Genomic DNA, 67,215 nt, shown 5'->3' on the forward strand with positions numbered 1-67,215 from the left:
GCAATATGATCTCCAAAAATTCCGTGCTCCTGGACACGGAAATATTTTCCGTGATGGACACACAGAATACTCTCTATACTCGCACAGCTCTAGCCTATGTTTCCACAGTTTTGGGTTTTCTCAGGATTTTTCTCATTTCAAATATTTTTTCTAAAAAAAAAAACATTTCTTACTGAAATGTTAGGGTTAGAGATTGTTTTGGTCTGGGCACAGATAGTATTATTTCATTCATTATATGAATTTGATAGCCTAGCAACCAATTGGAAAATATGTCTTTAATGACAGGTTAAGGTTAGGGAATGTTTTGGTCAGGGCACACATTAAATCACTATAGCATTAGTTTGTTTAGGATTAGAATTTGTTATGTATTTTCTAATGATAGAGTTAACACAGTGCTGTGGTAATATAGAAAGCACTTCCGTGTGCCCATCACGGAAAACAATTCCGTGTCCAGGAGCACGGAATTTTGGCAAAATCCTGGACACGGATTTCGTGTCCATAACATCCAAAACATGTTTTGCTGCTTGGGAACGTGTTACTAAGTAGCATATTACCGGCATCACTATTAAGGCCTACATGACATCAGGTCTTAGGTTAATGATGGAAAGAAAATAGTTATTTGCTTTTAATTGTGAACTAGTTTTAGTGATAGCTTTTAAGGGAACAGGAATTGCTGTAAAGAAGAAACTTTAGGGCATACGTGCCATTGCATGCCACCCATGGCACGTGTGCCGTACAACCCCTGATCTATAAGAAAGAACAAATAAGTAAGGGTTAACGTTCGGCGAGAACGACGCTACTGTGGAATAGCAGCACGACAGAGAGAATCTTTAGACCCCGACGCGGAGCGGAGGGGTCTTGTTCTCTCTGAAGTGCTGCTATTCCACAAAGCGACCGAGTCGCCGAAAGTTAACCCGCTTATTATATGGATATCAGTGGCGGCTGGTAGTCTGTCAAACAGGGGAGGCTGTTCAATTACAATATGTCCAGAACGCAAAAATAAAGGGGGGGGATTTTGACACACATCTTACATTGGTCCTGAGCCACATATGGCCTCACACACTAAAGGACTCTTGTTGAAACAAATTTGTTAATCATTAATCATTATCCCCTTGTAGCCTATTCATAGGGAAATGTTTTTATTAGTATTATTATTAGCCTATCATTAGGCCTACCTCCGCCACATAATGATGTGATTTAGTTTGCCTTCGTTGTCTTTGTTCATTACTGGGTGCACGGCTTAATTTACCACTAGAGGTCGCAAAATCTTTAATTATTTACCAGACATTGCCAACACAGTAGGAAACAAGGACTCGCCACTCACGGGACTTGGCAGTTAACCAGTTGATAAGACACCACGAAAGCTCAAAAGAAAAGGTTGTTCTTCCCTACCTTTTTCACCAAGTCAATATTAGGCAGTGCTCTGCTCTGCTCCTTGATATTCATTTTCTCCTCATAAGGACGACTGGAATTCGCCAGAATTTAATCCACAATGCTTGGCATTTTGCATAGCTCTAGCTTTCTTGCAAGCTAGCCCTAACGAAAAGTAGGCAACTTCAACTTTTGAATTGGGAGATTAAAAAGGATAAGGGCATGCCACTATTAAGACTTTATTCGCAACACTAGTGTCACTAGGTTTACAAGAATATGTACACAAAACTGGAGTACACCGCAATGAATAGCTTCCCCACTGGTTACCACGACGAAACTTCTCAGTCAAATTAATAACATATCCGCATTTCGAAATGAAATCAACTACTGTAGCCTACTGACACGGGGTTCACCCAATCACAAGTCGGAGCTCCAGTCTCCGGTCCCTCCCCCCTCCTCTCTCTTCTCCATTCACTCCCAGTGAGGCTCAGTCTCAAAATCAAAAAAATTTCACGGCAATAGCCAATGACCGTTTAGCATTTTGCCATTTAAAAATCGTATAATCCCACATGCCATTGAAGTCCATTGAGACTCGACTCGCTTGCGTTGTCATGAGCGGAAAAAAACTCGTGCGAGCCTCGGGATCTTATAACAGATTGGTTTCATCTCTAAGTTGAGCACGTGCATTTTCTATGGAGATGGGTCTGAAATAGCAATGTTATTAAGTTGTGTAAAGCATTAGTTTACATACTATTCTCCGTGATTTTGGACAGGAGGCGGCGCCTCCCTTGTACTCAAAGAGGAATCGCCTCTGATGGATATACTTAAATGATTCACACATGGCGGGGACATTTCTTTAGGCCTATTTAATGTTAAGTCTATTATAGTTTTTAATGTCAAAAGATTGTTGCTGCGCAAAATAAAACAGTGCCGTTGTGGAACACCGCTAGGCAACAGCTAGGTAGCCAGGACAACAGGTGTTGTCTATCACAGCAGCTGATTAGAGTCTTGTTGAAAAGTCGCTTTAGCAGTGAAAAGTCTTGTTGCCATTGACAGCGGTCTGTTATAGACCAACCCGTCCGTTATCGAAAAATAACAGACGTGCGAACGTTGGGGAGCCCCGTTGAAATGAATGGAGCATTCGACCGATGACGTCACACCATATAATAAGTAAGGGATAACGGCCGACGAGGTGACCGGTTATACGAAATTAATGGCGAGGCGGCTTTCAAATAGTCTCCAAACGTTTTAAGTGCCCAATTTGTTGCTTTCTTTGTGTTTTTTTCATGAACTTCATCTTCAATTGCTCCCACCTCCTCTTCGGTCCAATTTTTGTGCCTTCCCCTGTCTTCCCCAAATGCCTCCTCCATCCAATCATGTTCTTCGTCTTCTTTAAATACCTCCTCCATCCATTCTTGCACTATCTTTCCCCCCAACAGATCAAAAATTAATTTTGAACTCGTCAATTACCTTCATTTGGCATGTAGTATCCATTGCACTTTCTCTGTGTCAATAAACTGTCAGTTTACTACTGTTGTTATGGTTACCATTCATAACAAGCGCACCCAGACTGCAAAAGATTCCATTCCAGTTCCATTCACTTTCACTGATGCGGCATCAGTGAAAGTGAATGGAATCTTTTCACTCTGGGTGCGCTTGTTATGAATGGTAACCATAACATGCGCACTGCGCATTGATATGGAACGTCAAATCCTATTTTTTTTTGCCCGGAACTACTTAACTAAGGTTATAGGGAATTAGTTGCAACCCCATCAGCCAATCAGAAAAGAGGATTCATTTGCGTAGGCAGATAATACAATAATACAGTACTTTATTGTACATCTGTGCAGTGCTGCTGTGTACTGTACATATTACAGTAAAATACTGTACACAATTGACAGTTTTTTTTAACAGTTCATTACTGTGTGACAACCTGGTAAATGAAATGGGAAACGAGAAATGGGAAACAGCACTTTCAGACAAAAAAGGTAAAAATAAGGCAATTTTGTATTTTGTACCAATTGATTTCTTTGAAATCTTAGACCCATAACTATCAAAAATATGAAGTGCACAATTTTCACGAATTCTCTCCAGACTAAAGGCTTGAAATGACTAGCCTAGCAATGGTTCAAAGATGGCCCATGACATTATAACCAAGACATTTGGTATCCTTGAAAGTGTAAAAATCTAGACTAAATAGGTGGAAATGAGACCTGGACCAGGCAAGCTAGCTGCTAGATAGACCTGTTGTCAAATAATACAGAGATTCTAAATTGACAACTATCATATTACACAACCATTTAACAAGCCCAACATTGCTCAACATTTCTAGGGGAGGCATGTGATATCTGTATCAGCTCATGTGAACAGAATTAATGTTCTACCTGCCAAAACTAACAAGGCCTCAAAATGGAGGACTGACTGACTAGTCTGGTCTGGCCTGATATAGTATATGCCTGTCACTCTTCCTGACTGAAGTAAATGGCTCTGACGCAGTTCACTCGCTGGTTTAAGCAGGAAGCATTGTTTTTTATGTCTTGGGAAATCACGTTAGAAAAAAACTGTCCAACTTGTTTGCCAAGCATTCAACCCAGCGGTGTAGTCTACTTTTTTATGGTGGGTATACTGCATATTTGAGCATTTTTTGAAGTGGGTATACTGTATATATTTGTGCTATTCAAAACAATGGATCAATCAATTTTAAGTGGGTATACTGAAATCCCTGAAATTTAGAAGTGGGTATACTCCGTATACCCGCGTTCTACGTAGACTACACCACTGATTCAACCCCAGCTTTATTAAACCAAGCAGATCTCATTGTGATCAAGCAAATTCCTGGTTGGTTGCGTACTGTAAGTACACTTTTAAANTGAACTTTCAGTTCACTACAAAGTATACTAGTTTACTGTAATACCTCCTCAGATTAAATTGGAAAATTTGAAGTATGTAAAAGTATGCCATTACACAATGTAAGGCATAGCTTTTCACTGACGTGAAAGTCTTCTCGCTAAAGACGCTGTTTGTTACAGTTTGCCTCCCTGAAGAGTCTACACACAATTTCTGGTACTTGACACACAGTTCTGAAAACATCTCACCCATTTACCAAACCCATGAACCAATGGAACACAATGTCATTCAAAATACTAAAATCAATTTCCATACTATGTGCACTTCCTCATCACATGGGCGAACTTCTGCCGTACCTGTTTACAATCAGCAATCATCACATAAGGAGGACACACCTTACGTTGTGATGCAATGAGTTCACACAGCTTGATTTTGAATGTTTGAATGCTCAAATATGTAATACAGGAAATCACATTGTCAGAACAATATGTAAAGCAAATCTGTGTGCTCTGAGTCTAAAAACAGTATTTCAGTATTGTACAATACAAAATATCGGCCTACCCTACGTATATGATTGGAACTGTGACCGAAATAAGGTGTGTAGCCATAATGAATATAGTGTTTTAACATATGCTCATGTGTTCAAAAGGTTCATATGAGTGTCAATTCGATTAATGCCTGGAGTTTTTCCTTTGACTTAAAAGATGCCCTTTAAAGGACCAGTTCAGTCAATTTCTATATGCTGATGTATTGCTCACTGTTCTGTCTCTTTAAATGCCCCGTGCCTCTTCCAGTTTTGTTTATAGTCACCTCAGCAACCAGTTAGTCAAGAAATCAAAACAGCTATCCATTGTACGTCTGCATCCTTTGTCTGTTTCTTACACACCCCATATGAAAGCTTTGTCTGTAAGTAATCTTTCTCTACGTATTAATCGATCTTTATTCTTCTCAATCTTAGCGTTAGTAATTTAGTGTCATACTCATTTTATTTTCCATAATACTCTTTTCCATCTGCTACTCGTAATCATCTCATCCTATCCATCTACCCATAACTGTGACTTCCCTTCGTTACCTACAAGATTCACCTATTGGATTTATTGGACATTCCGTATATTAATACATTTTTGTGTTACATTTTCTGTTACAGTTTTACTCTTTCATATCATTAAAAGGGAGCTTGGAGGCTACCCCCTGACTCACCTACGTTCCTACTGGTGAATGAATTAGTTTAGCTGGCTGTCATAATCAAGTTACAAGAAACATGTGAGGAGGGACAGCATAGTAAAAAGACAAAGCTTCCATATGGGGTGTGTAAGACACAGACAAAGGATGCAGATGTGCGATGGATAGCTGTTTTGATTTCTTGACTAACTGGTTACAGCACGCACCAGAGAAAACGAACAGCTACCACATGCACCAGGAAATGCGGCAGCTTTAACCAACCACTACAACCCCAGATACCCAGAAATACACATTCTCATCTTCAAACACCACGCCCGTATCTTACAATACCTAAACCCATTTACAGACACTGTCACATCAGCAACATAGCCCTTACCCAACGACGCCCACGCCTAATAAGGGCAGGGAAATTGCAGGGAAATTGTCAGCACTGGCAACAACCATATCAGTGCTCCACATTCAGGCTCACTCCCTTGGTCCACGCCACGCCTTGAGGTGGCTGAAATGAACCAGCACAACCATCTGAAGCAGTCGGCGAGCTACAGGCACCATGGCAACAGCAACAGGCACCACAGCCTGCTCCTGCGCCACTGTGTCACCTGCCTGCTCCTGATCCACGCCGTTACCCACTACTCCACCGGATCACCGGCCAGCTCCTGCTAAACACAGTCAGCTTCCTGCTCCTGTTACACCCCACCAGTCAGCTCCTGCTCCACGGTGTCACCTTCCTGCTCCTGCTCCACGCCGTTACCCACTGCTCCACGGGACCATCGGCCGGCTCCTGCTCCGGCTCCATGCAGTCAGCTACCTGCTCCAGCTCCACAGTGTCACCTCCAGTTCCGGCCTCCAGCCAGCTCCTGCACCACAATATCACCTGCCAACTCCTGCCCATGCTCCATGGGGTCACCAGCCAGCTCCCGCCCCTGCTCCATGCAGTCCACAGCCAACTCCAGCTCTACGGGGTCACCAGTCATCTTCTGCTCCTGTGCCATGGTGTCTCCAGCCTACTGCTGCTCTACGGGGTCACCAGCCAGCTCCTGCTCCTGCGCCATGGTGTTTCCAGTCTGCTTCACGCAGTGCCCACCCAGTTCCAGCTCCACGGGGTCACCAGCCATCTTCTGCTCCTGCCGCAAGGGGTCACCAGTCAGCTCCGGCTCTTGCTCCACGGTCTCACCAGCCCTACTCCCGAATCTCTCCCCCTCCTCCACAACATTCTCCCTGTCCATACTTAACTCAAACATCACAGGTCTCTACTTCCCAGTCCACTGGTATAACACCCTCAAGTCAGCCCCACTCTTTTCAAGGTCCCCACAGTCTGCCCCCCTACAGTCAGCAGGTCCAGGTTGGCTACTACCAACAGCAGAGTTCTCCTCAGCATCCCTCCCAGCAGCAGGTGGCTCACCTGTCATCCCAGTTCAAGATGGCGGTCACATCCCCCAAAGTAGCTCTGCAGACGACAGAGAGGTACCTGTGTCCACCTCTGTCAGAGATCACCTAGCTGTAAAACTTAAATGTATCCTTTCTATCATTTAATGTTGATGTGGCATTATTATAATGCCAGGCAGGGAGTGTTCTGTCTCTTTAAATACCCTGTGCCTCTGCCAGTTTTGTTTATAGTCGTCCTAGCAACCAGTTAGTCAAGAAATCAAAACAGCTAGGCCTATCCATTGTACGTCTGCATCCTTTGTCTGTGTCACACCCCATATGAAAGCTTTGTCTGTAAGCAGGGCTCTAAATTAACGCACGCCAACACGCCAAATGCGGGTGAAAAATCATTTTGGCTGGTAGAAAAAATCATCCACTAGCCAAATTGGCCGGTAGCGCGCGCCCGACTGAACGTTTAACAGCTGCCCGCACAGATCTGTAGCTGCCGTCTGATGAACGTTAAAACGTCGCCTACATTACCCATGAACATTAGTCCTACCGTCATGATGTAGCCCACACCCATTGGCTGACCGTTAATCACAATAAGGCAGCCTCACATCCACTGGCTGCGTGTTTGATACCCACGCGCTGGAACTAGTGTTGATAAAATATGTTCAATGAGCGGACTAGCGCGGATTACTTTGGTTTTGTAGGTTTTGGTCAGATGAAAAATAATGTGGCAGTGGTTAAAGCACGGTTATGTGTCGATGAATGCAAGTAATAGCAGAGTAACTGTTGTGACGGTGAAATAGAGAATTGGTGGAGCGAAAACGGCGTGAGGAGTGGAGGGACAGGACAGCTGATTGTCAAAACAGTGTCGTAGCCGTCAGAAGCCGTCTGATATTTGCGAGGTCCTCGCAACTACAAACGATGGAGTTGTCGTTTCCTAATAACGCCCACGCCATCGCAAAGACCCTGCACGAGTTTGACATGGATATACGAGTAAGTGAAAAAACAAAGATAACAAAAACTAGCATGGTGTCCGTGGTGTTATTGGATATCTAGTTGACATAGCGTAACGGTAATTGTCATTCCAAGCGCATCGTAAGTAAAGCTAATATTAATTTGACCTGGAGGAACTTGAAGGTGTCACGCAGCAGCAGCATAAACACACAATGCAGACATCATTCACGCACTGTGTGTGTGTGTGTGTGTGTGTGTGTGTGTGTGTGTGTGTGTGTGTGTGTGTGTGTGTGTGTGTGTGCGCGCGCGCGGGTGTCTCCTGTCCTCCTCTCCGTCTCCTTCTCCTCCCTTCATCTCTTTTCCCCTTCACCTGTCTTCTGTGCATTGTCCATGGTATTTGGCCCACTGTGTGTGAAGTGATGCTGTGTAGGGGATATGTGGTTTTGCAGTGTTTGGTTGTGTGTGTGTTTATAGTGTATGTTGAAAGTCTGGTATGTGTGTGACATTAGTGTTGAAGGCATGCTGTGTTTGTGTGAGTTGTAGGCCTCTATACTGTATGAGGTTTGGGTGATGGTGTGTGAGGTAATAGGCTAGTGTTTGGCTGTCTGTGCAGTATATGGAAATGGAATGAAAAATAATGAAATGCAAGTAATAAAAATATAATTGTTGAAAGTCTGGTATGTGTGTGACATTAGTGTTGAAGGCATGCTGTGTTTGTGTTGTAGGCCTATACTGTATGAGGTTTGGGTGATGGTGTGTGAGGTAATAGGCTAGTGTTTGGCTGTCTGTACAGTATATGGAAATGGAATGAAAAGTAATATTGAGTATAATATTTATATTGTTTATGTGTGTTGAGGACATAGCCTAGTTTAATAAAATAATTAAAAGCAACATAATTAATGCATGGTTTATTTTGGTGAGGAAAAAATGGCTAGTTGACCTTCCATTTGGCTAGTAAGAAAAAATGTCTACTAGCCAAATTGGCTGGTGGTGGAAAAAGTTAATTTAGAGCCCTGTCTGTAAGTAATCTTTCTCTACGTATTAATCGATCTTTATTCTTCTCAATCTTAGCGTTAGTAATTTAGTGTCATACTCATTTTATTTTCCATAATACTCTTTTCCATCTGCTACTCGTAATCATCTCAGCCTATCCATCTACCCGCAACTGTGACTTCCCTTCGTTACAAGATTCACATTTTGGATATATTGGACATTCCGTATATTGATACATTCTTGTTTGCATTTTCTGTTACAGTTTTACTCTTTCTGTAAAAATGACTACCGTCCTGTAGCACTGACGCCCATAATCATGAAGTGCTTCGAACGGCTAGTCCTGTCACACATCAAAGCCACCCTACCCCCCACCCTAGACCCCTACCAGTTCGCATACCGAGCCAAGCGATCCACGGAGGATGCAATTTGCTCTGCCCTCCATCCAGCCCTCACCCACTTGGACAATAAAGACTCATATGTGAGAATGCTGTTCATTGACTTCAGTTCAGCATTCAATACCATAATACCACAACAACTCATCAGAAAACTGGACAAACTAGGTTTCAGCACCTCCCTCTGCAACTGGCTGCTGGACTTCCTGATGCAAAGACCACAAGCAGTACGGGTAGGGAACAACACCTCGAGCACCCTGACCCTGAGCACGGGGGCTCCGCAAGGTTGTGTTCTCAGCCCCCTGCTGTTCACGCTGCTGACACACGACTGCACAACGACCCACAGCACTAACCATCTAGTGAAGTTTGCGGATGATACAACACTGGTGGGCCTCATCACCAAGGGCGATGAGACTCACTACAGAGAAGAAGTAGACCTGCTGGCCAGATGGTGCAAAGACAACAACCTCCTGCTGAATGTCAACAAGACCAAGGAGATTGTTGTCAACTCCCAAAGGGTCCAAAAACAACTGCCACCACTGACCATCGACGGCGATGCTGTGGAGAGAGTGAGCAGCACCAAGTTCCTTGGAGTGCACATCAGCGACGACCTCTCTTGGACCACCAACACTACATCACTGGCGAAGAAGGCCCATCAGCGTCTCTACTTCCTGCGCAAACTAAAGAAGGCAAGTGCTACACCCTCCATCATGACAACATTCTACAGAGGAACCATAGAGAGCGTCGTGTCCAACTGCATCACAGTGTGGGGAGGAAGCTGCACGGAGAAAAACAGGAAGACACTCCAGCGTGTTGTGAACACAGCGAAGAAGATCATTGGAGTACCACTCCCCTCCCTGCAGGACATTTACACCACACGCCTCACCCGGAAAGCACTGATGATCATCAAAGACACAAGCCACCCTGCACACAAACTGTTCAGCCTCCTGCCCTCTGGAAAGAGGTACAGGCGCCTCCGTTCCCGTACCACCCGGCTGGCGAGCAGCACAATGCACCAAGCGATCAAGATGCTGAACACTCAACCCACTCTCCCTCCACTGTCAGCCTCTAGCCAGCAAGGCCACTGACAACACCCCCCCCATCCCCCACCACCATATCTGCGACTGAACATTCCACCTGCACTACTATACTTGTGACTGAACTTTCAACCTGCACTAACTCAAAACATGCACACACACACACACACACACACACACACACACACACACACACACACACACACACACACACACACACACACACACACACACACACACACACACACACACACACACACACACACACACACACAAGCACACTGCACTTTCTGCACTAAACCCAAACATACACACACTGACACACACACACACACACACACACACACACACACACACACACACACACACACACACACACACACACACACAGACACACGAACACACACACAAGACGCACACCGCACCTTCTACCTGCACTAAACACATACACACACACACACACACACACACACACACACACACACACACACACACACACACACACACTGCTGCTGGTGTACTTGACAGACCTTTTTATATTTATTTTTCTTCAAAATGCTACTATTACCATGTCAGAACGCTATAAAGGACTTTTTTTAGGAAAAGCACAAAAACACAACAAATACCTCTTAATGTATGTCCTCTACAAGTCTTCTGTTGTCCAGTCTTGCACTTTAAATGTCTGTATGAGCACTGTCTATGTCCATACTGTCTTAAGTCCATGTATAAGTACTGTCTGTCTATGTCTATACTGTCTATGTCCTTACCTTAATTAGTCTATGTCTGTATGGGAAAGCAAGAAATGTAATTTCAAATTCTTTGTATGACCAGTGCATGTAAAGAAATTGACAATAAAACCTACTTGACTTGACTTGACTCTTTCATATCATTAAAAGGAAGCTTGGAGGCTACCCCCTGACTCGCCTACGTTCCTACTGGTGAATGAATTAGTTTAGCTGGCTGTCATAATCAAGTTACAAGAAACACTTGAGGAGGGACAGCACAGTAAAAAGACAAAGCTTTCTTATCATTAAAAGGAAGCTTGGAGGCTACACCCTGACTCGCCTACGCTCCTACTGGTGAATGAATTAGTTTAGCTGGCTGTCATAATCAAGTTACAAGAAACACGTGAGGAGGGACAGCACAGTAAAAAGACAAAGCTTTCATAAGGGGTGCGTAAGACACAGACAAAGGATGCAGATGTACGAAGGATAGCTGTTTTGATTTCTTGACTAACTGGTTACAGCACGCACCAGAGAAAACGGACAGCTACCACATGGACCAGGAAATGCACCACAACCCCAGATACCCAGAAAGACACATTCTCATCTTCAAACACCACGCCCGTATCTTACAATACCTAAACCCATTAACAGACAACAACCACATCAGCAACATAGCCCTTACCCAACGACACCCATGCGTATTAACAATGAACTTCACCATTGGCCTTCCTTTTATTTTCTTTCTCTCCTTTTGTCTTTCTGCTTCTCTTATCAGCGACATAGCCATCAACAATGTACTCCATACTCTCCACATGCACCTGCACCATCACGTCCACCCGATGAACTGTTTAATATAGCTAGATATTTACAGGGCAGGGAAATTGTCCGCACTGACAACAACCATGTCAGTGTTCCACATCCAGGCCCACCCCAGTCCACGACACGCCTTGAGGTGGCTGAAATGGACGGCGGGGAGGGAGAAGAACCAGCACAACCATCTGAAGTGGTCGGTGAGCTACAGGCACCATGGCTACAGCAACAGGCACCACAGCCTGCTCCTGCGCCTCGGTGTCACCAGTCAGCTCCTGCTCCACGCCGTTACCCACTGCTCCACGGGGTCACCGGCCAGCTCCTGCTCCGGCTCCATGCAGTCAGCTACCTGCTCCAGCTCCACAGTGTCACCTCCAGTTCCAGCCACCAGCCAGCTCCTGCACCACAATATCACCTGCCAGCTCCTGCTCCTGCGACATGGTGTGACCTGCCAGCTCCTGCCTCTTCTCCATGCAGTCCGCAGCCGACTCCAACTCCACGGGGTCACCAGCCATCTTCTGCCCCCTGCTTCACACAGTCCCCAGCCAGTTCCAGCTCCGTGGGGTCACCAGCCATCTTCTGCTCCTGCCGCAAGGGGTCACCAGCCAGCTCCCGCCCCTGCTCCACGCAGTCCGCAGCCAGTTCCAGCTCCACAGGGTCACCAGCCACCTTCTGCTCCTGTGCCATGGTGTCTCCAGCCTGCTCTGCAGAGTCACCAGCTAGCTCCTGTTCCTGCGCCATGGTGTCTCCAGCCTGCTTCACGCAGTCTTCAGCCAGTTCCAGCTCCACGGGGTCACCAGCCATCTACTGCTCCTGCCGCAAGGGGTCACCAGCCAGCTCCGGCTCCTGCTCCACGGTCTCACCAGCCCTACTCCCGAATTTCTCCCCCTCCTCCGCAGCAGTCTCCCTGTCCACACTTAACCCAAACCTTACAGGCCCCTAGTTCCCAGTCCACTGGTTTCACCCCCTCAAGTCAGCCCTACTCTCTTCAAGGCCCCCACAGTCTGGCTACTACGAACAGCAGAGTTCTCCTCAGCATCCGTCCCAGCAGCAGGTGTCTCACCTGTCATCCCAGTTCAAAACGGTCACGTCCCCCAAAGTAGCTCTGCAGACGACAGAGAGGTACCTGTGTCCACCTCTGTCGGAGATTACCTAGGTGTAAAGCTTTAATGTATCCTTCCTATTATTAATGTTGAGGTGGCATTATTATAATGCCAGATGGGAAGTGTTCTGTCTCTTTAAATGTCCCGTGCCTCTGCCAGTTTTGTTTATAGTCGCCTTAGCAACCAGTTAGTCAAGAAATCAAAACAGCTATCCATTGTACGTCTGCATCCTTTGTCTGTTTCTTACACACCCCATATGAAAGCTTTGTCTGTAAGTAATCTTTCTCTACGTATTAATCGATCTTTATTCTTCTCAATCTTAGCGTTAGTAATTTAGTGTCATACTCATTTTATTTTCCATAATACTCTTTTCCATCTGCTACTCGTAATCATCTCATCCTATCCATCTACCCGCAACTGTGACTACCCTTCGTTACAAGATTCACCTTTAGGATTTATTGGACATTTCGTATATTGATACATTCTTGTTTGCATGTTCTGTTACAGTTTTACTCTTTCATATCATTAAAAGGGAGCTTGGAGGCTACACCCTGACTCGCCTACGTTCCTACTGGTGAATTAAATAGTTTAGCTGGCTGTCAAAATCAAGTCACACGAAAACACTTGAGGAGGGACAGCACAGTAAAAAGACAAAGCTTTCATATGGGGTGTGTAAGACACAGACAAAGGATGCAGATTGTAGGATGGATGGCTGTTTTGATTTCTTGTCTAACTGGTTACAGCATGCACCAGAGAAAACTAACAGCAACCACACACACCCAGAAATGCCATCAGCTTTAATCAACCATCACAACCCCAGATACCCAGAAATACACATTCTCATCTTCAAACACCACGCCCCTTTCTTACAATACCTAAACCCAGTTACAAACACAGTCACATCAGCAACATAGCCCTTACCCAACAACGCCCACGACTATTAACAGTGAACTGCAGCATTGGTTTTTGTTTTATTTTCTTTCCCTCTTTTTGTCTTTCTGCTTCTCTTATCAGCCACATAGTCATCAGCAATGTACTCCATACTCTCCACATGCACCTGCACCGTCACGTCCACCTGATGAACTGTTTAATATACAGTAGCCAGATATTTACAGGGCAGGGAAATTGTCAGCACTGGCAACAACCGTATCAGTGCTCCACATCCAGGCCCACCCCGGTCCACGACACACCTTGAGGTGGCTAGAATGAACCAGCACAACCATCTGAAGTGGTCGGTGAGCTACAGGCACCATGGCTACAGCAACAAGCACCACAGCCTGCTCCTGCTCCTGTGCCACGGTGTCACCTGCCAACTCCTGCCTATGCTCCATGGGGTCACCCGCCAGCTCCCGCCCCTGCTCCACGTAGTCTGCAGCCAACTCCAGCTCCACGGGGTCACCAATCAGCTCCTGCTCCTGGACCATGGTGTCTCCAGCCTACTGCTGCTCTACGGGGTCACCAGCCAGCTCCTGCTCCTGCGCCATGGTGTCTCCAGCCTGCGTCACGCAGTCCCCAGCCAGTTCCAGCTCCACAGGGTCACCAGCCATCTTCTGCTCCTGCGCCACGGTGTCACCAGCCAGCTCCTGCTCCTACGCCACGGTGTCACCAGCCCTTCTCACGAATCTCTCCCCCTCCTCCACAGCAGTCTCCCTGGCCGTGCTTAACCCAAACATCACAGGCCTCTACTTCCCAGTCCACTGGTTTCACCCCCTCAAGTCAGCCCTACTCTCTTCAAGGCCCCCACAGTCTGCCCCCCTACAGTCAGCAGGTCCAGGCTGGCTACTACCAACAGCAGAGTTCTCCTCAGCATCCCTCCCAGCAGCAGGTGGCTCACCTGTCATCCCAGTTCAAGATGGCGGTCACATCCCCCAAAGTAGCTCTGCAGACGACAGAGAGGTACCTGTGTCCACCTCTGTCAGAGATCACCTAGCTGTAAAACTTAAATGTATCCTTTCTATCATTTAATGTTGATGTGGCATTATTATAATGCCAGGCAGGGAGTGTTCTGTCTCTTTAAATGCCCCGTGCCTCTGCCAGTTTTGTTTATAGTCGTCCTAGCAACCAGTTAGTCAAGAAATCAAAACAGCTATCCATTGTACGTCTGCATCCTTTGTCTGTTTCTTACACACCCCATATGAAAGCTTTGTCTGTAAGTAATCTTTCTCTACGTATTAATCGATCTTTATTCTTCTCAATCTTAGCGTTAGTAATTTAGTGTCATACTCATTTTATTTTCCATAATCCGCTTTTCCATCTGCTACTCGTAATCATCTCATCCTATCCATCTACCCGCAACTGTGACTACCCTTCGTTACAAGATTCACCTTTAGGATTTATTGGACATTCCGTATATTGATACATTCTTGTTTGCATGTTCTGTTACAGTTTTACTCTTTCATATCATTAAAAGGGAGCTTGGAGGCTACACCCTGACTCGCCTACGTTCCTACTGGTGAATGAATTAGTTTAGCTGGCTGTCATAATCAAGTTACAAGAAACACTTGAGGAGGGACAGCACAGTAAAACGACAAAGCTTTCATATGGGGTGTGTAAGACACAGACAAAGGATGCAGATTGTAGGATGGATGGCTGTTTTGATTTCTTGTCTAACTGGTTACAGCATGCACCAGAGAAAACTAACAGCAACCACACACACCCAGAAATGCCATCAGCTTTAATCAACCATCACAACCCCAGATACCCAGAAATACACATTCTCATCTTCAAACACCACGCCCCTTTCTTACAATACCTAAACCCAGTTACAAACACAGTCACATCAGCAACATAGCCCTTACCCAACAACGCCCACGACTATTAACAGTGAACTGCAGCATTGGTTTTTGTTTTATTTTTTTTCCCTCTTTTTGTCTTTCTTTTTTTCTTTTCAGCAACAAAGACATCAGCCAGCTACCCCATACTCTCCATATGCACCTGCACCGTCACGTCCACCTGATGAACTGTTTAATATAATATAGCCAGATATTTACAGGGCAGAGAAATTGTCAGCACTGGCAACAACCGTATCAGTGCTCCACATCCAGGCCCACCCCGGTCCACGACACACCTTGAGGTGGCTGAAATGAACCAGCACAACCATCTGGAGTGGTCAGTGAGCTACAGACAACATGACAACAGCAACAAGCACCACAGCCTGCTCCTGCTCCTGTGCCACGGTGTCACCTGCCAACTCCTGCCTATGCTCCATGGGGTCACCCGCCAGCTCCCGCCCCTGCTCCACGTAGTCTGCAGCCAACTCCAGCTCCACGGGGTCACCAATCAGCTCCTGCTCCTGGACCATGGTGTCTCCAGCCTACTGCTGCTCTACGGGGTCACCAGCCAGCTCCTGCTCCTGCGCCATGGTGTCTCCAGCCTGCGTCACGCAGTCCCCAGCCAGTTCCAGCTCCACAGGGTCACCAGCCATCTTCTGCTCCTGCCGCAAGGGGTCACCAGCCAGCTCCGGCTCCTGCTCCACGGTCTCACCAGCCCTACTCCCAAATCTCTCCCCCTCCTCCACAACATTCTCCCTGTCCATGCTTAACCCAAACATCACAGGCCTCTACTTCCCAGTCCACTGGTATAACCCCCTCAAGTCAGCCCCACTCTTTTCAAGGCCCCCACAGTCTGCCCCCCTACAGTCAGCAGGTCCAGGCTGGCTACTACCAACAGCAGAGTTCTCCTCAGCATCCCTCCCAGCAGCAGGTGACTCACCTGTCATCCCAGTTCAAGACGGCGGTCACGTCCCCTAAAGTAGGTCTGCAGACGACAGAGAGGTACCTGTGTCCACCTCTGTCAGAGATCACCTAGCTGTAAAACTTTAATGTATCCTTCCTATTATTAATGTTGAGGTGGCATTATTATAATGCCAGATGGGAAGTGTTCTGTCTCTTTAAATGTCCCGTGCCTCTGCCAGTTTTGTTTATAGTCGCCTTAGCAACCAGTTAGTCAAGAAATCAAAACAGCTATCCATTGTACGTCTGCATCCTTTGTCTGTTTCTTACACACCCCATATGAAAGCTTTGTCTGTAAGTAATCTTTCTCTACGTATTAATCGATCTTTATTCTTCTCAATCTTAGCGTTAGTAATTTAGTGTCATACTCATTTTATTTTCCATAATACTCTTTTCCATCTGCTACTCGTAATCATCTCATCCTATCCATCTACCCATAACTGTGACTTCCCTTCGTTACCTACAAGATTCACCTTTAGGATTTATTGGACATTCCGTATATTGATACATTCTTGTTTGCATGTTCTGTTACAGTTTTACTCTTTCATATCATTAAAAGGGAGCTTGGAGGCTACCCCCTGACTCGCCTACGTTCCTACTGGTGAATGAATTAGTTTAGCTGGCTGTCATAATCAAGTTACAAGAAACACTTGAGGAGGGACAGCACAGTAAAAAGACAAAGCTTTCATATGGGGTGTGTAAGACACAGACAAAGGATGCAGAATGTAAGATGGATAGCTGTTTTGATTTCTTGACTAACTGGTTGCTACACACACCAGAGGAGGGGGACACTTGAGGAGGGACAGCACAGTAAAAAGACAAAGCGGTAAGACTTTACTTTACGGATCGCTAATAAGGTGATAATTTCGTGATAATTTCATAGTTATTTCATAGTTATTTCAGGATAATAACTCTGCGTTTTTAGTAACAACAGCAAAATAACCATACAGTTTCCTGTGTGTGTGTGTGTGTGTGTGTGTGTGTGTGTGTGTGTGTGTGTGTGTGTGTGTGTGTGTGTGTGTGTGTGTGTGTGTGTGTGTGTGTGTGTGTGTGTGTGTGTGTGTCAACAGTGCTGCGAGTCATCAGGGTGTCACCACAATGCACTGGAAACTGTATGATTATTTTGCTCGTAATCATCTCATCCTATCCATCTACCCGTAACTGTGACTTCCCTTCATTACAAGATTCACCTATTCAAGAAGACAAAGAAATGGACAATTCATTAATCGGACATTCCCTATATTGATACATTCTTGTTTGCATTTTTTTTTACAGTTTTACTCTTTCATATCATTAAAAGGGAGCTTGGAGGCTACCCCCTGACTCACCTACGTTCCTACTGGTGAATGAATTAGTTTAGCTGGCTGTCATAATCAAGTTACAAGAAACACTTGAGGAGGAACAGCACACTCACGCTACCCTTGACTTTTCAGTACCCAGTGATGTCACATTTTTCGGCCTTTCCGAGATATGAGCTATTCTAATGGGGGCAGCATTTGTTTCTTTTTTTCTTTAAAAAAAAAAAAATATATATATAGGCCAACTCCAAATATTTTCCCAAAAGGTACCGCTGTTTGGTAGTTGTTTGCTGTATAACCTTTTGAATGTTTTTTGGAATAAATAAATATATATATATATATATATATATACAGTGCCCTCCATTATTATTGGCACCCCTGGTTGAGATGTGTTTTTTAGCTTCCAATTATTATTATTTTTTTCTAAATAATATGGGACCTTAATGGAAAAAAAGAGAAAAATCCAACCTTCAATGCAAGTGCATTTATTCAGTGGGGAAAAAATCCCACATAAAGAAATAATTATTTGACATCAAATAATGTGTGTCACTATTATTAGCACCCCTGTTGTTAATATTTTGTACAACCCCCTTTTGCCAACAAAACAGCACCTAATCTTCTCCTATAATGTTTCACAAGATGGGAAAAGACAGAAAGAGGGATCTTCAGCCATTCCTCTTTGCAGAATCTCTCTAAATCATCCAGAGACCTGGGTCCTCTCCTCTGTACTCTCCTCTTCAGCTCACCCCACAGGTTCTCAATGGGGTTGAGGTCTGGGGACTGAGATGGCCATGGGAGGAGCTTGATTTTGTGTCTGGTGAACCATTTCTGTGTAGATTTGGCCATATGTTTAAGGTCATTGTCTTGCTGAAAGACCCAGTGACGACCCATCTTCAGCTTTCGGGCAGAGGGCAACAGATTTTGATTTAAAATGTCCTGGTATTTCAAAGCATTCATGATGCCATGCACCCTAACAAGCTTCCCAGGGCCTTTGGAAGCAAAACAGCCCCACAGCATCACTGACCCACCCCCATACTTCACAGTGGGTATGAGGTGCTTTTCAGCATGCGCATCTTTCGTGGCACGCCAGACCCACTTAGAGTGTTTGTTGCCAAAAAGCTCAATCTTGGTCTCATCTGACCAAAGCACACGGTCCCAGTTGAAGCCCCAATACCGCTTGGCGAACTCCAGACATTTGCGTTTATGATTGTGGGTGAGGAAAGGTTTTCTCCGTGCATGCCTCCCAAACAGCTTGTTGGCGTGTAGACAGCGCCTGATGGTTGATTTGGAGACTTTGTGACCCCAGGATGCTACCATTTGTTGTAATTCTGTAACAGTGAGCTTTGGAGATCGTTTGATTTCTCTTACCATCCTCCTCACTGTGCGTGGTGGCAAAATAAACTTGGGTCCTCGTCCAGGCTTGTTTACCACTTTTCCAGTTGTTTTGAACTTCTTAATTATTCCTCTCACAGTGGATATGGGCAGCTGCAGTTGAGTGGCAATCTTCTTGTAGCCTCTACCTGACCTGTGAAGGTCGACGCACATCTGCCTCACTTGTATGCTGTGTTCCTTTGTCTTTCCCATGTTTAAGAGTGGATAAGAGAAATGGCCTCTGTGTCACGCCATATTTATACCCCAGGGAAACAGGAAGTGATGAATTACTAATTAAATGGTTCCACAAACTCTGGTAAACTTTGTAAACTACTGTAGATATGACAGAAATGCTTCAATTATATTTATTTCCTGGGAATTGTTAAGGGTGCCAATAATTGTGGAACAGGTGATTTAATGAAAAATAATTATTTTTTAGTCAGGGATTTTTTTTATTTTCCTACAATTCATTTGAGTTGAAGGCTACATTTTCCTAAAATTTTCAGTGTGACAGTATTCTTCTGCAATAAACACTGAATTTATTTTAAGGCTTTTAACACATCTCAACCAGGGGTGCCAATAATTATGGAGGGCACTGTATATATATATATATATTTTTTTTTTAAAGTTAAACAAAGCGCTACCCCAATTACACTGACCAGGATCTTGGAAAAGGCTGCAGAAGAAGAAAAAATCTCAAGTACTGACAAGTCCTGGGTAGTGTGAGCATTACAACTGCATGTTGAAATTGACTGAAGTGGTCCTTTAAGAGTAGAGTGTCTAGACACTGTAGTTTTAGTTTGTTTGTTCTCAGCAGCGTAGGTCTATACCGGTATATATATATTTTTTAATTCTTCCAATTCTGGCCTTGTGCATATTTAATGTGTGTGTTAACTGTAATTATTCTGTAGCCTAGTTCAGTTATCATCCAAATTCCCTCAAGTCTTTGTGGAAGGCTTTTACTGAGCCTGCTATAGCTTTCAGTCATTAGTGAATCAATGCCAAAGGCAAAAGATTAAAAAACAGTCGGTATTGTAGTCTAGTGGATACAATTGCTGACTGAAATATACAGCAATTGGAATTTCAAATTCTCAATTGCTGTTGTCATGTTAAGCACAATGCTTTGTCACTTAATTTATGAAACTGTGTCACCCCCCAAACATTTAGGTCCTAGTTCATTCTTGACATGCAAAATGATTTACCAAGCTACCAACATCTTAAGCGCGGTCCAATGTCCATTAGATTTTTGCATGTAGATTAAAAATGTCTGTTATGGTATGCCAAACTATCACCAATCAAAATCTTACAACACACTCCTTATCAAGTCAAGTAAAGCTTCTTTGACATGTGCGGATTATCTCCTTTTTATACAGAAACACACTCCATATAAAATCATTTGAATACTTACTTCATCATGTAAAATCAAACCGTCTCGTGCTGTTCTTCGTTATGAATGAGGGCCTATTCAACTCCATAACCTGTACTTATTGCTCAAAAGGAAAGGCATGCAGGGGTGAGGCAGATACATTTCATAAACCAGACAGCTCATCCGCCCATCATTGGACAGTCAAACCTACCTCCACCATTAGTCAGCATACAATTGGTTTAGCATTTGTAAATATTCACTTTTAAGTTAACTGAAAAGTTAACACTATGCCAAAACCAAAACCATTCCTAACCCAGTCAGTGAAAGCTTTGGTGTGTGCATGTCGGAGAAAATGCACACATGTTGCCAACCTCAGTAGGTAAGTCAATTTTATTTATAAAGCACATTTAAAACCGTGCAAAACTGACCAAAGTGCTGTACAGGGACTGACTAGAACAAAAAAATAAAAATAGATAAATAAATAAAAGCATTAAAGCATATAAGCAGCACATTTTAGAATAGGGAAAAATACATTATGGATATTGGAGATGCGACTTGAACTAGAGCAGTGCTATCTGTCCTTTTAATGCCCACCCTTCCAGGCAGTTGAGGAGGATGGTATGATCCAGTATCAAAGTCTGTGTCTGAGCATTGTGCACATCTGTCTGGCTAATGGCTTGTCAGACCAATGGGGTTCTTGTTATGGTCCTCTATGGGTTATTGTCAGACTAATGGGCTGTCGTACCAACCCAACATATTATCTGTTTCCTAGTGGAGTTAAGCAGCTGAACTGCGGACGGTATTAAAGAATGTTTCTATCTGTTTGTCTACTACATGGTATATTAAATTGGTAAGCCTCATCTCCACCACCACAGCTCATGTGACAGCAAAGCTGAAGGTGATCTTTGCCCGTCACAGAAACTTTCAATAGGGCGTTTTTATCTATTAGGGCAAAGGGCTGATGCTCTAGCACCACCTACTGTCTATCTGTGCACACCAGTGGTGTGAAGTGTTCCGCAGCAGACAAAGTTACAAAAAAAACAAAAAAACTGTAACACCTCGTTCTGCAGAAGACATGTCTTTTGGAATCTGTACATATCTGGGCCACAATATTCAACAACTGTGTCATGGGACTCATACACCTTTACAGTACTAGCCTCGCGAGCCATCCTACGTACTTCAGCCAAAGGATTGGCTCCACTACTGTAGTCTGGCCGTGCTTCTCTGTGGAGTGCCTGGAGCAGTAGAATTTTGATCGCAACGCCCCCCCAGAAAACAGCCAATAATCGAATACGCCCCCCACATGGGGGCGAAAGGGGGAGGACGCTCGTGACAATGACGTACACATCTGCGCCAGAGCCATTGGTCTGCGCTGTTGTTGTTGAGTAACTGCCAGCGATTGGGTGAGAGGTGTCCAATAATTTCAAACCATAACTGAGTGCAAACTTCCTGCTTCCTACAATCGCTTCAGAGCAAACAAATGCCAGACCATACATACGAAATTAAATGGTAGTATTATGGGATGGTCAGGACCAGGCTATTACAGTACTACTGCATTGCTACTTCACTCGATTACCCCACAACATGGCCTCTGGCGCCACCTGCTGGGCTCTGCTCTGCTCTACAGCTTACAGCTTGCTTGTCAAGACATGAGAAATGAACAAGACATTCCAAATCATTCCAATATTTCACTCTAATACCATTTGTTTCTTTAAAGGTACACTGTGTAATATTTTTTGTTGTTTATTTCCAGAATTCATGCTACCCACTCACTAATGTTACCTTTTTTCACAAATACTTACCAGGGCTCTAAATTAACTTTTTCCACCACCAGCCAATTTGGCTAGTGGACATTTTTTCTTACCAGCCAAACAGAAGTTCAACTAGCCATTTTTTTTATCTCGCTAAAATATTATGGTCATTTTGTTCAACTATTTCTACAACACAGATACACTATAGGCCTGCATAGGCTACTATATGCCTACATAATAAGCATATTATAGGCTACATATTTTTTTCATTATTTTTTAACTTCTGCTTTATTTTTTACTTTCATTACTTAGGCCTAATCAATTTGATTCGTTTTTATTCAATTTCTCTGAAAACAGCTGAATCACATCACACAAGCCACTCACATAACAGACCTTTAACATACAGTAACCAAGCACACAGCCAAACCACACAGAAGAGATGAGAGGAAAAGGAGGGGAGAGAGGAGGAGTTCTTCTCTACCACGCGCAACAAAATGACAAGAAGCCTAGTTTAACTAAAAGTAAATAATATCTCGGGAATCTTTGCTTCCTTTGTTACTTCCACAGCTTCGTCGTTGGTTGCTTTTTTTGTCTTTACGATGGCGTGGGCTTTTCAACGTAGTTGCGCCAGGAATCGGAACATTTCAGAAGACAACTGAACTGACAGCTACGGTCACACTACTCTGACAGTTCCACAACCACTAATTTGTAACGTCACTATTATTACGGTTACAATTACTACTAGCATTCACCAACACACAGAACCTTGCTCTAACCCCCGACACATTCTCATCACTCGCACAAAACATAGTCTACAGAACAGAAGTAGCTCTATAATCTGCGTCCTGTTATTGAAACGGTCAGGGCCTCGCTGCTTCAAAAATGCAGCCTGTTACAGCAAGGTTCATATAGTAATAATAGCAGTAGTGACGTTAAAAAAGGTTGTAGCGAAAGCGACGAGAGCATAGGAGGAGAGCTGCCTGTCAGAATAGTGTGAGCGCAGCTTAGCTGACAGAAGGCTGGTCGTCTGAAATGTTTTCAATCCTGGCGCGCGCAATAGCATGGAGTTGCCGCTCTCTGCACTGGAAAGCCCACGGTGGGAGGCTACGTCGTGACGCTAGGGTCCATGGGTAATGTAGGAAATCTCGCCGTCTAACGTTCGTCAGAGCAGCGGTTTACCGTTCATAATTTACTGTACTCGGGCGCTACTAGCCAAATTGGCGGATAGGTATTTTTTTCTACTAGCCAAAATTATTTTTCACCCGTGTTTGGCGGGTTGGCGTGTGTTAATTTAGAGCCCTGCCTACCACTACCATCAAATTCTAAGTATTCATTATGACTGGAAAAATAGCAGTTTTCATTCATGAAAAGGGGGATCTTCTCCATGGTCTGCCATTTTGAATTTTATTATTTAGTAAACTTTCATGAAAAGATCAAATTTGGCAATACATTATATAGCCTATTTCTTATATAGGCTGGCTAATCTTACATAAGCAGACACACTTTCAATGGGTTTATTTTTCTAGTAAGACAATTATTTAGTCAATTATTCAAGTCATTCTACCTAAAAAAACAGCATAGAAAAAAGGCCTCCAGTAAATAATCACACATAACAAACCTAAAATGTTGATTCTGGCTAATACACTCCCCCAGGAAAACAAAGATGGGCTAACCTAATCTGGCCTCAGACGCATTAGTTAACCACTTAGTAGGAAGGCTATCAGAAATGACCTAGTGTTTTGTGTAGCCTCTCTCTCTCTCTCTCTCTCTCTCTCTCTCTCTCTCGCTCTCTCTCTCTCTCTCTCTCTCTCTCTCCCAATCTCTCTCTCTCTCTCTTAATCTTTTTATGTACAATATTTGCTGGACATAGGCCTACTTCAAGTTTTTTTTTTTTTAGTGCAGGTTGAAATCATCACTCTCTACCACTATGATTTCTCAGATATAGGTTTTCATTGTTATCAACTCTTGAAACAGTTTTGTTTGCTCTGTATTTTAAATATATGGATAAGCATCATAAAAGTGAAATACATTCAAGTTCAAAGAAATGTCTCTTAGAAACAACTATCAAGCCTGTTTTACAATTTCAGCCTGTTTTTATTTTATTGTTATATTATTAGTATTATTTTTAAACTGTCAGCCAGTCTGTTGATGTTTACATCTGCTGGGGGCCTGGTGGGCTGCCTATCCCGCCTGTCTACTGAGGAGAAGAAATCCAAGATGTCTTCCTCGCGGTTCCTCCACTCACACTTTCGGCGATGGTTGCGTTGACCTGTGGCATGCCGGCCCTCTGGCCACCGAGTTTCTTCGTGTTGATCATGTTCTGCACAGGCCCATCTGGTGGTAGAGGAAGCTGGAGTTGGGAGCTCTCTGGAAGGCCTCCTCCAGAATCATGATCTCACCTGAGTCCATGATCTCACCTGAAGTATGACATGTTACACAACTTTTGACAATATCTGCAAGAGGGGTCTCGCTTTGACATTCAATTCAAAATGAAGTCGACATGAAGTGAGGAGAGCTGGGACTGTGCCTGAGTTTACTGTCCTCAATTACCCTGCAACATGGCCTCTGGTGCCACCTGCTGGGCACTGCTCTGTTCTGCAGTTGTGTGTGCATTTTCTTGCTTGTCAAGACATGAGAAATGAACAAGACATTCCAAATCATTCCAATATTCCTCTCTAATGGGCAGCAACACCATTTATTTCTGTAATCCCTTACCGCAGAACCTTACTGTCGCCAAAATTGCAATGGCTATCTTCTTCTGTTACTTAATACTGTTACTATTTAGGCTCTCGGTAATGTCCTAGCAATGTTATTATGATGTAGTTGAGTATTCTCACCAAATAGGGAACAGGTCTGCAGTGACCCCATCTGCACTAAGAGGCTACATCATGTTCTCTTTAGTAATTACAAAGGGGGAGTGTTTGTTTTTTGTGGGTGCATTATGTAGCCTACATAGAGCAGGAGAGGACCATAGTGGCAATTTGTCACAAATAAGAGGAACTAGGCACAATAGACAACAAATAGGATCACCCAATATTATGTTTATTTCAGACTTTCTCATCACGCAACAGGAGACAAGAAGCCTATTATTTCTTTTCGTTACATTTTGCAGGTTATAGGGAAATGTCACCACAGGTAGACAAATCAGAAAGCATTTGCCTGGCATTTCCTGCTCTTGCCCGGCTGTCACACCTAGCTCCTACACAACATTACAGTATATTACATTACACTTAGCTGACGCGTTATATCCAAAGCCACTTAGAGCTATCTATATACAGGGTATTGGTTACAGTCCCTGGAGCAGTGTGGGGTTAGGTGCCTTGCTCAAGGGCACTTCAGTCATGGATGGAGGTGTAGGGAGAGGTAAGGGTGGGATTTGAACCTGCAACCCTCTGATCTTAAGTCCACCTACCTAACCACTATGCTACGGCTGCTCTTACATGGATGTCATGGCCTTAGAATGGACATTCTGATCATTACATTGCATTTGGCAGAGACTTCTATCCTAATAAACTTACAATCGAGGACGTAATCATAGTAAATACAATACTTGCAGATACAAAGTGCACAGGAAACATACAGATAACACAATATACATACAGAGACATACAATAAGTGCAAACGGCAAAGAGGGTGCATTCATAATATTTGAGACAAGCAGTGGGTGGCCACACGCTCCTAGACGTGCATTTAAATACCTACTGGGCACAGGTCAATATCACATAGACAAAGACGATACAGTTACATTTGTCTGAACTTTGTTGGACAATGGGTGTGACACTCTTAACAGTCAAATCAAAATGACCGACATATACCGTAGTATAAATATCATGAAACTTGTGTGCTAACGAAATCCAACAAAACCTTTTTCATTTTCACTCAGGCATGGAAATACATTATAAAGGTGAACTGTGTAGGATGGTTGCCAAATAGGTATTGCAACTATGCTGCTCATTGAAACTGTGCTGCCTATTGCCAATTTTGAGGTTTTCATGATCATTTACTAAATAATAAACTAATATTTACCAGTATGACCAAAGTACAGCAAGTTTCGCAGCAAAAAAATGTGTATTTCTGGAAATTCAAAATGGTGGACATGGAGAAGATCCACCCTTTCATGTATGATAAGTGCAATTTTCTCAGTCATAATGAATACTTAGAATTTGATGGTGATGGTGATGGTGAAAAAGGTAACATTTGTGAATGGGCAACATTTATTTTGGAAAGAAACTGCTAAATATATTACACAGTACACCTTTAATGCCCGAGAAGTGCAGAGTGACTCATCATCAATAACAGCAAGGAGACATGTGGTATCCCTATGACAACAATACATACCGTATGAAGCTTTAACAACGTAGACAGTTGGGTTGAATGCAAAATGCTAATATGATGAAAACTTACTGTTCAGTCAGTGCAAGAGGTGAGTTATAAAGACACATGTAGAAGACGATGTACTCGATACATTTTACTGCAAAGACAAGAGCTCGCAGTGTGCACTGAGATACTCGTCATTGCTGCAGTCGATCTCCATCGCTTTCTCAAAGCACTCCAAAGCCTGGCTCCTCTTTCCTTTCGCCTTATGGACAAAGCCCAGAATCCCAAAGGCCTCAGCATCTTGATCGTCTCTGGCCAGACGTTTCTCTGCCATTTTCTTCAAGCGTGAGGCACTCTGCTTCCCCTCGTATGTTGCCGGTCCAAGTGTCAAACAGTCTCTGTAGTGCTTGATGGCCAGTGTTTCACACTTTTTGTGGTACTGCTGAAACTGAGCATAGTAGAGGTGGGTCACCTGCAAGGGGTCAGGGTTTGCCCTGGCAGTGTCGAAAGTGGCTTGAAACATCTCCTCAGCCCGCGCAATGTTGTTGCTCTCCCCGTAGTGCACTGCTAGGTCGGTCATAGCGGAAATGAAGTTCATCTTAAGGGTCGTGGCCTGCTCCAGGTGATAGATTATCTGGCGTCTGAGCTGTGAGATCTCATGACCTTTGCCCTTGCCCCCTCTGGTGGCAAACAAGTTTGTCTTCTTAGTCTTGTAGCACAATGCCAGCTGATGGTGAAGAAAGGCAGCGTTCTGGGTGCGGTCCACGGCCCTTTTGAGCAAGACAATGGACCGCAGAACCACTGTGGCGGAAATATTTGCCTACGTAACGGATCACGTGTGGGTTGCTTGGATCCATTTCCAGAGCATCTGCAACCAACTCCTCGCTCTCCTTGTACTGCTTCAAAAGGTTCAGCCTCAGTCCTAACAAAACCCTTAGCACTGCATCCTGTGGGTTTATCTCTATGGCTCTTCGTAGTTGCTTTACCGTCTCTGAGTCTTTAACTCTTCCCGTCTCCTTTTCTGTGCGATAAAGAGCGATGGCATAGCCAGCATTCCATTCACTGCTGTCTGGCTCCAGCTCCACGGCTCTTTTGAAGCACTCCTTTGCTCTGTCATAATAATTGCGGGAAATCTTGAGAAAGGTCCATCCTTTCTCACCATAGACCTGTGGGTGAAGGACAGTTGGAGACCCTGTAGGGAACTTCTGCATAATATCAGCAAGCTTCTCCAAGTAGCTCTCACACTGAGGGTATTCTCCACGCTGGTAATGGAGCCAGGCATAGTTGCCATACGTGACAATGAGAAATGGCTCACAGTCCTCGCCATGATGTTCTCTCGCAAGCTCCTCCGCCTGGACTAGGTTTGCAATGGCATCATCTGAAAACTCCTGCAGATATCTAACATAGGCCAAAAAACAGTAGGATCTAGCTGCTCCTTCTTTCTTGCCCAGGTCAAGCTCAATTTGATCCTCCAGCCTTGTCTGAAGATCTGACAGGTCTACGTTTTCTTTGGTCAGAGTCCAAGTGAAATGACACTGCAGCTTTAGAAGCTGGGTTTTCAAAGCTCTGTCATGAGAAAGACTGAAAAAAGAGAAAACAAAAAGGCATGAATTTAATATTCATTTTTACTAAGGATGCAGCATACACACAGCATCAAAATGAATGCATGAAAATACCTGCTAATGTTCGAACATGGCTTATGGTCATGGTTGTCTTATGGAAATTGAACACCCTTGCCCATAGTGACATCTGATTATTATTTTTTTAGAAGGTTATTTCCAGAATGCATGCTGCCTTTTCACAAATTTCACATTTTCTTCATGAATATTTATCACCAAATCCCAAGTATTAACAATGGATTAGAAGTATGCACTTTTCATAGATGAATAGGTGGCATTTTTCTAAAATCATATGTGAATCTCTATTTAATATAGATCTTAAATATAATGTATTCATATTAATTTATGCAAATCTTAAATTACCAGTCTATTTTGGTCATTGAAAACCTGCGCCCCCAGTGGCATCATAATTTAATTGCAATTTAATACCAACTATCCCATAGACTTCCATTACAATACATAATAGGCCTATTACCAGAAAGTTTTGTAGGTTATTGCGTTATAAAACCGAGGCCTATGAAACACCTGTAGTAGAATATTTACTGTTGTATTTCCCTTGGACACATGCAAAGGCCTATAATAAAAAGGCGTGGCATTGACTTGCCAATTTCGGCATTCATTATTTCAATATCCAATATCTAGGCTATTCCATGTATTCAAACGTGTCCAATTCAGCCAGTTTGTGCATTCAGTTAAGATTGCAGAACGATAGCAACCATTGTAGGCCTACACGTCTTGTGTTAATTTACGATGGTAGGCTGACAGAAATCACAAGATCCGGTAATGCAATAACGGCGAATGGGTCTGATGAATTTGTATGACTGACTTAAGTCTTTATTGTACAAAACTTCAATCAAAATTATGAATTATAAAGAAATCAAATGATATTGAAATATGAAATTATAATTGACATATTATTTTCCCCTCCCTTGGAAGGGCAATATCAGCCAATGTGGGCAAAAGGGCCGTTGCTCGGGCACCGTGGGCAACTATGCTCTGCACGTGCCTGCTCCTACCTGGGAATCCGTTCATGAGGGTTATTGCGATTTGGTCTTGGCGCTGGGGGCAGATGATCGGCACTCGGACCTGCTCTCTATTTCGTATTGAAAATCACTGTTCGCCGCCTCTCCAGCGTTCATTCGTTATGAAGTCTAGTCTATTATATGGAATGTTTTGTAGTGCTGATGGCTTCAGTGCACGGGGATTGGGGAAGCAGTGAATCACCGCGGACTAACGCAATTCGCGCGCGCCTTTCTGTGAGCTTCATTTCTTATGAATGTATTGTGACAGCATTGTGAACTTAAACGATCTGCGAGGCTGTAGCTAAGGCTGCTTTTTGATAGCGATTTTGACAGCGGTAAGAATTTCACTTCAATGCTCTCCCCCTCTGTGTCTGTGTGAAGGTACACCAGCTCAGGGCTCCTCCTCACAGAGCCGTCCTCAGTGGTCCTTGCGCGCCCTGCGCGCCCTGCGCGCCCTGCGCGCCTTGCGCGCCCTGCGCGCCCTGTGGCAGGCCATGTAATAGCAGCGTGACGAACACACACAAATTCGGGCGGCAGGCCATGTAATAGCAGCGTGACGAACACACACACAAATTCGGGCGATCACATAACCTCCTGGCGGAGGTAAAAAGAGCTAAGAGAGACAGAAACATGTAGCCCACATCACAGAAATATATTACAAAAAGCAAGACAGAATAATTTCTTCATTCATCCCTCTTGGGATGAGAGTATCCAGAGTGTGTATCCAGTAAGCCTCCCTTTTCATTTTTCTATTTGTATTTTTGTTTTGTTTTGATTGCTGGAACGTGCGTAATTGTTGTAAAGTTAGAATGATGGGTATCCATTGCGTCTCCCTCTAGTGGTGCGCTTTGGGTACCTGCACTGGGCTTTTTTGGAGACACCTGCGGTGGCATTTTGGGTAACTAAGTTTATTTCAGTCACACCTACTGGGATCAAAGGCGAAATCGCCATTTCACACTGAAGAAGGGTGTAAGCCCGAAACGTCTGTGATGTGAGGTGATTAAAAATGTAAAAAGAAATCTGATGAGTGCTTCTTTATTCACTTTCTTTTGAATTCATTCATTGACGAAGTTAAGCACCCAGTGTAAAGTATAAGAAGACAAGGTGTTGAGCGCGCTTCCTGATCTTTCTTGGATTTGATTCTGTCTGTTCAACATAAGATGACAGGGTGGGACATGACATGACAACACACATCACTATCACTGCACCCCTCTGGTAACGAGTCCCAGCCAATGAAAATGTAATAAAGACATCAGAATATATTGCACTGCCCTCTAGTGGTGTGACTGTGTTTGAAGAAAACAAATAGCCTACTATATATGTTTTAACTTTCATTGGCCAGCTACAGTAGGTGCTGAATTTAGATTCCCAGTACGGTGTTTTGTGGTACATAAATTGAGATTATTATTATACCAGTGTTGTTCTTAAACCAACCCTTAGATTGCTACAAAGATTTGTATGTTTATGTTTTATATTTTATGTTTATGTTTTAAAGATAAAATTACAGTATATTTCCATGGCATTATGTTGCAGTTGTGGGAACATATCATCACAACAGAGAGAGAGAGAGAGAGAGAGAGAGAGAGAGAGAGAGAGAGAGAGAGAGAGAGAGAGAGAGAGAGAGAGAGAGAGAGAGAGAGCAGTGTGGAGGAGGGAACCTAAGGAGGAACACTCCTCCCACATAGTGTGCCTGACACAAGCTATCCAGTAGAAAACAACAAACAAACAAACAAACATGAATGGGATAAAACATATAAAATGGCTTAGCTTTCATTTTGGCCCTACTCACTGATTTCATGAAAATAACAAAGTTGAGAGGAACAGAACAACAGAACCAAATTATGGAATAATAGCCTACAGATATGGAATAGAGTTATAAACATGTCATGCCACAATCTTGAACCAATTCATTTTTAAAGCCAGTCACTGTACAAAGTAAGGCAATGTGAGGCCACTAAATTGACATCTTAATTTTAATTATCACACTTATTATGAATTACTTTATTAAGCAGAATATTGCCCTCAAGTCAGACAATGGCTGAATTCTCAACTGGTGTCACTTCATGATGCCTCTTGATCATCCTTTGCCACTCACTTATTTATCATTTACTTTGCCTGTTTCCTGAAGCCAGTAGGTGTGAGTGTTGTGAATGTTAATGCAAGGTAAGTGTACTGTATTTTTGTTGAGTGTATACCAAACACAGAGGTTGTTCAATGTGCTTCATCAAACCGTGAAAACAGAGGAGATAAAACGATAAAATGAGAAAGGACATGATCATTTTTTCAGGAGCTCCATGGAGCATGTGACTTTTTATGAGTAAACACCAGGTGTGGCCTATCTGTTGAACTCCCATTACACCACAGTTACAACCAGCCAGGGCCGGCGCTAGGCATAGACAGACTAGGCGGTCGCCTAGGGCGGCAAATGTCCTGGGGGCACCAAGGCCCACAGAATTAAGCTAAATAAAGCATTAAACTTTACATTTAATGGGCAGTCAGTATATATATAGTATATATATATACTGAGTGCCCATTAAATGCAAAGTTTAATATATTATATACATGGTACTAGGTCAGCTGTGCGCTCGATCAGATGTATGACATTATGTTTACCGATGTCAAATTGCACAAAAAGGAAAGGTTAGTGTTCGTCTAGGGCACCAAATTGCCTAGAACCGGCCCTGCAACCAAACAAAAAATTGACCTTTCCGCTAATCATAAACACCACCATCCAGGAACTCAGTCAAGGACTTGGTTGTCTCCATTGACATGCATTCATCAAATCAGGGTATTTTTAAAGTCGTATTTCATAGGTATTTAGCTGTTTTATGTGGACAGAAAAGATCATGCCTTTGAATAGTGGCCACAAATTAGAGAGTAGTGGGAACAAGGACTGTTGTATGCATTTGAAAGCCACATACACCACCCCATAACTTCCCATAATTATGGAAAGTATATGAAGAGTTCAGATGCAAAACCCCCTAACTCCATTTCTGAAGACCTGCACTTCTATTTTTTTTTCTCAGAGGTTTGGTTTACATTTATGTACTTGATAATACATAGAAATAGTTATATATATATATACATGTATACATAAATAAAATAAAAAATATGCAATTTTGATAGCTTTGTATTAAATAAAAATGAATTAAGATTATTTTCTGAAAAGGCACTTAGGGGTTTTTGCATCTGAACTCTTCATATTGTAAAATTACACAAAAGTTTTAAAGTTTTTTTAACGAGTTCTACAAGCTTTTTACATGACAGTGAAAAAAGGTATACATTTTTTGGTAAATTTCCTCCTGAAAGTGGACCCTTTTGATTTTGGTGAATCTGGTATGGATAAAGTTGGCCTCCAAATTGTACACGGCATTTGCAGATCATGTGTATGACCTTGTTTCTATGCTTCATACATATACAGGTAGGCCTACTACATACATATGAATAGCTTCATTGCAAAATGATGTATCCATCATTTGCACTGACGTCACAATATCACGTAATCGATTTGGCTGGACGGCAAAAGTGCCAGTAGTTACACAGTAACCAAACGGCAGTTACTTCGTTACAACCGGAGATCGTTTATTTTTTCGTTGTTTTCATTATTTCATTATTTCCAAATGTCTCGTATGCTGTCAGCAGAGGTGGCTCACTTAGTTGGAGCACACAAAAAAAGATATTTGGATAAAATAAGGCTGTGTGGACTGCAGATGGACCCATATCTGCTACCTCTTTCAACTTTCACTGACATAACCAAAGCCAAGCGTTTACCAAATTTCACACCACACGACTTGTATCGGTACGTTGTGGGAGGTGTGTCTCCCTACACCGGAGAAGAGATAAAGGCATACAAAAGCCTGGATGCCTACCAGTTTTCTGTGGCTGGTCATGTGACAGCAGCTCGGTACTGTCACATTGGTGATAATTTCATCGTGATGGCTCAGGTAAGATATTGGTTAAACTAGGCTACACCTTGTTCATCAGTTTGTTTACACGCGTAGGCTTACCGATTATAGGACAATATTGGATTGGAAACGAGCGGACACCGACTGCCTTAAGTTGCCTTAAGTTGTGTCCTCCTACCTTAGAGATGTGTCTCTGTCCTGGCAGACTTTGGGCTACCTCCAACAATGTTTTCCCGGTGTAATGTGCGGGTGCGAAACGACGGCCTTCTCGGAGGATGTTAAAATGTACGATATCCCACGGTGGCCATAGCAATCATCACACTATGGTTGTTTGTTTCTTTGGCTTCGTATTGTTTTTCTTCAGTCTTCTTTTACATGCAAGCAACAACCTAACATCATAGGCTGTAGCCACTTGCTCGATCCGACTTCTTCCCTGTGCTAATGCATGTGTTCCCATAAATGTATCATTATAATTGGTAGGGGGCTCCCTCTAGAGGCGTTGGTTAACCATAGCCTAGAACTAAACGTTAAAAACGAACCATAGGCCTACTTTTCTGAAACCTCGAGGTGCTGTATCTAGAGACTATAATTTACAAAAATACTCCCCTGGTAGTGGTAGGCCTACACAAATAGGCCTATTTTCTGCCTTTACATTACACATGGATCCTACCTTTTGGGAGTTGGTCAATATGCCTTTTTTTATCATGCTTCAAACATTAATGCTATGATTAGGCCTATTATTATTATTATTATTATCATCATCATCATCATCATTGATGTTGTTTTTAATTCTAGGTTCATCATAGTCAAGCTCTCACTGCACCAAAAGTAAAGCCATGGGTTGTGGTGGACAGAGATGGCACAGTTGTTTGTGGCCACTGCACCTGCAAAGCGGGCCTTGGTGAGGTGTGCTCCCATGTTACTGCATTGCTCTACACCTTGGACTCAGCGGTTAAACTTCTAGAAACTAGGAGCTGTACAGATGGACCGAGGCAATGGGGACTCCCGTCTGCAGTAAAACTTGGCAAGGATCTCTTCGCTGAGGGGTCTAGCATTGATTTTTCTGTTCCAGACAAACGATCAGGCCTATCTGAACAGCAGCCCAGACAACATAGCAGTGCAGGCAAAGGAAAGCTAAGCCTGTCCCCCGAGGCTACTGAACAGTTTTACAGAGACTTAAACAATGCAACATCCGACCCAAAGGAGAAGAGTGGTCTCCTGAGAATCCTGCCAAATTATTGCTACCAGTTCCAGCCCAGGGTGGTGTCTCTAGGCCTGCCACCACCTCTTACTGAGCTGTTCAATGCTCAGTACCGAGAGTTGTCGGACGCAGAGCTTGCACAAAAGTGTGATGCTGCCTTTGATGACATCAAAGTCACACAAGAACAGGTAGGCCTACTCTACTTGTTACTTGTAATCTCATATCATCACGGTTTGTATCCATGAATATATCATGTTACTCATTTAATTTTTTATTTTGTATGTTGCAGGCAGTAACAATTGAGGCAGAGACAAGGAGCCAGGGACAGTCAAGGCTTTGGCATGACTTGAGGGCTGGAAGAGTTACGGCTTCCAGATTCAAAGCTGCTGCTAGGACAGACCCTTTAAATCCATCAAAGTCTCTAATCAGGCAGATTTGCCACCCACACTTAAGCAAGTTTTCAACCACTGCGACAAGGTAAGTAACATGAAAGAAATATGTCTTTTTATAAAGGTAGCAAAACAGGTTAAACAGTAATGTCTTTGGGGTGGGTGGTATTTGCTGTTGGCAAGTGGTTTAAAAAAGGAATTAATACTACAAATTGAAATTCAGAGCAATAATTGTACTGTATGGCAAAATACAATACATGGCTAAAATTAAATAATGTGTTTCCTTTTCTAACCAGATGGGGTTGCCAACATGAAGAGGCTGCCAGACAAACTTATTTTGCCTGGGCTTCACAGCAACACCAGGGCCTGACAATTAGGGATGCTGGTCTTCATATCCACCCCAACTATCCCTACATTGGTGCTTCACCAGATGCACTTATCAACTGCACCTGCTGTGGAGGGGGAGTACTCGAAGTGAAATGCCCACATTGTGCCAAGGACACAGGGGTCCTGGGAGTAGATACCAAACATTTCGGTCTAATCCAGACTGACAATGGAACCTCACTAGACACCAGACACCAGTATTACTTTCAGGTGCAAACTCAGCTCTTTGTCACAGGACAACAGTTCTGTGACTTTGTCGTCTGGTCTCCCACAAATTTTTTCATACAGAGAATACTACCAGATCCAAACTTCATGTCAGAAATAATCCCAAAGGTGAAGGCATTCTTTAAATTAGGAATTTTGCCAGAATTGCTGGCAAAGAAATACACATGGCAATGTGACGACAAGGAGGAGTAGTGGAAAGAATATTTATTATATGCATGTACTTCTGATAACTTCTTGATACAAATTACAATTGTTTTTGAAGAATTAAAAAAAATCTTTGAAAAATTGAATTAACTGATTTCTGCATTTATTTAACTATTCAATTGGTACCACTGAGGGGCAGAGGTTTGTAAGAGCACATGCCACTCTGACAATTTTATCTAGTGTGGTGTACCCATCTTCATCATGAATTTGGAGCAGTGTAATCGGCACAGGCCCTTGAAGCATCCTGTATTTGCATCTTGCCAGTCCAATAACCCTTTCCACATGTATGCGAACTGATGCTACCCTCCTGCTGTCTTCTACGTCAATGGCACTTAACTGTTTTTTCCCACGTGTAAATGCAGGTGTTATAACCCTGGCACAGTACAGTCCAACCTGTTCATTGATAGGAAATCCTCTGTCAGCCAGAATCAGGTCGTCAGGAAGCAGATGGTCCAAGAACCCACTGTTGGCAGTGATGTGAGGGTCTGGTGTTCGGCCACCCCAGCCCTTTGAAATGAAGGAGATCACTCCTTGTGGTGTTATTCCTATGAGATACTTCATGGTGTTGTGTGACTTGTATTGCGAAAATGTCTTCGCTCTGGCTTGAAAGTCTTTCGATTTTTCAATGAATATTTCAAAGCAGTCAATAATGGCCATGCAGTTGCCAAACTCCTTCCTGAAGCACATGGGTAGTGAGACCTGCACTTCCTCTCGTTCAGGCCACACTACAGACGCAGGCACTATTAAGTCATTCAGCTTGTCAATGGTGGTATTGAACACTCTTGAAATAGTGCTGGTGTGGACCCCAACTAAATAAGATAGAAACTGAAGGGGCAAGTTAAGCTTCAGTCTCATTAACGTTATGATGAGTTGCTGGAAACACGTTAGACTTGTGTCTTTCAGGAAGGGATGCATCACATTAAATAATGCCATTAACACATGCACGTTCTTTAACCCAGTGACAGTTGTGACCTTCTCGTCTTTTGTGTATGCGTTCTCAGCGAACAGCTCCGACGACATAGGCCTACGTGCGTCTTTCAGATCCATGTTTTCGTTGCGCAAAGCTTGACAGTCATTCATCAGTGCGCATATGTCATCTGACGAGAGGTCAGTTTGACAGCATGCATCCCTGACGTTGCTGTTATCCTCACAAACAACCATGTCATTCTCACCATCACCATCCAGAACTCTTGATTGCAATTTTGCTTCTGCTTGTTTTCTTTTCATGCTTTCTCTGATGTCAAATTTCTCCAGCTGCTTGAGGGCTCTCTTCTTTTCTGGCGACTTGGTGAACGCGAACACCGTGGGCACGTAGTTTGGCGACAGCGGATCATCACTCTTTGAACCTGGACAAAGATCAGAAAATGTGTCTTATTCACTGTGGACGTACACATTCTGCGTGTGTCGGCTATGTAAAACTTTGCTGATCAATTCGCTACATTGTATCGGTATTCACAAGCCTGCGACATGGCGTCAGTTGCTATGGCGAATTTGAAGTTGTTCAAGTTCATAAATCAGCCCATAAAAGTTATCTGAATACGGGAAATTAGAAATGTAGTGTTAAAATGTGAGAATAGGAAGGTAGAACTACATACCGTGTAAAAAATGTTCACTGCATAGCCGTGTGAAATCAGTTGGCTGCCAGTCCTTTCGATTGATTGCGGCAATCCACCGCTGTCTTCTTATTATATTTTTCGGTATACGATAAAACATAATACCTGGCTTGCAGCCTTGTCTATTCACGCATCCCACAGCACAACATGCGCACACCATTTCTGGTTATTATGTTATGTTATTAATATGATAAATGTCTTGCGTTACGACCTTGCACTGCATAGGAGGCTATGTTCTTCATAGGCTGATCATTCACTTTTGCCGTCCAGTCATAACGGCACTAGAACGTTGACGTCACATGCAAATCATGGATATCCATTTTGGAACATTTGGGAAATTGACATTTTTGTATTGGGCATTCCATTGTTTTGCATCGTGGAATGCATTGTATACTGTATACATTTAAAAAGCATGCTCTCAAAATATTTGAATGACAAGAGTTCACACGTACTAGATAATGGGACTTCTGAACAGTCATTTCCAGTAATAAAATGCAAAAGTCAAGAATGGTGGATACGTTGTTTTGAAATGAAACTCTTCATATAATAATTCTATATGAGATATATGAGGGGTGTCTAACGTCTGGGTGGGCTCCGCCCCCGCCTTCTTTTGCCTGTGTCTCATTCCGCAGATTGGCGATGGCTGGAGCTGGTTGGCTTTGATGGAGGCTACTATAAACGCCTGCCCCCTGCTCTCGATGAGAGCCAGTTTCGTGTTTGGTTTTCCCAGTAGGCCTACATTAGGCACACATGCATTACACTATTATTTTACTGATCTTTTGCATATAAAAATAAATACTTTATGTTGACTTGACGCTGCGGTTTGGTCTGGTTTCTTTTTTATGCTTCGGCTGCCTTAAGCCAGTCAGTCCTAGCATTTGGGGGCTTGTCCATGAACTTACACGGGACCTCTTGCACCCAAAGCGAGAATCATACCCCTGGACTAGTGTTTCTCAACGGGGGTGGAGCAACCCCCCTGGGGGCGTTGAAGAGCTCTGGGGGGCGTTGAGAAGGATACAGCTGAGAGGGGACGGTGCAATTGCCATTGGGGGGCATTAGTCCATTTAATTTTTGAATACTAAGGGGGATGTTGTCAGGGTTATGATGAGGTCAAGGGGGCGTTGGGAGGCGAATGATGAGTCCAAGGGGGCATTTGTCCAAAAAAGGTTGAGAACCACTGCCCTAGACCAACCAGCTCCAGCCATCTCCAATCTGCGGAATGAGACACAGGCACAAGGAGGCGGAGCCCACCCAGACGTTAGACATCCCAGTCCTAACACTGTAAATAGAACATTTCACACATGCGTAGAATAGGTAGAGATAGGAGGTCAAAGTTCATTTATATGACACTACGCATCACATCTCCCACTACAGATGGGATTTCCAAATCACACATGTATTTAAATATATTAACAAATAATTTAGTCAGTCAGTGGAGTTAATACTAAGTGTGTGTGTGTGTGTGTGTGTGTGTGTGTGTGTGTGTGTGTGTGTGTGTGTGTGTGTGTGTGTGTGTGTGTGTGTGTGTGTGTGTGTGCGGGGGGGTCACAAAAGTTTAGAATGGTAAAATTAAGGGTCACTTAAGAAAAAGGTTGGGAACCCATGCATTAGACATTTGTGCATGTACACCACCAGGGCCCTCCAAGACAGGAAAGGTATCCCATGTTCCTGAGGTGCAAAAGAGGCAAGATGACACTGCCGAACGTGGAGAAGCTGAAAAACGGCAATGTCACCAGGCACAGCTTCAGCTGGGGTTCCAGCGGGATGACGTCGGCCAATCCAAACACGAGCAGCGGAGGAAAGTAGGAGAACATCACCATGACGACGGTGTTGGTGACGATCTGCAATGCCCTCTGCTTCAGTGGGTGGACGCCGCTCCTTCCGGAAGGATCCGGCTTCCTCAGAGCGCAGAGGATGCAGACGTCGGCCAGGACGATGATGGGCAGAGCGACGGCGTAAGGCAGCACCAGGAAAGAAGAGCTGACGAGCTGTTCATGCCCATTCGCGAAATACAATCCGTAGCCTGTGGTCAGCATCCACACCAGCACACACGTCGCGTTCACAACCGCCACCTTTTAGAGGAGAGGACAATGAGGAAGATGAAAAGTGCACTGAGCATGGACGACCACCCATTGTTCAACTTGATCACAAAAATTGGCGGAAGCCAAAGGCTCCTCCTACCTGGATGCTCCACCGAAAGGTTTAGAAGATCTTTTATTCCTGCAGCTATCAGAATTTTGAACAAACAGCTGCTGAGTGACTTTTTAATGGTATTATAATGTTGTTGAGATTCTTTGTGTATTTTTAATTATGGACTTTATGTATTTATTTATTAGCTCTTATTCATTACTGTATGTATTTGTCCTGTCTTCCTGTTATGTCTTGTGTGTATGACCAGGTGGCACTCAATAAAGTCTCTCTCTCTCTCTCTCTCTCTCTCTCTCTCTCTCTGTCTCTCTCTCTCTCTCTCTCTCTCTCTCTCACTCACCCTGTGATTGGAGCTCTGCACCCGGACGTAAGCGATGGGGTGGACCACGGCGAGGTAACAGTTCACGCAGGAGCAGGCCATGAACAGGGGCCGGCCGGCCATGTTGAAGGAATATAGGAAGTTCATGGCCCTCAGCATGGCTTCGTTCCGCATCGCCATGACGTTGATGACACACGGCACGACAGAGAGGTTGTACAGGACGTCCATGACTGCCAGGTGGAGGACGTAGAGGTCATTGGAAGACATAGAGGTCGACGGAGAGGTTGCAGAGGATGTAGTAGAGGTCAAGGTCAAGCTCTTGCACTCCCTCTGCAGCAGCAGCCACAGCAGCCAGATGCTGGCTAGCGCCCCGATGCAGGCGCAGGGGATGCTGAAGGTTGCCCACAGCACCGGGCCCACCAGGAGATCTCTGCAGAAGGGGTCCATCTTATCCTCCGTCTGGTTATCGGAGCTCGCGTTGACGGCAGAGAACAAGGCTCGGACAACCATCATGACTCCTGTGGGTGGGCAAAACAAGCCAATAAACAAACACACAGACAAACAAAAGTTTGTAGGGATCGGAGGGGAAGAATTAAGTGTATGCATATTCTTGTTTCCTGAGAACAAGGTCTGGACAACCATCATTTTAACTATTAACAAAAGACACAAACGATTTTAGGGATTATTGAGCAAAATAAAACTTATGTACATGTCCATGATATCCATCTATTTACCTGACCACATGACCTGACATCTAATCACAAAACAAACAAATACAAACACACAAACATGCAAACAGATGTAGGGATTTTAAAGCAAAAAAATGCATGGCATCCAAATGGATATGAGAGCTCATGTCTCCTGAGAACAAGGACTAGGCCACCATCATGACCCATGTCTACAAAACAAACAAACAAACAAACAAACAAACAAAAAAACAAACAAACAGAGCAGAGAAAAACTCCATTGCATGAGTCCATATCAGCAACCATGACGGCTGCTTTTGTTTGCAAAACAAATTGATGAGTTTCTGTCTCAATTTTAAATGCAAAATTATTTGTTGTCAGTAAGTCTAGTACTGGTGAGTAGGGGTGTATATAATAATCCATTTGATATCGATGCATCAATCCTACAGCCCACAATTCAATTAATCGATTCCTCTATAAGAGAATCAATTAATGGTTATGGTAACAATACTGTCCATAATAAAGATGCCCCTCAAATGAAATGCATACAGATATTCAGCTTTTGTTGATTTATCTAAAATGAATCAAATCGTGCAGCATTCCCTTTAAAGGGACACTGTGCAGGAAATGGTCAAAAAGGGTACTACAACTATGCTGCTCATTGAAACTGGGCTGCCAGTTGTCAAATTTGATCTTTACATGAAAGTTTTCTAAGTAATAAACAAATATTTTCTAGTATGGTCCAAGTAGAGTAATTTTTGCAGCTAATAATGGCTATTTTTGGAAATTCAAAATGGCGGACCATGGAGAAGATCCCCCTTTTCATGTATGAAAATTGCAATTTTTCCAGTCATAATGAATACTTAGAATTTGATGGTGGTGGTAAGTATTCATGAAAAAGGTAACATTTGTGAATGGGCAGCATGAATTCTGGAAATAAACAACTAAAAATCTCACACAGTGTCCCTTTAAGGATCGAAAATAGTCAAATCATTGGCCTAAAAAAAATCGATATCGCATCGAATCTCCATGAAGGGTGTGATTTACACCCCTAATAGCGAGATGAACAGTCAACAAAGTTGCATAATGGTGCAAAATGCAATGCCATAGATTACCAACAAGACTACAATAGAAAGTTGAAGATGTTGATGAGGAGTTACCTTTCACCTGATGTGATGTCTTCTGTTTATCTGTTAGCAGGTGCTGAGACCAAAGAGCTTGCTGGAAAATGTATACCTGATGTACAGATCATATATGGATGTGTGTGATTTGAATAGCCAGGTGTGTATGGTTGGTATGTTGCTTAAAGGGACACTGTGTGAGATTTTTTGTTGTTTATTTCCAGAATTCATGCTGCCATTCACTAATGTTACCTTTTTCATGAATACTTACCACCACCATCAAATTCTAAGTATTCATTATGACTGGAAAAATTGCACTTTTCATACATGGTCCGCCATTTTGAATTTCCAAAAATAGCCATTTTTAGCAGCAAAAATGACTGTACTTGAACCATACTAGAAAATATTAGTTTATTACTTAGTAAACTTCCATGTGAAGATCAAATTTGGCAATGGGCAGCCCAGTTTCAATGAGCAGCATAGCTGCAGTACCTTTTTTGACCATTTCCTGCACAGTGTCCCTTTAAATATTAAGACCTATGGCATACTGTGATTCTGTGACAAAACGGCTGTAGGTGTGACTATACTGAATTCAGACTAGTGACTCACACTAATAGTAATAATAATACTTACATAGCGCCTTTCAAAACACCCTAGGTCGCTTAAATAAAATAGTTTACTCAGGTGCGAGACTGTGAGGGATTACCACAATATACTGTATTCAATGAGGGATTGCCACTATATACAGTTTATTTGGATGCTTTATAGCATAATGCCTGTACAGTACTTGTACAGTACAATACTTGTAGGAATAAATACTTGTGGAATAAAACAACTTTGCAACCGTGTCAACAATGGTGTTTCCCATGGACAACCAGCAACACATACTCTAATAAAGACAGTTGTATAGGTACTCTAGGTGTAATGTATGTGTGCTGTCTATGTCTAATTGTCTATGTCCACACCTAGAGTCTCTAGAACAGGCGTCACCAACGTGGTGCCCGTGGGCCTATAAAGAATATTTCCTTATAAAGTATAAGCAATTTATCATTCAATCTGGTGTGAATTGCGAATGATGTCAAGACATCAGTAGAGGATTTTGAACAAAAGTAGCCCTCGGGTAGCCCTTGGTTGCCCCTGGTAGCCCTCTGACCCAGAAAGGTTGGGGACCCCTGCTCTAGAGTATATGTCTATGTCTGTATGGCGAAGTAAGAAACATACAGTATCTTACATAGTATGAGCTTTACATTGTCTGATTATATAATAATAGAAAACAGACAATGAACTGCAGGTCACAGGTGCTGCTGCCCAATGGAAACTAGAGATGCACCGGATCCAAGATCCGGTTCCGGATCCGGCAGGATAATAGGGTTTTTCACAGGATCCGGATCCGGTTCCAGGATCCAGGATACGGTAGCCGCGGCTTTTCAGTCACAATAGTTTGAGCCAACGTGATAAAAAGGGATCACGTGTGTGAGTAGGCTATGTGTTTCAACCCTTTCGTAGGATCCGGTATCCGGTTCCGGATCCGGCAGGATCTTAAGCAGTGGATCTGGTATGCGGCAGGATCCTAAAAATCAGGATCCGGTGCATCTCTAATGGAAACACTTTTGTGTTTATATTGCAATAGAAAACAGACAATGAACTGCAGAGGTCACAGGTGCTGCTGCCGAAATGCAAACACGATTGTGTTTATATTGCAAACACACCATCCATGATCCATCATAATGCCCCTGACCCTGACTGCTGAACACCTGGGTATTCAAATCAGTGTGTGGCCTCTTCGGAGGTATTTCCGATAGTAATATGGGTGCTGAAAAGGTCAGTCTGAATGCCTTTCATTTTTAAATAACATGATAAACAAATTTACAATCAATGTAGCCCCATAATGCACGCCGTACCTCCTGTAGCACGCTGTGATAGTCATTAACCCATTGACGCCTGGGGCACCTGCAAAAAAAGGTGCTGAATGCCTGAGCCTAAAAAAGCTGCCTCAGCCTATAAGAACTTAAATATCTCAGCTTCTGAAGCACATGAAAATATACACCAAGTTACATTTTAAACACTAAGACCCCCATCTTTCATTAGAATGTGTTCATTCATCTCAAGCAAACAGAGATTTTGAATAAAGTTGTCTCAAATCTCATGGGCCTGGATGTTGCGTAATGCAGCTCCAGGCGCCAGGGCCAATGTTGCGCAACGCAATATCAGGCATCAAAGGGTTAAAACGTTAACTACCATAGTACTACCCTATTGTGACATAACACGGGGCCTTTAGTAATGCACTATGACTTGGTCATTGCCATTCCGGTAACAGCAAATATATAACGGCGTGTCTTAATGGGTTAACACAGAAAAGACACAAGTGTTCTTGCCCAATAATATCAGCTCAGCTTGTTATAGGAACACGGCATCGTCATCATCCTCATCTCTGTCCCTATGATGACTGCTGTAGGACACCTGTGTATTCAAATCCGTGAACGCCAACCGTGTCACTAGATGTCAACCCAAGCTAAACATCATCCATCACCTCTCATGGCTATTACATTACAAGATGCTCCTTTAGGGGGAGCTGGCAGCAGGTCTGAGGTAAGTGTAATAGAGTAGAGTGGGCCCTGCCGTGGCCAACTGGTAGGGCACTCGCCTGCCATGCGGCTGACCTGGGTTTGATTCCCGGCCCGGGTCCTTTGCCGACCCCTCCCCGTCTCTCTCCCAATTCGCTTCCTGTCCACCTCTCACACTGTCCTATCAATAGCGTTGGAAAAGACAAAAAAAAACAAAAAGTAATAGAGTGGAGAGGTGTAGAGTAGTGTTTCCCAACCTATGGGTCGGGACCCAACCTATGGGTCGCCAAAGATCCACAGGGGGTCGCGGAGCCCTCTTGATTTTAAGGGGTTTAATTTTAAATACAAGCCCATGTTGAATAAATGCATTTAACTAATAAATGCATTGAAGCAACAAATAGTAAGTGCTACATTAATCATTTATTCTATATTTGACCAAAGACGAAATTGAGGAATAAAATAACTAAAATTAGTTTTCGCAGGAAACGGAGGGCATTATGTGACTCTCTCTCGTGCGGCTGCTTACACAGTTGGGTCACCAAAGCTTACAATCGTAAAAACATGGGTCCCTGAAGAAAAAGGTTGGGAACCACTGGTGCAGAGGGAAGTGGCTCTTCATTGACCCCAGTCCAGATTTACATTGGAAATGTATAATTTCCTTAAAGGGACACTGTGTGAGATTTGTAGTTGTTTATTTCCTTAATTCATATGGCAAATTCACTAATGTTACCTTTTTCATGAATACTTACCACCACCATCAAATTCTAAGTATTCATTATGACTGGAAAAAATGCACTTTTCATACATGAAAAGGGGGATCTTCTTCATAGTTGAATGTCCAAAAAATAGCCATTTTTAGCTAGACTCTACTTGGACCATACTAGGAAATATTTGTTTATTACTTAGTAAAATTTAATGTAAAGATCAAATTTGGCAATAGGCAGCCCAGTTTCAATGAGCAGCATAGTGGCAGTACCTTTTTTGACCATTTCCTGCATTGCTTTTATAGCTGATTATTTTATATTGCTATAAAAATATATTTGTTTTGACAATGAGTACAGGCATTTTTTTAACATTGCAATGTGCATTTGACACTTGACACTATTGGCACCTGGTACATGTGTAGCTACCTCAGCTGGAGATGGAGAGTGTGTGTGTGTGTGTGTGTGTGTGTGTGTGTGTGTGTGTGTGTGTGTGTGTGTGTGTGTGTGTGTGTGTGTGTGTGTGTGTGTGTGTGTGTGTGTGTGTGTGTGTGTGTGTGTGTGTGTGTGCGTGTGTGCGTGTGTGTGCATGCACGCCGTGTGTGCGCTGACATCTGACCTCATGTGTGACGTATGGACAGCTGCTCAGTAGATGGCCCTGGAATTCAAATCTAGACTGGACGTTGCCATATAAATGTCATAGACACAGGGTACCCTGGTCTGGGCATATACTGTACATGTTACACCACATGAGAGAGGTCTACTACACCATCCATACAGGTATGATCAATACAGGATGAACTATTATGCTGGGAAATACACATTTTGCATGTAATTTAACATATATGAGCTGTTCAGGACACAGATCTTGAGGACATTAAGATGAACTTCAAGTGTTGTGGAATCTCACTGTGAAAAAAGTGATTTTCTGATCCAGATCTTTCCTGTATTTTAACGCAGAATTTTAAAAAATTGTTTTATAGGTATTACCATGTCTACAGAGTTCGCATCGCCGAATGTCACCAACAACATCACTAGTGTGGTATTCGATCCATATTCCTGTACCGATAGGCCTGTTGGTTCTCTGGTCTGGTCCATATTCTGTGGGACTTCTGTATTGGTCGGTGTACCCGCTAGCTTTTGGCTACTGTGGGTGTTCGTCCAGAAGCACCGTAGTGGCTTGACTAACGACGTCTTCATGTTTAACCTCACCATCATGGACCTGATCTTCAACATCCTCCTAATTCCCAACGTGGTAAACTATTACACTTGGCAGAATATTGAGCTATTCATGGCACATTCATTCTTCGAATTGTTTGGTTTGTTTGGGCGACCCCTTGTTATGACGTGCATTTGCGTGGACTGCTACCTGGCCGTGATTCACCCCATTTCATATATGAAGACCATGAAAAGGAGATACAAAATGGTGGTCTGCGCTTTGGTCTGGATCTTCACTCTAGTGTATGGTGCCTCAATACTATATGGGCTAGCCACCATGCCTTCAACTGTAACCTCACTCCAATTTGTCATTCCTTACTTATTCTACCTCCTAATTATTGGACTCTGTGACTTTTTTGTCCTGTGTGCATTGAGAAAGCCTGATCCGTCTGGAAAAAACACCATCCATCCGCAGAAGCAGAAAGCTCAGCAGACCATCATCAACAGCTTGGTGATGAGCATCGTGGCCTATCTGCCTCCCCTCGTCTCAGGGGCCTTGCAGTCCCTGCGCCCCGTTAGCGCTGAGGTGTTCACGTGTGATATTTTTATTCCTTGTTTGATTGGAGCCTACCTTGGAAGTAACATCATGCCCATATTGTACTTGGACAATCTTGGCAAACTGAAAGGTATGTGGGCATGTATTAGAAACAAATGTGGAAATACTATATAAATTGCTTGTTGTTATTCACCCTACCCTGGAAGTAATTCTATGTAATGTGTTATGCCTATGTTTTACTTAACACGGACCAACTGAAAAATATGGGGAGATGTTTTGGACACAGAAATGCATATAATGTAGGCCTATACATTGACATTCAGAATGAACAAAACATAGCTATTTCATACCAGAAGGAGCCTTTAATTTTAATGTGAATGATTGTATTGTATCTTAAAGGCCATCATTTCTTCAGCAGTTAAACACCGTCTTGACAGTGAACAAAATTCAAAAGACACCGCACACTGCTTACTTCTAAAGAGCGAACCTGATGACGCACTGGGCAAAATGCGTTGTTTGCTCCGAAAAATAAATAAAATAATAATTAAGTAAGATAAAGTAAGCAGTGTGCGGTGTCTTTTGAATTTTGTTCAATGATTCACCTTCTCCTGCCTCACACCTGCATTGCTGTGCATTGCTGAGGGCTTGTGCACAAGGACTCTCTTGAACTTTGACTGTCTTGACAGTGTTGTATTCATTGTGTATTGGATGTACAGGTATACTTTTACTGACATGATATGGTGTGTGCACTGGGGGGGCAACTGCTATTCCAACATACCGCCATTCCGACATATGGCCATTCCGACAGTATTTGATTGCCATTACGAGCCATTACGAGTCATTTAAACATTGTTGCAAGTACATAAAAGTGTGTGAACAACGTTCTAACTCTATTGACATTTGCAACAATGTTGCGACACGAGCGGAAAGTGGAGAGAGTGACAGCGCAATTGCAAGATTGATAAATTTGTCACGGTCCAAATACTAAAGGTAGGGTCTGAGATCTTTGAAAAACAGTTCCTGCAAACTGGAAAAATGGTTCCTGCAATAAAACTTCAATATCTGAATGGCGGTATGTAACCGTGTGTACTGTGTAATCGATAAGGTATATGACTGACATTCCTAAGCTTGTAAGAGTACAGAGAAAATAAATATGATTCCACATTTTAATTGTGTCTTACTTTGGCTGTGACAGGCACATTAGGCTGATGGAGAGCTTGTGTGCAACATTTTCAATATGTTACCCAAGATACAGTACATCATTCTAGAATTAATAAATGCAACAAAGTGGGTTCAACTCCAGTTTCCAGTCAAATGGGCATGTTTTTTTAAAACAAACACTTTTACACTAGTTTTGAGTGGAACCAAAATGTTTCCTAAAAAAATAATAATTTAAACTCTTTAAGAGTCACTGTATATTGACACCTCATTTTTTAGTAGCAATGCAAGTCTATGGGGAACAAACAAAACATCATGAAATGTAATTATAAACTACTTTAAAATTAATGCAAGATTCACCAGCGTGCAAAACAGCTATTAAATCCCGTCCTGATTTCACTTGTGGCTTGATGCTAATGCTGCCCATTTACTTCCAGTGATTATGCTAAGCTATGCTAATAATTCTGATCCAATAAATCGGAGTACTGAAAACACTTAGAAGAAAATGATATGCACATTCATGAATAATGCTTGGAAATACAGCAAATATGTGAAAATCAAAAAAGGGTGGACTGTTCCTTTAACCTGTCTGTGATGAAATGGTTTTACACTTTTACGTTTACCACTAACAACAAAACTATCCCAGCAAAAGGGGTCAAAATATGTGAGATTTGGGCCCCACATGGGGCGAGGGCCCCACCTTGTTGGTGTGCTCCTATAGGAGAGGCCCCACGAAGGTAAATTGATGCAGTACACACAGACACACACACACACACACACACACACACACGCACGCACGTGCACACACACACACACACACACACACACACACACACACACACACACACACACACACACACACACACACACACACACACACACACACTCTCTGAGTTGGACCGTGGACCACAGGCAGGCTGACCACTTAACAAGTGATGATAGGTATTATAACATTTATCATTGAGAAACAATGGCAAATTGCAAAATAAAAGGGAGAACCATCTACATGCATGACATGACGAACACAAATGCATATACACCACCTACTGGACAAGTGAAGACACAGCAGGCTCATTTCGCCCCATACATGAGATGAGCTCATCCCCTCTAGCATCCCCTTCTAAACAATTTAGAAAAATGCACTATGTTACTTCCAGCCAGAAATAAATGACAAAGAAATCACAAAAGCTATCTCTTAGTAAATTATTATTATTTTGCAACAAGAGCATACAAGCGCATAGGTGTATGGTAATTCCTAAATTAGGTGCTTATCATCTCCGTTCTTAACTTGAAAAAAAAACATGCTAATGAGAATGACAAAAACAAGTAGATCAAGGATATTTGAGGATCGACCTATAGTCCAGCCAGTGTTTTTGGAGAGGCAGTGTAATGAGTTTTAATACAATTCAATTCAGTAACTGAAATGAGACACAATTACTTTTACAAATCTTAAGTAATTTCCAAAGGGTCAACACTGCAACAATACACTCAGATTTGAAAGATGGAAAAAACAAGATTACACATTTGTAATGCAAATAATACCATGGTTTTGTTGTTGGTTGCAGCAGCTTTGTCCATTATGATTAGCCTCCTGATGTTGGCGGACATATTTACATGCAGTGCGCTTTTGCCATTTGTTTCTACCATGTAATGGACACCGCCTATCTCAAAGGCCTGCAGGTGTACTTGGGGTCAGGCCATGACGTCTGTTGTGTTTTCATTCTTTTTTTCCAAACATCCATCTCCCTGATTAGCAATGGAAGTGCAGGAGAATAGATTGTTTAAGTCAAGGGTGTCAAGCTCAAATTGAGCCCAAAATCAAAATCTGCTATGAAGTTGTGGGCCAAACTCAATATTTATTTTTCAAAACTAAAATTGTGTAAACACTAGAGATGTGCTGGATCCGGTTCCGGCAGGATAATGGGGTTTTTCACAGGATCCGGGTCCGGCAACTGTAATTCACATTGGAAACTTTCTCGTTGGCCGAATAAAATGACTCCACAGGCCAGATTTGGCCCCCGGGCCTGAGTTTGACATCCCTGGTTTAAGTGAACAAGGCCCGAAACTAAGTGCAGACATAATAGAAGAATTCAACTCCTCTCTCAGTATGCTGCTACTACACGGCATTCCATATTATTATGCAAATGACCGTTTTTACTGATTTCTTAAGTAAAAAATAGTGCATTCGAATCTTGCCCTTACCACTCCCTACACCTCCATCCATGGCTGACGTGCCCTTGAGCAAGACACATAACCCAACATTGCTCCAGGGTCTTCAATGCAAATTGATTATGAGTCTCCACTTCACTGTGTAGAGCAAGGGTTACTGTAATAATCATTTGTCATTTGTTATAGGACGTTTTGCATAACATTTGCACTTAGGCAATTGCTGATATTAATATGGTGCCCAGTTAGTGATTCATGTTGGTGGTATCATTTGTTATTTGAGGTTATTGTTTATTTGTATTATCTATTTTTTTTATTATGTGTGTTTGTTTTTAAGAGTCAGGATTAAGAAACCTGGCTCTTACCAGATCTGTGTAAAATTTGAAAATAGGAAATGCTTAAATACCATATCTTTTTAGAAACCTAGCACAATTTGTTTTGATTTAATCAATTTTGCAAGAGAGAGTAATAATGGTAATGAGATTATAAAGGTAAAATAACCCCTGTACAATTCTCAACAAAACACGTGATAAACTACTTTGGTATAATTGTAGGCCTAACTTTGTCTTGTGTAACAGTGACTAAAAGAAACGGAATATAATGATCAGTGTTTGTCAATATTTTGGGGGATTTAATGTGTCACTTTGTGTTTCTAAATTGTCAATGTGGAGTAACGACCAGTTGAGGAGCCACAGGAAATGACATCACACAGATGCACCCTGATTAGCATATCTGCTACATGACCAGTGGTGTAATCTCTCTTGAAATGGGCTTAATTCAACATTTTCTGAGCATGGTCATGCGTGTTTATAGTTGCATGTCAAATACTACAACGGTAGGAAAACATTTACATTTTAAAATTCGTGTCAAAAAATTACGTAAGTATTCAATTTAAAAGCATGTTGGAAATCTCAACATCTAGATCACAAACTTTGATAGTTTTCAACTCCATCAATAAAGTTTGAATGAAACTTTTGCCATGCCAAATGGTGCAACAACTCACACCATTTGACATACCCTATTACATTGTTATTACACTCCCTGTTACATATAGTGTGACTGTGAAATGTCAAATGTTGACCTAAACCTAAACTTTTACCAAAACCAACCTTTTTTATTGGTGGTGCACCATATAAAAATATCAACATACAATACAAACGCTTGGATCAAACGGTAGGGCGCTGCGGTGCTAACCGGGCTGTGCCCTCCTAGTGACGCAACAGCTTCAGTGTTCCTACCAGTCAGGTCAAGAGCAATGCAAGTACTTTCTGAGTTCCCTCAAAATCGTGAACTCCTCCCACTTTGCAAACAATCATTAGCAAAGCAAGGGAGGCCGTTTTGTGTTTGGGAAATGGTCATTGTTATGCTCTTGGTCAGACCAAGTCTCGAAGTGATTTGAAAGTCGATGATAATCAGGCTACTGCGCCGCTAACCTGTTTCTCAAACAGAAAGCCAAAAGGAATATCTTAGTTTTGCTTCAAAACTATTACTCTTCGTTATATATTCTGCGTGTATTTCAATGTTTTTACGATTAAAAGTGGTACATAAAAAATTACGTTGTACCTCCCGTCAGTGAGGGCTACCCCGATATGTGGTACATGAGAAAGACATATATGCCTAGGGAATATGGTGGATAGTTAATTTCTTCCTGGAACGTTGCTACTCAGGTGGCGTGGGGGCCCGAAGCCATCGCATAGTTCGCTTGTGCCTCGGGCCGGCCCTGATTCCAGCCTACGCTGGTAAGGTACAGTAAGAGACGGGTGAAATATAATATAACATAACCTTCATCATAAAATATAGACAACATGTTCAAACAGGGCCGCTGACAGCTTTGGCTGGGCCCGGGACAAAAATCTCTGATTGGGCCCCCCTTCCACCGACACAGACAACCCCCCCCCCCCCCCCCAAAAAAAAAAACCTAAACAATTTTACCATTCTGAAAACATAACATTGTTCTATCCATGCAGCCCAGCCTACATTTTTTTAAAGAAACAAAATAGATAGGATTCTCATTCCTATTAATAACAGAAGTGTAGCCTGAGTGTAATTTGGCAATTTGAAGGCTTGCACATCAAAACTATGACTGAGAAGGAGTCACCGTTTGCTAAACTGACCTCAAGTGACGTGACAGAGAGCAAGTGAACAGGAACACACAGAGTGTGCTGCTGTGCTCCCTCCCTCATCAAAGCCTCCCACAGCAGGAGTAGCCTAACACAGGAATATGTCAATTTACAGAAAACTATGCACAACGAATCTACACTGTATTTCTCCTCACAAAGTTAACAGGTTGATCATTTGTTAGCATCTGTGCTAAGCGGAGATTTAGCAATAGCGTTGCATAGCGCTGTTTAAAAAGTTGGTTGTCCTTCTCCTGGCAAACGTGCGCCCGAGGCATTATCCCACACAACCAGAGATTATAATAGGCTAGGCCTACTCTTAGAATCTCTGGTATGATTGTGTGGGCTCATATGCATTTTATTCTTAACTGACAGTCAGATTTGAAGCACAATGTTATTAAGCTGCTGTTCTGGTAAGGAAATAATACAATGTCCGTTTCCTATTGTGTTCATCCGTGTGCGCGTCCCTGCCTGAAACATTTGATTTGGAAACATATTTGCGGAGTAGGCTAATGCGCATATTCATAGATTCTATTAGATATAGGCGTAAGCAACACAGTATAATTAAGCCGTTGTAATCAAATTATTCAGTGCCCCCTCTCTGTCTGATTGATCTCCGTGTGTCTTGCTCACGGCCTCCTGTGTCAGTTAGGCTACTTGACGACGGGACTGGAAAAAGTTGCCCCGTGTCTTACCTGGATCTGCTGCACAGCTGCTTTTACTGCTGCATCACTGAGTCTTTTCTGAAATATTTATGTAGAGAACCCCTCAGGCTTTTGGCTTCTTCATCTCTTTTTCGCCTTTCTTTCCTTTTCAGCACTCCTGACTTGTGCATGTTGTTGACTAATTGGCTCGCGCACTGACCACTTATCGAATGATGTCGTCTTTTTTTCTAGAAAGACCAAACCATTTTGGAATAGGGGTGATAGGGGGTTATTGGCCGTTTTTTTCAAGGGCAATGAAGGCAAATATCTACACGTCATTGTTTGAATGCAAATAAAGCACATTTCTTCCCTAAATCAACACATTTTTGAAGTGACCATATAATAATTAATCCCAACGTCATGGGGGCCCAGTTATGGGCCCCCCTAGTCCAGGGCCCGGGACAAAAAGCCCTTTTGTCCCCCCCTGTCGGCGGGGCTGTGTTCAAATACTATGATATTTAAATATCAGTACATCACACATTGTTTACCAATACATTATGATCGATTTGAGCCATATTGGCCACTGCAAGCCTATAGAATATACAAATTGTGCCTTATGTAGCTACAACCACTAACCTGGCTCCGGCCTGATCACATCTCTGCGAGCTGCACTCACTGGTCTGGGAGAGCAACGTGTTGGATTTGTTTTCAGAGGCCATGGCTATATGAACCTTTGAAGTTGCAGGATGAAAAGCTTCCCAAATGAGGCTGTTGTGGATTTTGTGGAGCCACCCCGGGCATTTACTAAGCAGCAAGTAACAGTAGCCTACATCAGGCATTCCCAAACTTTACCATGACAAGGCCCCCCAGATACCGGTAGATTCTGCGCACCCAGTTTCACAACTCAATGAGGTTGATGCATTCCTTACAATTTTTCCATACAAATTATTCCATACAAATACTACAGATAGCATAGTAGCCTACATTGTAAAGAAGATTGTTTAGCTTATTTTTGTTTATGTTGGCTTCATAAGCTGTTCAATTTATTAAATTACTCATTTTATTTTGCTATATTTTTCCTGCCAACCTGCAGCAGCCCCCCTGGCTTCCCCTCGCGGCCCCCCAGGGGTCCCCGGCCCCCACTTTGAAAACCACTGGTCTACATCACCCCTGGCATTTACTAAGCAGCAAGTAACATCACATTATATCACCCCTGGCATTTACTAAGTAGCAAGTAACAGTACATTACATCACCCCTGCCATTTACTAAGCAGCAAGTAGGCCTAACAGTACAATACATTAGTTTACAGAATTTTCACACAGTATTAACGTCAACATCTTCTTTGGTCTGTCTGTCTGAATGTCTAGCTGTCCACCCATTCATTCTACCACGGTAAATAATTCGTTCTTTCTACTTTCTATGTCTGCCTTTCTGTCTGTCAGTGCCTTGATTTCCTTCAGGAGCGAAAAAATACTCCATCTACTACTACTCTACTGTCTGTCGTCCACACCAGGGCCGTATTAATGCACAGGCTAGGTATGGCTGCAGCCTAGGGGCCCATACCAGCCAGGGGCCCCCTGATTGGCCAAAAAAGTGAAAACTACCAGAATTATGACAAAATGCAATATTGTAAAATTAATCTGTCGTGTTGAGTAAACAGTTGATTATCCTTAATTTCTAGCTCGTAATTACAACACTACAAATTTGTCACCTTGCGGGGGCCCACCTACATGATCTCGAACGAATTGCGTCTCATTTATCACGCAAACCAAAACTGAAATTGCGTCGCATTTACGACGCATTCTCTTTACACACATGCGCAGTGGTCATGCAGGTCTCCGTGACAGGTTAGGTTTAGGGAAAGTTTTGGTCAGGGCACAAATTTAAAACTCAGAAACGTGGCCTTACTGACAGGTTAGGTTTAGGGATGGTTTTGGGAAGGGCACAGTTGTAAAACTATGAAATATTGCATTACTGACAGGTTAGGTTTAGGGATGGTTTTGGGAAGGGCACAGCTAGACCAATCAGAAGCTTCCTATGTGCTCTAGACAGCAGGGAATGCGTCGGAATATGTACGCAATCTTGGATGTTGGTTTGCGTGAGAAATGAGACGCAATTTTTCGAGATCAGGCTCGGCCCACACAGTAACATTCAGTCTAGGCCGGGGGCCCCAGGCCATCTTAATCCAGCCCTGCTCCACGCCCACACCGTCTCAGGTCCCTAAATCTTCCCAGACTGTGCAGGTACATCAACGGCATGATCACGCTGGCCAGAGGAGGACCGCTGAGAACCGGTATAGTCACATGACAGTATATTTCCTGTTCAGTCAGGGACATGACAGGCGTGAAGACAAGCATCACCATTGGCGGCAGAAAGACCAGGACCGTCAACATCAGGCTCTGTGTGATGGCCAACAGGGCCCTTTGCTTCTGCGGGTGGACGTCCGTCTTTCCGGAAGGATCCGGCTTCCTCAGGGCGCGCAGGATGGCGACGTCGCAGGCCACTATGACCGGAAGAGTCAGGAAGTAGGGGATTGACAGGAGGACGTCTGGCATTTTTCCAATAAACACTGGAGAAGCCCACGCAATGGCCACAGCCCAGGCCACTGTACACGTGACCAGTCTGTAGTGTGTGCGTGTCATCCGCATGTAGAATATCGGGTAGCACACAGCCATGCAGCAGTCCCAACAGATGCAGGCCATTAACAAAGGCCGTCCCACCAAGTTGAGAACGTAGAAAAAATCCAGGCTCTTCCCTAACAGGCCATGCTTCAAGAGCAAGAAATTTTGTTGATATGGAAGAAGTTGAATGGTGGCCAACACTTCCATGATGGTAAGGTTGAGCATGTAGATATCGTTGGAGGAGACACTACCACTGCGCTGCCTCTGGAAGAGCACCCACAGAAGCCAAAAACTTTCAGGCACACCCACTATGGCACAGGGGGAGGTCATGATAGCCGAAATGATGGGGCCTACAGGGCACTCTGAGCAGAAGATGTCAAAGTGCTCTGAGGTGTGGTTCATGGATTCATTAAGCCGAGAAATCAAGAGGTTCATCATGGTCATGTGGTCCAACTTCAACGGTCCAACTTTGAAATAAAAGCAAGATTATGTAAATAAATACATATACACATACACATGCATACATACATACATACATACACATACACACCATACATACTGTACATACGTAGGCCTACATACACATACTACACTGATTCTTGAGAAAGTGGCTAAAACAGGTTATAATGTTGACAGAAAAAAACTAAGTGAATTACAAAATTATATGGTATATCCTTGTTGACTAAGGTCTTGGCTTTTCAGAAATGCACAAGGCCAATCTCCCCATTTTGTATTTTTTTCAGAAATCAGGCTTTTCTCTAATCACACCTTGTTTTTTGTCAACACTGTCAGATACGATGAAAAGTAATTAAAATTGTATTGATTTGGTTGCATATGTATCTGGAGTTTTTAAGTGATTATGTGTATTTTTTGGTTCACACATATGCCTTTAAATGTTGAAAATTCACTTTTGTTAACATTTTTCATAAAATGGGCTCTTTCTTGTTTTGTCAACAGCGGCAGACAGAATTAGAAGTAAAAACATATGTTTACTGTATTAAACTGAATTACTTTAACAATTCAACATAACTGTAGATACTTATTGTATGTATATTCCAAAACATGTCAAAAACATGTAAAACATGTGTTTTTTGGTGAACTCCATCAGATGTCACCACCGTCAGGTTTTCTGACAAAAAAACCTCCAAATGCACCTCAGTGGTGGCTAGAGTATCATTTTGGATCACAATTATTACTAACATGCCTAGTAATGTTTCATTAACCAGCACAATTTAGTAAAATATGGAACAAGATGATGAGCGGAACAAAATCTGACGGTGGTGACATCTGACGGTGTAAGACAAAAAAACACTCTTTTACATATTATGCATTGTTTGTTCACATTAGCCATTTCATTTTCGCTCTGTTTCTTGGGTGCTTCATACCTTTTCTGAGAAAGTATATATTAATTAACATTAATGTAATATAATACAATTAAAACATCTGACTGTGTTGACAGTTTATGGTTGGGACAGTACCAGTGTACAAACACATTGACAAATTGAGGACAAAATAGTAAACTTACAGGAGCTTCAGTGATGGTTAAGTATGCAGTAGACCTAAAGGTTTGAAAAGGGGTCCTCAGTAATGAAAATTACCTTGTGCATACCTGATTTTATTGTCTTTTAGAAAAAATCTGACGGTGGTGACCACTATGCTGGACACATTTTGAGCAATCAGAAAATAATAGTAAATATTGTTTTACATGCACTATGTGCACATCTGTAGAACCACTTAAATATGGTTGTGATGGAGTGACCATCACTAGGGTTGTGGGTGTGTTCTGACTAACATGCCAACGAACCTGGCTCTTTGGTGTAGCGGTCAGAGCCCCGGTTTACTACTCCAGAAGGTATGGGTTCGAAGTCCCAGCTGGGCAACCCTACTCCCCTTCGCTACAAATGGTGTCAGAAGTGGGATGGTACCGTGAGGCCATCGGAAGCGTACCCATTGTGTGTAAGCCGTAATTCCATGTGAGGGACCCCCAGGATTGGTGACCCCGGTGTGAGGGACCCCAGTGATGGGTGAAGCATTGATGATGGGGCACACTGGATGGGAGAAGCATGATGGGCAGTTGCGTGAGGGACACCATGAGTGTGTGATGCGCACGGGTGCGCTTCTCGAAGGGGAAGGCAGTGTGATGGAGTGACCATCACTAGGGTTGTGGGTGTGTTCTGACCAAAGAGGATTGAGACAAGAGGGCTTACTCACGTCATAACAGCGTAGTAGGAAATGATGGCGAGGGGAGTACGGAAATGTTATTCACTGTGGAACAGGTCATAGGACAGCGTGAATGTCTGTCAGCTGTCCTTAATTACCCCTAGCAATTACTGCTGACCAACAGCTGCCGTTACTTGGCCACAAATTATCCATCATGGTGTCGCCCCCACTGACCATGTGCAAGGGAGTACGAAAATGGCATCCATCGCACCCACTGACCAATGACCATGCGCAAGGGAGTTAATTTTCCATCCACTCGTGTCATCAGGCAACGCCCCCGTACTACACCGTGGCCAATGCATTCCCCGCCATGAGATTGTTCTTTCTCTTGAGTTTCTTTGGTTCTGACTAACATGCCAATGAGCCTGGCTCTTTGGTGTAGCGGTCAGAGCCCCAGTTAACTACTCCAGAAGGTCTGGGTTCGAGTACCAGCTGGGCAACTACTCCCCTTCACTACAATGGTCTTCCACATCATGGTGATATTGTTCAATTCTGTTAGTGATTTTTGTATTTTAAGTCAATTGAAATGATGATGCCAGTCCTTGGGACAGGCGTTTTACAGGGTGTGGACAGGTTTATAGCCATGAAAAGTAATAACATTACACTTAAATATTTCAAACAACTGTGTATTTGTGTGACAGACCCCTTGGCCATTACCTGGATTCATTTTGTTCGTGAAAATTCAGTTGATTTTCAACAGAATTAGCATTTTACTGCTGGGACATGTTTTTGCCAAACTTTCACAAATCAATGACTACACAGCTGTCTACACAGAACATGTTTTTGCACTTTGCCTTTTTTTTCTTTAGTTTTTATTTTTCCCCTCTCTGACTATTTTATATGTGTCCATGTGGGCATTATGTGTATTTATGTAAGCTACTTGACACCTGCATTTCTCCTCGCGGATCAATAAAGTTACTCTACTACTACTACTTTACATACATTCATACATACATACAGAACATACACACATACATACATACATACATAGTCAGAACATACTGTACATACATACATACATACATACATACATACATACATACATACATACATACATACATACATACATACACACATACTCACATATGGTACATCTGCCAGCTGGTACCATAGCACTCAATGTTAACTGCTAGTTTGAAGGTAAAAATTGAACGACCATACTCAGATATATATATTTCCAAAAAGGGCACAGTATCACATTAAATCTGGAACATTCTTGTGAGAGCGTAGAAAGGACCAAACTCACCTTTCGTCTGATGTGATCTCTTTCTTCCTTGCTCTGACCACATCTATTCATGCAAGTGCATTACGTATATATACTCTATTAGCCTATTTGCTCCTGGGCAACTAACAGCTTTGCATTGGCCCAGGACAAAACCATCTAAAATTTAAGGTATCTATTTCTCTGAATTTGAATAGCCAGAGTAACCGAAGTCCAGGAGCTAACAATGGATAAAGATAGTTTGCATAACTATTTAATTTTGATGTCTGTGATGATTGCTTTTGTTTTTAATGTGCTGTGTTACATGTACTCTTGTCTGATGGCGTAGAAGATGTTCATTCTCACATCACCTCTCTCTCTCTCTCTCTCTCTGTGTGTGTGTGTGTGTGTGTGTGTGTGTGTGTGTGTGTGTGTGTGTGTGTGTGTGTGTGTGTGTGTGTGTGTGTGTGTGTGTGTGTGTGTGTGTGTGTGTGTGTGTGTGTGTGTGTGTGTGTGTTGGACCGGTGTGTGTGTGTGTGTGTGTGTGTGTGTGTGTGTGTGTGTGTGTGTGTGTGTGTGTGTGTGTGTGTGTGTGTGCGTGCGTGCGTGCGTGTGTGTGTGTGCGCGTGTGTGTGTGTGTGTGTGTAGCTCTGGACCTTCCTGGTGGAGCTCCAACACACATGGAGGTCTGGGACACTAGCAGGATTGCATTTCTCCAGCCAAAAACATAGTCAGAGCATTTATTGCTTCCATATCAATGGCAGCTGGCATTGAGGAGTCACAGGACAGATTATAGACGGAGTATACTGACGATTTAGAGATCAACAGAAAAGGTGGCCTTTAAGGGATATTCCATTTGAAACCGAACTCTCCCCACTCTCTCCCCTCATCAACACATTTTCTATTTCATAAGCTTGCTTTTCTTACTATGTCTGTCAAATGATCGCCTTGCTATAGAGGGTTCCCTTCTACCGCTTTACAACTGCAGAATATAGTAGGCTCCATACGCCATGTCATTGCTGCCGCCACCGCCAACAATGACATCACTACCACACTCTGGGTATTTCTCAAAACCTAGTCTGCACACTTCCAGGTGTGCTCAGCCTAATTAGTCACGCCCAATGATTTGATACTCCATAGAGTTCACCAAAGAGTATCCAATCACTGTGCTTGACTAATTATACTGAGTACACTTGGAAGTGTGCAGACTAGGTTTTGAGAAATACCCTTCAACTCAGCAGAAGTTTGTTGTGTGCAGTGTGCCCTTGTGTGCTGTGGAGAGCTGTGTCACAATGACAATGGGAGTTGGAGTTGCAGTACTGTAGAGGGAGCACTTGTACACCAGTTGTCCTCTTCCTAAGGGCCACTAGATGGAGCTCTTGTACACCAGTTGGCTTCTTGGTTGCCGTCACCTTCATGGGTTCCTGGCACACCTCTGCTTCTTTCCCCTTATGTCTCCTCTATGCAACTGTTTGCAATACCACACCACTGATCTTATACCACCATCGTGTACATACCACACAGTGACAGTTGACACAGTGACATGTCCAATTTTTGAAATGAGATATTGAGATATTGACCCTGATCCTCTTTGGCATGTGGCAGGCCACTGGGCAGTCATGGGTAATCGGTTAGGGCGTCAGACTTGTAGCCCAAAGGTTGCCGGTTCAACTGCCGACCCGCCAGGTAGGTGGGGGGAGTGATTAACCAGTGCTCTCCCCCATCTTCCTCCATGACTGAGGTACCCTGAGCATGGTATCGTCCTGCCGCACTGCTCCCCTTTGGAGCGCCATTGGGGGCTGGAAGGCAAGGCAGTTGTGTGCAGTGTGCCCTTGTGTGCTGTGGAGAGCTGTGCCACAATGACAATGAGAGTTGGAGTTGTAGTGCTGTAGAAGGAGCACTTGTACACCAGTTGTCCTCTTCCTGGGGGCCACTAGATGGAGCTCTTGTACACCAGTTGGCTTCTTTGTGGCCGTCACCTTTATGGGTTCCTGCCACACTTCTGCTTCTTTTCCCTGATGTCTCCTCCATGCAACTGTTTGCAATACGACATCACTGCTCTTATACCACCATCGTGTACACACCACCTTTCCTTTCATTGTTGTTAATACTCTCCTGAACAAAACATACAAACTGAACTCCCAATATAGCACTTCAATTAGAACTTCAATTTTCAATCTGCCTAGCCATAGCCTACGTGATATTCAAGGGTAATATTACATTACGTATATCTTGGTGTTTTCCTCTTGTACATCAATCATTTGTATTGAAGTAAAAAAAAAAAAAAAAAAAAAAAACCTTGTGAAACACAATGCACCAATCTTAATTTGTCACTTATTTTTCTGTGATTAAGACATCAAGGCTAAAAAAAGATAATGACACAACTCTTTAGGAAACCTTTAGGATGACCAAGGGGAAACCACCAGCCAGTGCCCAGTGAGCAAAATGACTAATGACATCATTCAGTAGGCCTACAGTTTTTTTTTTGAAAATCGAAATGGTGTACAGTATGATAAAAGATAAAAACATCTTCAAATATTACTTACAGTGCACAACTTATCATGAAACAAATAAAAACACAAATTGACGAATGAACCTTTGTATACTGTAATACCCTAAGTCATGCACACTGCTGAAACGGCATTCACTGTATTTCCAAATACATGACTTCATGGATAACATTTAATGTCAAAACTTGTGTTTATTTAGGCCTACTGTAGTTTACACCCATTCATACAGATGTGTTGACACAGTGATATGTCCAATTTTTGAAATGAGATATTGAGATATTGACCACTGACCAAATGACTACTGTCATTCTGGCTATAACAGATCTACTTTTTAATAAAGGTTTTGTCTTGGTTTGGTACAGATATGTGAGATGAGACATTAAAATAGTATCGGTAAGTTCAATCATGGTAGTAAGTAATGAAGAAATTGAGATGTGACAGCATTTCTCAAGAGCAACAGTCACACACATCATCTTGAGCAGAATCATTTTACTAGTGACCTAGGTGACTCAGTATTCTCAAATGTAAAATAAAAGGTAAAGACAAGCCGTTTTTTCTATCCCAACCCACTTCCTCATTCTTCCACATTTTTCCCTTTTCTTCTTCCCTGTTCCTCTTCCTCTTCCTCTTCTTCTTTTTCTCCTTCTTCTTCTTCTTCTTCTTCTTCTCCTTCTTTTTTTGCTTCTTCTTCTCCTTCATCTCTAGACATTCCGCTGTGGTGCAGTACACTAACTTAAGGTGGTTTACATGCCCATTTTCAGCCTGGCTCAAATCTGGCCTGCCTCCTGGGTCATGTCTTGATCCTGCCCTGCTTCTCTCTCCTCATTATGTCCTGCCTCTGTCTCCACTGTCCTGTCCCAATAATACAGGTTACACATTTTCATGGACTCTCCAGGAAAACCCACAGATGTCATTGAAACTGCATGAATTACTACATTGCCACAGCTGTTTGAAAGTGATCAAGCCATTTTTCCAATACAGGTTACACATTTTCATGGACCCCGGACTCTGCAGGAAAACCCGCAGCTGTCATTGAAACGGCAAGAATCACTGCATTGTCACAGCTGTTTGAAAACGATCAAGCCATTGAGTAACTTGGGGAGACCCCAAACAGTTGTCCATCACATCTACCGCACTTCTACCTAGTAGATAATGATCCTCCTGCTCTCTGCTTTCACTACGTCATCTGCAATCATCATAGGCCTTGGTCATTCCCACGTCACGTCAGCTGTTGACCTCTTCAGTGCTGTGATTTTACTGTCAGAGATGTCAGACTGCACGTGTAAAACATTAGTGCTTTGTAAATAGTCTTATCTCCCAAAAGCCCCCGGCTGTCATCTCAAGGTGGGATAGTCCAGAGGTCAAGCACTGCACAGAGAGGAAAACTTGTCTTGTCTTGTCTTGTCTTGTCTTGTCTTGTGTCTGTTTACCACTCCAAAAGTATGATAGGTGAAGAAGCTGTTTCTAACACCGTTTCAGGAAGCAGTGTGAAATATTTTACCAACACCTCCCATTGCATGTTTGTATGAATAGAGTAACTTACAGTAAAAAGTAGGAAATGCATTTCAGAAGTGAATTAAGGTAAATGCTAAATGGCGCGTTCATTCCTGAGCATTTGATCCATTTTCAGGGTCCTTAAACTTCTGGAACTTGGGTTTACAGTGTGGCCTGAATATTTTATTTGAGATTGAGGTCTGAGGATAAATGTTCTGAATGGCAGTATAAACATGATAATAAATGTTGCCAATTCAGTGTTCAGTTGTTTTTTTCCACTCAGTCATACCTCAGGCTATAAATAGTAAGTAGCACATTTGTGAAAGTTTCCCTTGGCTCTAGGCCAGGTTTTCCTAATGCCAAACTACCGTATAACAGCACATGTGTCTTTGTCTTCCTGAGGAAGGCTGTGTCAGTCACACGTGAGGAGTTTGAAGGGTGTGTAGCTGCCACCAGACGACTATGACACTCAACATTTCGTGAGGTCACTTCCTTTCCTGAGGGAATTCCCCACATACTTCGGCTTTTCCACTCTCCATTCTCAGAGCTGCCTCACCTAGCACTCAGTCAACAGCAGTGATAAGGATCAAAGTCTGCAGGGCCGCTGACAGCTTTTGCCAGGCCTAGAACAAAACAAATCTTAAAAGAGCCCCCTCCTTCAATACATAGAATGCAATGAGGACCCGATTCTGAACCCAATCTCTCTCAGGTGCTGTTTCCCCGTAGCAGGATATTTTTTTAGCAGGGTATTTTTTTCTCCTGTTGAGGTGTAAACGCAACATGTGGATCAAAATAAATCCTCCATTGTAACAAATGGGTTTCAGTTTCAGATATTTTTTTCTCCTGCTTTTTATACCTGGATTTTAAATATCTGCTACGTGGAAACGGAAGGCCAAGGCCAATGCAAAACCAATGCAACCAGGAGAAAAAAATATCCACATATGAAAATATCCAGCTACGTAGAAACAGCACCTCAGGGAGAGAGTGACTGGCGTTTCCCCCTGGGCCTGTCTGTAAGGATCACCTGCCATGCGATTGCGCAAGCTTTCATTCAGCAGTTCTGCAGTGCAATGAGCACCGGATGTGATTGCCATGCGATTGCGCAAGCTTACATTATGTGTAGGCCTATTTGCAGAGGCTTTATAGGGGAGTCGTTGCAATGTTTGCCTACATTGCTATAAAAAAAATCTACTGACATGTCAACTGTAGGGGAAATGTGCTGTCTCAGACCTAGTTAAGTAACTATTTAATGTTTAGTTTAGATATCAGTACACAGAACTTACAATACAATGGTAACAATGGTTCACATTCAGAAGCTCCACATTATTGTCAGACTACTGACATAATGACACAGAGATTGCAAAATAAAACGTCTAAGTTGAACATCTTTGGTCTGAGTGATTTTCTTCATAATCTCCTGACTGATTCTTGAGTTAGCCTACCTAAAAACCTAAAAACACGATTTATTTGTCCATTGCATCTTTTTGCCTGAATTTGACACATACCTGAATTCTATTTTTGTTCTGGGAGGCCCTTTCACAATGCGTCTTGTAGGAATGTGCCCAGTGTTTTTAACGTACTGAATCTATTTTTTACCTCGCCCTCAGCAGAGGAGATGACATTGATTCGCGACATCAAAGCTACTGAGTGAAACTGACATGATCGGGCTGTGTGTGAGTGTGTGTGTGTGTGTGTGTGTGTGTGTGTGTGTGTGTGTGTGTGTGTGTGTGTGTGCGTGTGCGTGTGCGTGTGCGTGTGTGTGTGCGTGCGTGCGTGCGCATGCGCGCGCGCGATGCAGACAGATAATAATTTTAATTTAATTTATGTGAGAAAGTTTTATTTATAAAACACATTTAAAACATGTCAAACCTGACCAAAGTGTTATACATTGTCTAACTAAAACAATAATGAAAAACGAACAAAAATTAAAGCATTTCAGCAGCATAATAATAAAAAAAATAGCAGCACAAGGCTATCAAGTATTCCAATAGATGAATAAAACTAGTGTTAATAAGCAAATAAGGTACATAAAAGGTGTTAAACGCAGAGAGTTAAGAACTAAGAGGCAAAGGCTAAGATGAAAAAAGTGAGTTTTCAGTCTGGATTTAAAAATAGTGATAGTGGGAGTGAGTTTGATGTCAGGGGGGAAATCAGAGGTGTGGGGCTGCTACAGCAAATGCTTGGTCACAGTCACAGACCTAGAGCAGTGTTTCTCAAACTTGTTCAGACTGAGGACCACTTTATCCCCCTCAATATGTTCAGGGACCACCTGTCAACTGAATTGACAGTTGTTGGATGCTAAATTGACACTGCTAATTGCTAAAATGCTATGTTTAGCTTTGTAATGATGTTACAAATATAGCTAGCTTGTCTTGGTAAAATAGAAATTATGAATGTATAAAGAAAAGAGTACCGGTCCCTAAATGGAACCAGAGAGAGTAGAGAGAGAGAGGTTCCATTGGCCCATTGTTTCCGGGTTCTATTATTGCAAGGGGGGGGGGGGGGGATCCCCCTTTAGGCAGACCTAAGGACTGTTCTATTCAATGCTAGGAGTATTATGACACGCCCCTTTAGGCAGACCGGAACCTGGTCATGTTAGGTGCCCATAGCAACCTATTACATTGGCATATCTCTATACTTAAAGAATCTCTGATGGAACCTTGTGGGCAGGGTGCACTCTGCTTGCTCTGCGTATGCCTAGCTTGTGTGCTTGTGAGACCCCATATGAGACCATGAGTGCGTCTTAATATGCAACCTTGCCTCCTCCACTTGCGCTTGTCTCCTCGTCCCACCTCTTGGCGCCTCCTCCGTGGAGAAAACGATAAAGTTTCCCAGCTGTCAGCCAAGCCACAACAACTTTTGAGGGACTGTTTTTCATTCACCATCCCAATTGCAAAAGAGAAAAAGACTCTACAATGGAGGTTTTGCAAGATATTGAAATATAATGCTGTTGTCAGTGATGTCATCATGACGAGAAGCAAGTGGAGGAGGCAAGTGGAGGAGGCAAGGTCGCATATTAAGACACACTCCATGGCTGAGGAAGAGGAGGAATGGCCAATGGAGGCTGAGAAAGTTCTGTGAACGTGCAGTAGATGTGATGTAGCCCCTTAATGCACGCTGTACCTCCTGTGGCATGCTGTGATAGACATTGGAATTTAACTACTATAGTACTACACTACTATGACAGTGCACGGGGCCTTTAGTAATACATTATGACTTGGTCATTGCCATTCTGGTAACAGCTAATTTATAATGCCGTGTCTTAAGGGGTTAAACCTGAGTAGTGTTGTGCTGCTGATGCCCACCCACTCCTTGAGGCTGTTATCTTTTATATTTCCTTTCCTACATACTTTGTCTTTGTGATAATAAAGCATATCATACTGTTAATTGGTAGCTGTTGGGAAAGTGCCAGGGTCAGGTCAATAACACATGACTCACATGAGTGGACTGTGTAATGGCCTTTCCTTGAGAACTAGTTGACTGCTCTGGAAATAGGGTGTGACTTTAAAGATAGTTTCCTCGCCTGAAATGCGCTCTTGGAGAGATAAGTCTACAGTTTTGAGTCAACTTTGTCTTCATCACCAGGACCACATACCTCTATTATCACAAGGGTAATACATTCATAATCTCATATTCATAATCCAACAAAATATACAGTACACATTCTTTCTTTATTTGCAATGTATGCATATAAATGCAGCCCATATAAATGCATAAAATGCAGTCCATGCAGTCCATATCTGGCCCTAGCTGATAACATTTCTGGATTAGCAGGGATTAGTGTGTGCTCACTTCAACATTACTGTGGAAAACTTGTCAATACGTCACTCATCTCTGAGAGGGGTTTGTAAATCGTGTAGTCATGTCTCACTTCCTTTGGAAGGGTTATATATGGCAAGCTGTGGATATGAGTAATCACCTCAGCAGCGCAATTCCGTTATATCTACAGACACTAACATGCCAGTATTTTTTTGTGTTTTTTTTTTAAAGCCCAACTGGGAAACTCCAACTACCATTGTCATTGTGACACAGCACTCCACAACACACAAGTGCACACTGCACACAACAAAATTACATTCATGCCGTGCAAGGGGAAAGACCCCAATGGCGCCTGAAAGGGAGCAGTGCGGCGGGGCGGCACTATGCTCAGGGTACCTGTCATGGAGGAGAATGGGGGAGAGCATTGGTTAATTACTCCCCCAACCCGGCAGGTCGGGAGTCGAACCAGCAACCTTTGGGCTACAAAAGAGCAATTCTAATGTTATTTTCTCATTTGCAATCTGTATAATGCATGAAGAATAGTCCCCTAAAAGTTGTTGTGGCTAGGCTGACAGCGGGGAAACTTTATTGTTTTCTCCACAGAGGCGGGACGGACCAGCAAAACGTGAGGCCTCAAGCACAGGCCGAGGGCGGGAGAGCGCTCCAAGTGTTCAGTGGCAATGTGCCAACTCTTTTCTTCTGTAGTATAGCATGACACAGGAGTGGATTTTCACTCCCATCCCTTCCCGGTCCCAGAAAAAAATCCCATCCCATCCCGTCCCGGAGTGGAGTAAAAGAAACAAATCCCATCCCGTCCCGTCCTGAAAAGAATGTCTCCCAATCCTGCCCACTCCCACTCAAAATCAATCCCACTCCCGTTTCATAGG

General features: G+C 43.0%; 1 protein-coding gene and 1 pseudogene across 1 annotated transcript; both read right to left on the reverse strand.

The window, feature by feature from the left end:
- Window positions 1-26,773: 26,773 nt before the first annotated feature.
- Window positions 26,774-30,214, reverse strand: LOC134467069 (interferon-induced protein with tetratricopeptide repeats 5-like; annotated as a pseudogene).
- Window positions 30,215-35,556: 5,342 nt separating this feature from the next.
- LOC134467521 (uncharacterized) lies at window positions 35,557-37,406 on the reverse strand. Its single transcript, XM_063221380.1, has 2 exons — window positions 37,167-37,406; window positions 35,557-36,917 (listed from the first exon to the last, which is right to left on the reverse strand). Exons 1-2 carry the CDS (start codon window positions 37,342-37,344, stop codon window positions 35,683-35,685), a joined length of 1,413 nt encoding a protein of 470 aa, XP_063077450.1. The 5' UTR covers window positions 37,345-37,406; the 3' UTR covers window positions 35,557-35,682.
- Window positions 37,407-67,215: the final 29,809 nt, after the last annotated feature.

Source organism: Engraulis encrasicolus, chromosome 17 (assembly GCF_034702125.1).
Source record: "Engraulis encrasicolus isolate BLACKSEA-1 chromosome 17, IST_EnEncr_1.0, whole genome shotgun sequence".
Classification (NCBI taxonomy): Eukaryota; Metazoa; Chordata; class Actinopteri; order Clupeiformes; family Engraulidae; genus Engraulis; species Engraulis encrasicolus.

Excerpts from the sequence above, each read along its gene's own strand:
- LOC134467521 (XM_063221380.1), bottom strand. The coding sequence starts at position 37,344 with ATGGTGTGCGCATGTTGTGCTGTGGGATGCGTGAATAGACAAGGCTGC. Across the intron at positions 36,918-37,166 it reads CAGTGAACATTTTTTACACG|GTTCAAAGAGTGATGATCCG; the intron begins GTATGTAGTTCT and ends ATCTTTGTCCAG.